The 71,703-nt window shown below is 44.9% G+C and overlaps 1 protein-coding gene and 1 long non-coding RNA gene across 2 annotated transcripts; both read left to right on the plus strand.

The window, feature by feature from the left end:
• Positions 1-3,012: 3,012 nt before the first annotated feature.
• On the plus strand, positions 3,013-6,180 carry MAFA (MAF bZIP transcription factor A). The gene has a single exon (XM_039368724.1). The coding sequence runs from the start codon at positions 3,317-3,319 to the stop codon at positions 4,406-4,408; it is 1,092 nt and encodes a 363-aa protein (XP_039224658.1). The 5' UTR covers positions 3,013-3,316; the 3' UTR covers positions 4,409-6,180.
• Positions 6,181-7,735: 1,555 nt separating this feature from the next.
• LOC120319646 lies at positions 7,736-28,195 on the plus strand. The gene is made up of 3 exons (XR_005559803.1): positions 7,736-8,010; positions 21,872-21,947; positions 27,687-28,195. It is a non-coding gene; the product is annotated as an uncharacterized LOC120319646 (long non-coding RNA).
• The last annotated feature ends 43,508 nt before the right edge of the window (positions 28,196-71,703 follow it).

Raw genomic sequence — 71,703 nt, forward strand, 5'->3', positions numbered from 1 at the left:
GAGGCTGGCTGTGTAGGAGAGAGGCTGGTTCCCATGGGGGCCCCCACATTGGCCGTGCTCTTCCCCCCCCCCCCAACCGAGAGGTCCTCCACCGTTTCCCCTGCTTTTCCGGGCCTCTTTCGAGAAGCACAGAGGGTTCCTCTTTGAGGTCCGGCCCTCGAAATGATCCCGAATCGGTCCTTGCTCCAGGGTGATCGTGTTACTTGGCTGCTTTGGGTAATTTGGAATCGAGGTCTGGAAAATGCTTTGAAGTTCTGCTTTTCTTTTCTTTTTTCTTCTTTCCAAACAAAAACAAAAACAACAACAAAAAAAAACTGGTCAATGTATTGCAAAATAAAATTTAAAAATTCAGAGAAGTTCCAGCTGGGTCTTTTTTTGAGCAAGTGACTTTGCTTCAGGCTCCAGATGTCCAAAGGGGAAAATTTCCCATCCTTCTTCCACCACACCTGTTTAAGCCGAAACAGACAGGTAAGAAAGTGGCCACTCTGGGTGGCAATAACCTCCCTTCCTTCCTTCCTCCCTACCTTCCTTCCTTCCTTCCTTTCTTTCCTTCTTCCTTCCTTTCTTTCCTTTCTCTTTCCTTCTTCCTTCCTTTCTTCCTTTCTCTTTCCTTCCTTCCCTATTCTTTCCTTCCTTCCTTTCTTTTCTTTCTCTTTCCTTCCTTCCTTCCTTTCTCTTTCTTTCCTTCCTTTCTTCCTTATTCCTTCCTTCCTTCCTTTCTTTCCTTTCTCTTTCCTTTTTCCTTCCTTCCTTCCTTTCTTTTTTCTTCCTTCCTTCCCTATTCCTTCCTTCCTTTCTTTCTTTCCTTTCTCTTTCCTTCTTCCTTCCTTCCTTCCTTCTTCCTTCCTTCCTTCCTTCCTTCCTTCCCTCCCTCCTTCCTTCCTTATTCCTTTCTTTCTTTCCTTCTTCCTTCCTTCCTTTCTCTCTTTCCTTCCTTCCTTATTCCTTTCTTCTTTTCTTTTTCCTTTCTCTTTCCTTCTTCCTTCCTTCCTTTTCTTCCTTTCTCTTTCCTTCCTTCCTTCATTCATTCCTTCCTTTCTTTCTTTCCTTTCTCTTCCCTTCTTCCTTTCTTCCTTATTCCTTCCTTTCTTTCCTTGTTCCTTCCTTTCTTTTCTTTCTTTCTCTTTCCTTCCTTATTCCTTTCTTTTTTCCTTTCTCTTTTCTTCTTCCTTCCTTCCCTTTTTTCTTTTCTTTCCTTTCCTTTCCTTTCTTCCTTCCTTTCTCTTTCCTTCCTTCCTTATTCCTTCCTTCCTATCTTTCTTTCTTTCTTTCTTTCCTTCCTTCCTTCCTTCCTCTCATTTTTCTCCCTTTCCATTTTTCTTCTTTCTCTTTCTTCTTTCTCTCATTTCTCTCTTGCTTTCTTTCTCTTCTTTTGTCTCTCTTTTTGTCTTACTCTTTACCTATCTCTTTCCTACTGTCTTGCTTTCTTTCTCTCTCTCTCTCTCTTTATATCTCTATGCGTTTTTCTCTTTGTTACTCTCTCTCTTTCTCTCTCTCTTTACTTTCTCTGTCATTCTCTCTCTCCCTCTCTCTCTTGCTTTCTTTCTCTCTCTCTTTATTTTTCCCTCTCTGTGTTAAACAAGTCATGCTGTTGTTTGGGTTGTTTGTTTGTTTGTTTGTTTTGAAAAAAGCCCAGGCTGTCTAGAGTGAATTCAAGCAGTTCAAATTGCTTTTATTAGCTTGATCATGCCAAATCGATAATGCCCACCCTGGTAGGAATCACATGACAACTTTGCAAAATCGAGATAATTGACCAGTTACCATTTGCCATCTTTCTATTTAGGGTGAAGAGGAGGGGGCTGCCCCCCCCGTCTCCACCACCCCCTCCCCAAAGCAGGGAAAGCGAAGTAGACGTCCTTGCACTCAGACTCAACTGCAGCTCATGGCTTTATGGCTTTCTCCATGGGGTTCCTTAGGAAAAAAAGTCAGAAAAGGCTCCGCAGGGTAGTTTCTGGGCTATTTTTCAAGCATGCAGCCCCCAGCTTGGCTTTCCTGGTAGCCTCCCATCCATCCTGACCTTCCTTAGGGGCTGCTGCTGCCTGCTGGGACAAGGTTCCCTGGAGGCGGATTGAATCCCGGGCTGGATTTTGTGAACTTCCCTCAATCACTTACCTTGTCCAAGGTGGATGCTTCACCATGGCTCTCCTGGTGGTCTCCCATCCGATTACCAATCCGCTCCCATTTGGCGCCCCAGGTGGGCAACAACGCTGCTTGCAAGTGAAACCAAAGATCCTGGCAGCCCCTCTTGGTGCGGTGCGTGTGGGTGCGTGTGCTTCCGTGCGTGCGTATCTGGATCTCTGTGTGTGTGTCTGTTGTTTAACGCGCAGACTTACGATCCGCTCTCGCGGAGGGCTCCGTCCGCACCAGCCCTGGGCGGAGGGAGGCGTGGCGGAGAGGGCTTCCCGAGTGGGCTGCCTTCCCTCGGAGGCTCGGGACGTGGTGAGGACACAAGCCCGGGGCGCTGCCCAGGACAAGCCGGCCATGCAATCAATCAATATCAATCAATCAATCAATCAATCAATCAATCAGAATGGAGCTGGAAGGCGCCTCCGAGGTCTTCTAGCCCACCCCCTGCTTGAGCAGGAGACCCTATCCCAGTTCAGACAAGTGGCTGTCCAGTCTCTTCTGCACCAGCGCGGCCCTCCGGCCGCCCCTCCCTCCGTAAAGGCGCGGGCGCCCGGTTGGGGACCCTCCCGGGTCTGCGCACGCACGTGCGCGGGGAGCCCCGCCCCCGCCGGGGGACCCTTGCCTGGTGCGGCCGCTGGGGGGAGCCTCCCTCCTCCCTCCCTCTCTCCCCCCTCCCCTCCCCTCCCCTCGGCTTCCAGCTGTTCCCGCGAGAGACTGACAGCTGGACGGCGGGGCTGCGATAGGCTCAGCCGGCGGCCCCGCCAGCCCCGGCCCCTTATAGGCGGGGAGGCGGGCAGCCCCCGCCTCGGCGGGCGGGGCCTGCCCGGCCTCCCTATAAAAGGCAGAATGCCCCCTTCAGCACTTCAGTCGCGCGCGGAGGGGGGAGGCGGCGGGCTGGCCGGCGGCGGAGGGCGCAGCGCCGGGACCCTCGCGCGGAACGGGCCGGCGGGGGGGGGGTCGCCCAGCAGCCCCCTCCTCCTTCTCTTCCTCCTCCTCCTCCTCCCCGCAGCGGGGACCCTTCGCCGTCCCGGGGGAGCCCAGCCGGGCCAGCGGCCACCTCCATTCCCCCCCACCCCACCCCCGGGGCAGGGCTGGGGGAGCCACGCGGCGGACGGGGCGGGCGGCGGGGCTGCTGCCGCCGTCGTCGGCGGGCCGTCGGCGGGGCTGGCGGCCCTGGCCGTGGCCTGAGATGGCCTCGGAGCTGGCCATGAGCGGGGCCGAGCTGCCCAGCAGCCCGCTGGCCATCGAGTACGTCAACGACTTCGACCTGATGAAGTTCGAGGTGAAGAAGGAGCCGGCTGAGGCGGAGCGCTTCTGCCACCGCCTGCCGCCGCCGGGCTCGCTCTCCTCCACGCCGCTCAGCACGCCCTGCTCCTCCGTGCCCTCCTCGCCCAGCTTCTGCGACGCCAGCCCCGGCGGGCAGACCGCGCCCGGCCTGGGAGCCCCGACGGGAGGTCCCGGTGGTGGCCACCCCAACGGCGGCCACGGCAACCCCGCGCCCGGCAAGGCGGCGCAGCTGGAGGACCTCTACTGGATGTCGAGCTACCAGCACCACCTCAACCCGGAGGCGCTCAACCTGACCCCCGAGGACGCCGTCGAGGCGCTGATCGGCGCCCCGCACCACGTCAACGCCGCCGCCTCTGCCGCCCACCCCCATCCCCACGGGCACCACGGCGGGCCGGGCGGCGGGGGCAGCTTCGACGGCTTCCGAGGGCAGCCCTTCCCGGGCGAGGAGCTGGCGCCGGGCTCCGCCGGGGCGCACCCGCCGCTGGGCCCCCACCACCATCACCACCACCACCACCACAACCACGGCGCCGGGGGCGGCCACCACCACCACCACCACCACCACCACCCGGCCCACCACCACCACCACCACCTGCAGGCGCGGCTGGAGGAGCGCTTCTCCGACGAGCAGCTGGTCTCCATGTCGGTGCGCGAGCTGAACCGGCAGCTGCGCGGCTTCAGCAAGGAGGAGGTGATCCGCCTGAAGCAGAAGCGGCGCACGCTGAAGAACCGCGGCTACGCGCAGTCCTGCCGCTACAAGCGCGTCCAGCAGCGGCACATCCTGGAGAACGAGAAGTGCCAGCTGCAGGGCCAGGTGGAGCAGCTGAAGCTCGACGTGGCGCGTCTGGCCAAGGAGCGCGACCTCTACAAGGAGAAGTACGAGAAGCTGGCCGGGCGCGCCTTCCCCCCTGCCGGCCCCAACGGCCCCACCGGGCCCCGGGAGCCCCCGCCGCCGCCGGCCCCCGGCCCCCCCAAGCCCGCGGACTTCTTCCTGTGAGAGCGGCCGGGCCTCGACGGCGAGGACCGAGGAGGGGGGGCCTTCCATGCCGGCCCGACGGGAGGACGAGGGCGCAGCGCTGGGAAGGGAAGGGGGGAACCCTCCTGCCAGCCAACCCACCCACCCACCCGTCGGTCGGTCTGGCTGTGTGGCTGGCCGTCCGCCTGGACGTGGACCCTCTTCTTCGACGGCCCAGCAGATGCCCGCCTCGCCCGGACCGCCTTGGACGGAGAGAGACTGGACGCCCCCCCCCCCGCCTGGACGGACGGACGGATAGGAGCCGTTGGACGCTGGACTAGCCGGGCCAGGGACCCTTCGACGGAGCCCCCCCCTCCCGCTCCTCCTGCCCCGACGGAACCCCTCTGAGCATTCCTGCATGCCGGCCATGTATGGGATTTAGCCCGCCTCGCCTCCCCGACGGGGCGCCCTGCTCCGGGCGAGGCCGCCTCGGTCCGCCCGTCCCGTCTGGCTCGCTGGCTCCTTCTTCTTTCGACGGGGCGGCCCCAGCGCCTCTTTGCCGGCGGGGACTCGGCTTTGTTCGGCCTCGGAAGCTGGGCTGAGTTTACTTGCCTTTTTAATCTTAACCCCCCCCCCCTCCCGTCCTCTTTCCCCTTAATTCCTAGTTGTGTGTCTGTGCGTCCTTTTTTTAAGACGGGGAACTGAGCCAATTAACTTATTATTCAAAGTGTCCACTTGTATAGCGGTCGCCTTTGATCCCCCCCCCTCCTTCTTCTCCCTCTACCCCACCTCTCCCCGCCCCCCCCCCGGGACCCCACCCCTGGTTTTCTCCAGCCTTCCTTTGCTTGGTGTTTAAATGAAAAGGAAAAAACACACAAAAAACAAAACGAACTTCAAACATGAGTCTTAATGAAAGTTTGTATGTAATAGCATGCAAATAATATAAAGCATTAATTTAAACGACGATGTTGACAGAGCCGAATGCACTATATACAGTAATCGATTGGATTAAAAAAAAATAATAATGCTGTTTGTTTTATAGAGATTTAAAAAATTAATCTATGCTGTTTAAAACAATTATTGGGAGAGGGGGGGGGAAGGGGAAGAAAAAAAATTTAAACACTCCTTACTTAAAGATGATTTGAAAAGGCAATAGATGACTATATGAACTGCTGCTATATTGATGTTATACAAATACTATGCACCAGAATTATTTATTAAATTTCAAGGGAGCGTGTGAAACGCAAGTCAGAACCTTGGTTGATAAAAAATGCACACTTTATTTATTGCAGAATTAGCCCACGGGAAAATCTTGGCAGTTGACCGCTTTTCCGGGGCAAATTCGCTTTACTGAACTGGATTTCCGGGGGGGGGGGGGCGGAGGGGATGCTGTTTTTCAACGTTTATTTAAAAAAAAATGAAATCGTAAAGGGAATAAGGATGCTAAATGACTAATGGGGGGCGTTTCTCAAAAGCCCGGCACAATTTGTGTGACATTTTGGAAACTGGTGCATTTTTTTTAAATGAACCTTTCAATTTTTGTGGTTTTTAACAGTTTCATCTAGGTAAAATTGATTTCCTCTGAAGCTTTGATTCAGTTCTTAATCTTTATTGTTTTTTCTTTTCTTTTTTTCACATCCTGCTTTTGAGCCATGCAGGCAAGTTACAACCTCAAACCAACTTAATATTTATATATAGATAAATATATTTTTTGTTTATTTGTCATGAACTGTTTCTGTTTGTGTTCAGGCATCCTAGCTTTCATTTGCTACGAAACAAAAAAAAAAAATAAAATAAATCTCTTTAGACATAAATATCCCTTGGTCTTCCCTTTCTAGTTTTTCTAAATCTGCTGAAGATCTTTGCGTCTGGTTTGTCTGAGGAGGAGAAAACACGGGGGGGGGGGGGGGGAGAGAGATAATTCTGATTTGCTTTTTTTCAGAGAGAAAATGTATGAGTCTGCATAATTCTAGCCTCTGGAAAGAACCCAGAGATTTAGAAAACATTTGAAATTTTCTGCAAGGCTGGACAGATGAAATTAAAAGGCCTTTAGTTCAAACATTGCCTAGCAAAATAGATAGTCTTGCATTTGCTGTTTGGGTTTCTTTTGATTTTTTTTTCCTATGGTTTTCTGTAGATTCTGTTTCAGATCACCTTCAATATTTAAATTTTCCCTCTCAGCTTTATCTATGTATCCCTTTCCTTTTTGGTAAGATTTATACATGGATTCAGTTTTCTATAAAAAAAAAAAGCCATTTGTTTTAGACGAAGCCAGGGCAAATTTTGTAATGCTAACCTGCAGCTTTTAAACACGGAAAGAACATTTTAAAATAACTTTGTGAATATCTGTATTCCATTCTGGGTCAAACATGCATTGTAGCTACTTTGGGTATGAAGTAATATGAAAATGCACCTTTTAATCTATCTATCTATCTATCTATCTATCTATCTATCTATCTATCTATCTATCTATCTATCTATCTATATTTGCAAGTCCTCTTTCTAATCTGCAAGTCCTCTTTTTGATCAAATCTCATCCTGTTTGTATCTCATTAGAAAGAATTTGGTGAAAAGATAATCTCGTTTCCTATTTAACAATTTTGGCTGCTTCTTTTATTACAGCACAGTAATGCCCATAAGTATTTAAATGGTAATAAATGACTTTCTCCCCCCCTCCATCTTCTGAGCTAAGCAGATCCTCTTTTTTAAATCATTTTTGCAGAGCTTAAAAATACCGGTGTGGGCTAATTCATCCACGGGGGGGGAGGGGGGGAACCTTCTTTCCAAACCAGCAAATGTAATATTTTAGATGCTGGAAGTTGTCTGGATATTTTAAGCGGTGTGTTTTCAACCCATTAAATCACACTCTGCTTCTTTTTACAAAAAAAAAAAAATAGCCCAGAAAATTGATTAAAGGGCAGAATAGGGTGAGAAAAAGGAAACCTTAATTTTTTTTTTTTTTTTAAAAAAAGGATTTTGCTGGAGAAAAAGGGCAGCAAATCTGGGAGAAACTTAGTTTATCTTAGGATGCTTCAAAATTTCTCCTCCTAGAGGAAAAAAAAAATATCTAACGATCATTGAGATTTATTTCCACGCGTGGGGCTTAAGATCAGCTCCTTTGGGGAACAGCCGGGTGAGGAATTCATGGACCAAAAAACAAAACAAAATAAAATAAATATGGGGGGCTTGATCCAAGCATTTGGAGTCCTCTCCGTGGCTCCTCGGAATAAGAGGGAGGAATAGAATATCGTATTATCAAGGTAAAGTCCAAATTAGATTTCTTTGCAATTCACCTGTTGCCGGTTCTTTTTACAAATGCTGCAAATGGGGGGGGGGGGAGAGACAACGGCTGAGTTTTAAAACAGGTTTTAAAACAGTTTCTGCCTAAAGTTGCTTTCTGCTTTTTTTGTGGTAGGAGACAACGCTGTCTCTGCTGATTTGTTTTGTTGCAGTTGTTCTTTTAGCTGTTTTGTTCTCATGCAGATTTGTGCTTCCCTGGGCATCATCCTCTGGCTGGTTTCTTTCTAGCCTCCGAGAAGGGCAAGGAAACGGTTCAGTTTGAAGAAAGGAACTTGAGGCTTGCTAAAATGCATCTTCAGATCCGGATCCTGGATCTCTGGAATCTCCTCAGAGGCGTTGGGCAAGTGAGTTAACGCTCCTCTATTTCTTTTGGAAGCCATCAAAAGATCAAGTCACGGGTGAGATGACTTTATTGCAAGTTGGGGGGGGGGCTGGGGAAGTGTGGGGGAAAAGCCTTTTTCCAGTGTTTCAGGATCCTGTTCTAGGTCTGGTTGCCTTGAGTGATTTTTCCATATCATTGTTGGGCTGAAAGCTAAAAAAAAAAAAAAAAATTTTTTTTTTTTGCAGTGCGCAACTCTGCGTGGGGCCAGATCCTTGGGTGTTGCTTCCTTGCGAACGCCGCTGGGATCACACACATTGTGGCTTCTTTGGAGAACTGGGTGGGGGTCTCTTTTTGCCGTGCTTTGCTTTGCAGTCTCTCCTTCGGCATTATAAGAAAAAAAAAAACCCTGAAAAAAAGCAAATAGGCGGAAAAAAAGCTGACACTGTCTAAAATAGGGTCCCCATTTGGTCCCGCTGCATAGTACAAAAAAAGAGAGAGAAAGATTGTGCTTTCAATTAACTTCTCCCAGAGTTTAAATTTAATATTTTTTCCTTCCTTCCTGTTTTGTTTTTTGCTGTGTCTAGCTGCTCTTCTTCCTCACTTCTGATATAAATCCAGCTAAGAAGCAGCAGTGCCCTAACTAAGCAAATTGCTCCAAGCTTGCTTGGAAGAACTAATGTTTCTAGGGAAAACAAGAGCTACTGCAATTTTAAGATATTTATTTTCAAAATCTGATCTTAGTGCCTCATGATTTTATGCATATTACACATTTGAACTCCAATCCTGCTTCATTAATAGAAACATTCATTTTGTTGTAGGCTTCGTCAGAAACAGAATTGCCATTTTGAACAGGAAATTCAAATATCTTGGAGATTTTTTTGTTATCTGTAACTCCTCACTAATCCTGAACATTTTTCTGCTTTAGTTCATAAACAATATATATTTTCTTACTTATGTTGTGTTATTTATATGATTACATGCAACTTCAAGCTAGAGCAAATTCACCAAACAATTAAATAACCTAACTAGCTTTTAATATTTCCCTTTGGTATTTCTTTCTAATTTAGCCATGGAAAGTAATACAAGATCATACTTAGCAGTAAGTAGCTGCTCTTCTTCCTCACTTTTAATATAAATCCAGCTAAGAAGCAGCAGTGCCCTGACTCTGATGCTCTCAGAAAGAAAAAAAAAAGTTTTCAGCTGGTCCATTTTTGGACGGGAGATGACTAGCGAAAGTCTGGGAATCCAATATTCCGGAGAAAAGAGCAAAAAATGGCAACTTGCTATGTTGTTATTGCCTAAAACACAACATGCACCAGATCTCAGGGGCTGCTTGGAAGAGACACCTTACTTTCTCTAGCTTTGCTTCTGACTTGTTTCACGGGGAGGACAAGAGCTTGCACGTTTTCCTGCAGTTTTGATTCCCCTTGCTCCAAATATTGTTTGCAATCCCTGCCTCTCATGGTCTCTGTGACTTGAAGCACTTGGCATTCCTGCAGATAAATCATTTTTTTGAGGGACAATCATGTCAAGTATCCAGAAAGCTCGGCGTCAGGTAAACATGAGCCAAAATAAAACTGAGGATGGAATATATATTCTAGATAGATTTTAAAGGTAGACTTACAAGAGGGGCAGCTATAAAGTGGTGTTTGTCTACGGCAGTGTTTCCCAAACTTGACAATTTTAAGGCATGTGGACTTCAACTCCCAGAATTCCACAGCCAGCGTTGCTGGCTGTGGAATTCTGGGAGTTGAAGTCCTCATGCCTTAAAATTGTCAAGTTTGGGAAACACTGGTCTACGGCATTCTGCATTTAGCCAGGTTTCCAGAGCTTGGGATGAAGATCAAATGCATCCGTTGATTTCTTTGTGGGGGGGGGGCTTCCTTTTGCCCTGTTTTCATCCAGCATATAAATACTTTATTCCAAAGCCTGGATTTTGAAAAGCAAACTTTAAGCCTGATTTGGCGACTGCCCCATCTTAGCTGCTCTCAGTATAGTAGTAATAATCTGGATAGGATGTTCATGAAGACCCAAACATTACTGCATTGTTTTTTTGTGTAGCAAGAATTTGAAGATTTGCTGTGTCTGGAACCTTTGATTCTCCCACTGTTGACTGATTGCTGGGTCTCTGTGCTGGAACAGTTGCTTCTCCTTGTCTTAAAACTGCGGAGAGGCGAGGAATGATTCTCTAGCTGATTCCCTAGCCACTTTTTCTTCATCAGACCCAAGCCCTGCGTCTCTTGTTTGGCCCTTTCCCTGTGGGCTGCTTAAATTTTCCTTGATAAGCTGCAGTCCCTTAAGCAGGGGGATCTTGTCCTGCCCTTACGTAACAACTTTATGGGCCCGGTCCCTAAATTGGTGGATTTCTTTCCTACATAGAGCATGTGGGATGTTGCATTTTGATCATTCCTGTGGTTCAATCCGGCTGCTGCATTCACGTCTGTTTGTCTTTTGCCGGTTAGGGGAGTGGGGGGAGGCCTAAATAGCCCTGTGCAATTAACATTTTTTAAATATTACAACCCCATCCCTAAAAATAAACGTTCGGTGTCCATCAGGCTGCCATTTGGCTTGTCTGCCTGTGAGATTTATTATTTTACAAATGCACCTATATTTATTTGGAGAACTAACGTTGGTTTTGCAGGCCCGGCGCTGGTTTCCCTGCTAATAACAAGGAAACCAGTTTTGGGTTTTTTTTGTCTGCTATGGAGTTTCTCCCCTCTTTTCTTTTCATATTGGAATGGCGGTGCTTGCTGGCTGGCAAAACCCCCGACTTTGTTCAGAAATATGAATCCAGAGATGCGGGGAAACAGACAATTTAATGTCGGTTCTTCCTTGGGTATGGGGATCTGAGTAATTTGCCTCGATCCTGTGGACTTCCTTTGCAGATTTGGCAAAACGAGACAGATTTGGGCTTTTAATAGCGGTGTTAATGATTGAATTCGCTCCTCTGTGGGTCTTGTAAACTGTTACTGTAATACAATTGCTGCGGTTGTCAATTTAAAACTGGCCAGATTGACAGTTTGGCTGATGTGATGTAGGTGGTCATGTCCGAACGGGCAGCGATGCGCAGGCATTCGAGTCACACCTTCCTTACTTCCAATTCTTTTGATTGTATAGGTCCCTTCTAGATGGACAGATTGAAAGGTCTCTTTTCTGCTCCCTAGTTCTGCCAAGTTCAAGGGACTCAATTCTCACTGGATCTCTCTAGGATTACGCTGGAGAAAGTACTTTGCTGTCTGTGCAAAAAGCCCTCCATACTATAAAACTTCCTCTCTCCGGTAAAAAAAATAAAATTCATTATTAGTAATAATACTTTCAAACCCCTTTGTGTTTGGGGTGGGGTCTTCTTTTTGGCTGGAAATGGATTCCACCCATTCTCAGACAGATTTAAGAGGTTTTTTTTTCCTTTCTGCGATGAATGCTCCAACCCAAAATGCGATGCCATTCGGTCTTACTAACATCTGGGCAATCCACTTCCTTACTTTAACGATATTTATTCAGAGAAGGATCTGCCAAGAAATTGTGCATCGTTGAGTGGCGTGGATGCGGTTCACAAGCCGCTTTGAGCTTGAGTCCACAAGCCAGGGTTTGTGATTTAATCACGTTCTGGGGTTTGCGAAAGAGGGCAACGTAACATTTGATTTAGGACAATTAATAGGACAATAAAATATTCCGTGGCATAAGCACCGAATTCACGTAACGCAGGGATCCAATAGAGTTTTGGGAGCCCTACAATTTAGGGACGATGACTTAATACTGAAGGATTTCAGCAGTTCTAGGTTTCCAGCCTCCAAAAATAAGCCAGGTTCATTAGCTTACTCGTAGTGCAAGAGCAGGTGCTATTTAAATTTGCTTTTATAGCTTTTTTTAAAAAAATTAAGTAAAAGCAACAACGAAAAAAACTGTGCTCAAGTTCTTGCTTTCTTGAAGCGATATCTTTTATTTCTACAGAGAAACCAAAATGGCTCACTATGTTTCTGTGTGTCATACACGCTTTGCCACGTTAGCCACCGTTTACATGTTGCAGTTTTTTGTCATGTGCTCAGCTGTATCTTGCATTCCTATTTATTTATTTTTTTTAAAAAAATTAAATCTCTTTCTCTTTGCAAGATTCCCAAGATGGCCGGGGGAGACGGTAAGCAGTCAAAATTCTGCTAGTGGGAAAAAAAGAGTGAGCTGTACGTAGGGTGAACTTCTGACTTAGAGGTGAGGCATTGATAGACAGGGCAGTTTGGATATCTAACGCCTTCTCAGCAAATGGAGAATTTCTTACCACAAGTGCCTGGTCTGTGTAGGCTCCGTTAAGAATTTATGCTTCTCTTGTTCGGAGGCTGGGAACTCCAGAAGGGAATCATTACGCAACTTATTTCTTTCTTCAGCTTTCTGGGTTTGGGCCTCTGTTTTGTTTTCTCTAAAACAAAAACAAAAACAGCTGCATAAATGCACAGCTGGATTGAGAAATGGGAACAAAATGGACGTATCTTGTTTAGCCACGGTGCGTTCGACGGGCGGTTTTTAAATCCTTCATTCTGGGGGGTTCTCTTGTGTCCTCCGATGGTGATGGAACAAGACGGGCACCAAGGAAGGAGAAGAGAGATACAAAAAGTAGCTGCAGATTCTTTGAGGGCGTGAACCAGATGCAGCATCTCCAGCTTTTTCAACTGAGATTTCAGCTGAGATGCTGAGATTGTGGAAACGATCTTTTGGAAGATGGAAAGGGCCTGCTTTTAGAGCAACGTTAAGTTTGTGCATTGGAGTCTTTTATCCCATTTCTTTTTTTTTTCCAAAAGGCAACTGAATTTCCTTGGTTTTTCCTTTGAAAATGTTTCAGAAGCTTCTTGGATGAAAAGCAAAACGTTTTCAAAGGAAAAAAAACAAGAAAGTCCATTGGCCTTTTGGAAAAAAAACAAGCTTTGGGACAACGATGGCCTGGAGGGTGGAGAACCTCCACAGACACTGGAGTCCTTTCCCTGAGGTTTCTGGGTGTGTCTGGTCCTCCAGGGTCTTTGATAGGAACGCCCCTCCTGTGAGCTTGGACGTCTTCTCCTTAGCATCGCACAATGGGCTGTTGCTAGTGTGTGTGGCTTTGCTTTTCAGCAAGGTTGGGGCTGGGGTTGTGGTTTGCCATGGAAGGCAACGGGGGCTGTGTGTTGGGCAGCTTTGGGTTGCTGTCTTGAGAAAATGCTTTCTCTAATGATAGATTGAGTCCAATCCGTTGCTTTTGTTTAAAAATATAGCTTTTCATGTTAGGGCCCTAACACTGTTGGTCTAAAAATGCAGAATTGTATCAGTAAAGAGAGAACATCGGAATGGAATGGAATAGAAAATATGGAATAGAATAGAATAGAATAGAATTACAGAATACAATAGGATAGAATAGAATAGAATAGAATAGAATAGAATAGAAAATATGGAATAGAATAGAATAGAATAGAATTACAGAATAGAATAGAATTATAGAATAGAATAGAATAGAATAGAATTACAGAATAGAATAGAATAGAATAGAATTACAGAATAGAATAGAATAGAATTACAGAATAGAATAGAATAGAATTACAGAATACAATAGGATAGGATAGGATAGAATAGAATAGAATAGGAATAGAATAGAATAGAATAGAATAGAATAGAATAGAATAGAATTACAGAATAGAATAGAATTACAGAATAGAATAGAATTACAGAATAGAATAGAATAGAATAGAATAGAATAGAATAGAATAGAATTACAGAATAGAATAGAATAGAATTACAGAATAGAATAGAATTACAGAATAGAATAGAATAGAATAGAATTACAGAATAGAATAGAATAGAATAGAATAGAATAGAATAGAATAGAATAGAATAGAATAGAATAGAATAGAAAATATGGAATGGAGCTGGAAGGGACCTTGGACCTTCTTCTGATTAATTATTCTGTCAGGAAATTTCTCCTTAGTTCCAGATTGGATCTCTCCTTGATTAGTTTCCATCTTTTGCTTCTTAGAATAGAATAAAGTTGGAAGGGACTTTGGGGGGTCTTCGAGTCCAGCCCCCCACCCAAGCAGCAGAACCTACACCATCTCAGACCAATGACTATCCAGTCTCTTCTTAAAAACCTCCAGTGATGGAGCACTCACAACTTCCGGTGGCAGGCTGTTCCGCTGGTTAATCATCTTCCCTGTTAGGAAGCTTCTCCTTAATTCCAGGTTGCTTCTCTCTTTGGTCAGATTCCACCCATTGTTTCTTCTCCTGCCTTCTGGTGCTTTGGAGAATCACGTGATAACGTGACCCCTCATCTTTGTGGCACCCCTCAGATACTGGAACACTGCTATCCTGTTTGTATCGTATTTGTAGCTCAGGGTTGAAATGAAGGGTCCTTGGAGCTTTCTGAGCTTGGTGGTTTTCTTGTAGACGTTTCACGACCCAAACTTAAGCGACATCCTCACCAGCAGTAATGAGGTTGCCTAATTTGTGTAATGAAACATCCGCAAAAAAAAAACCAAAACAAAACAAACCCAACCAAACTGAGGGAGCATTGCACAGCCCACAGAATCGTATCGGAGCAGCCCTGAAACCCATAATTCTCATAATTCCCTCTTCCCATATCTAATTTTCTTCCGGAAGGTTTCCATTGTCCCATTTTGGGGAGAGATGTGTAATTTGATCTGTTTCCCTCTTTGTCTCCAAAGTCTTTTTGTGGGATGGGGTGGGGTGGAAGGCTCTTCAGGAACCCGTGTTGTTTTGGCTACGTGCTTCTTCAGCTTTGGAGACGAGGAATTTTGGAGAAGAGATCCAGAAGCTTTTTTTCTGGTGGAACATCTGGAGGCGAGGACTTTAGCAGTTGAGGGACGTCAAGTCCAATGGGTCCCTGAAGGCAGATCCAAAATGGTTCTTTTATATTCTTCCTTCTGTAAATTAAGCCTGAAATTTAGCGGTTAAGTATAAAACACCCCTCTTGTTATATTTTAAAGAGCTGCTTCCATGCTCTAACGGCCGAGATACGATTTCTTCTGTAAAGCTGCCCATTTTTTATTTTTATTTTTTTGGGCAAAAAGATGGCCGTGAAATGAACAAGCAAAAATTGAACCTGGCTTTTAATGTTAACAGTAAGCTGTCTGGACTCACTTGTGTGAGAGGAGGGCAGCCGGCTAAATTTGTTTAATAAATCAATAATTAGGTTCATGAATAGTTCTCGGAGAATGAAGGCACTCCGAGCACATTTAGGGCAGGGGTCTTCAAACGTGGCCCTTTGATGACTTATGGGCTTCAACTCCCAGAATTCCTCAGCCAGGCATGTGTGCCTGGCTGAGGAATTCTGGGAGTTGAAGTCCACAAGTCATCAAAGGGCCAAGTTGGAAGACCCCTGTTTTAGGGGAACATCAGGATGCATACGCTGAAGTTTCCATTGGTTGGGAGCTGTCTCAACTCATTGTCTGCTGCACCGGGTGGCCTCTATTAGGCCAATTTAGGACTTGTGGACTTCAACTCCCAGAATTCCCCAGCTGCCCAATGTATGCCCAAATTGGACAGTTTCTGAACAAGAGAGTTCATGGCTTTAAAAAGAGCGCAGAGAAGAGCAACAAAGATGATCAGGGGACTGGAGGCTAAAACATACAAGGAACGGTTGCTGGAATTGGGTATGTCTAGTTTAATGAAGAGAAGGATGAGGGGGGACACGATAGCAAGTCTTCCAGTATCTCAGGGGCTGCCCCAAAGAAGAGGGAGTCAAGCTATTCTCCAAAGCGCCTGAAGGCAGGACAAGAAGCAAAATAGATGGAAACTAATCAAGGAGAGAAGCAACCTAGAACTAAGGAGAAACTTCCTGACAGTGAGAACAATTAACCAGTGGGATCACTCAAGCTGTGAATGCTCCGACACCGGAAATTTTTAAGAAGAGACGGGACAGCCATTTGTCTGAAATGGTACAGGGTTTCCTGCCTGAGTAGCGGGTTGGACTAAATGACCTCCAAGGTCCCTTCCAACTTTATGCCTGGGGATTTGAAGCCCACAAGTCTTAAAGTTGCCAGGTTTGCAGACCCCTGGCCTCTTAAGATGAGGGGGAAGTTCCTAGCGATGGAGAGGTCCATGGCATCTTCAGCCGTGGGGGTTCAATATCCCCAACGCAATTTCAAAATTCCGAGAGCCTGGTACGATTGTGCCAACTGCTCCTTCAGTCTCTTCTAAGGTGTAAGGTACATTTGAAACCGAAAATCCTCTTTGAGCGAGCCTTCTCTTTAACCTTTCGACAGGTGAATCGGTTCAACAGGACTGGACGTCTCCGGCTTTATTAAGAAGCGAACTCCGTTGATTTCCGAGAGACTCATTCCCTAATAGGTGTCTCTGGGTGGGAGCCTTAGATTTGCGTCTGCAGCTTGATCGTTGCCTCCAGCATTCTTCAGCCGCGTCAATTCGATATGTCCTAGATTATTTGTTGAGCCTACACGTAGGTGTAAAACACGAGGAAGGTAAGAGGAACCAGCTAGCCGGTCTGGCTTTTGCAAGCCTGTTGGAAACGGGGATCCGTGAAGGAGACAGTGGGCTGGGCCGAAGGGGCACCTCATTCTGAACATAACAGAGTTGTGAGCAGACACCATTCTTGGGATGTTTGGCATTGCCACAACGCTGTGGGTGTTGGGTTTCCGTGCCCCTCTCGCACTGCCTGGGAAGGTGGCAGATGGTCTAATAGCTTAAGTGTCACCCTCGGGCCCAAGACACCGGCTGCAGGTTTTTTGTCAATCAAAAAACAGTTGGGTTATGCCTGAGCTGGTTAACCTCTTTTGACTTTAATCTCACAAAGTTGTGGTAGCTATTTTGGTGCGGCTGCACCAGCCGGGAGAGAGAGAATTGTCTGTCATTCGTAGGGTCAAGGCTAGATAAGAAGACGGTCAATGTTGGACTCCATCCCTGGAGGTTCTCAAGAAGAGACTGTCTGAAATGGTGTAGGACCTCCTGCTTGAGCGGGGGACTGGACTAGAAGACCTCCAGGGCCCCTTCCAACTAATTATTCTGTCTTCTATCCGTTGGGCCCCTGAGAAGTGGATAATAAGACCCGCCATTTCATGAATGGCCCCCAAACTGCTCTGCTCTTGATGCCCTCTGTATGTATGTGTGTCTCTTTGGGTGGATCTTGTGTGTGATGTGTGTGTGTTTTGTAAATGATCAGCATTTGCTTCCTTCTATTTTATTTATTTTACATATTGATCTGGGCAGCGTTGACTGTTACAGGCGTTTCTTGACTTACTGCCACAACGGAGCTTAGAATTTCTGTTGCTAAGGGAGACCGTTGTTAAATGGATTTTGCCCCTTTCTTTGACGATCTTCCTCGCCACCATTGTTAATTGACCCCCACCGCAGTTGTTACGGTAACGACAACGTTGTTAAGTAACTTCCCGGTTGACTTAGCTTGTCAGAAGGGGCTCAACGGAATGCTGCAACTGTCATAAGTGTGAGTCAGTGGCTCGGTGTCCGGATTTTGATCCTGTCACCAACGGTTGTAGATGTGAAAAAAGATCACAAGTCCCTTTTTTCAGTGCTTCAGACGGTCACTAAAAGGAATGGTTGTAACTATCTGTATGTGCCTGAACAAGTTTTCCACTGATGAGGCTTTAAATAGTGGTTTAATTGGGTTCCCTACACATGTTTTGATGGTTCTGCTGGTTGATCCCAAGTTGCCTTCCAGCTCCTCTGGTTTCCAAGTGTAGATCCCTTTCCGGTGGACCTTTCCGTCTGCGTTGACCGAGGGGAGGAAGGCAGAGAGGACAGCCAACCTCCCGCAGAAAATGTTGGATGGGTTGGCTCAAATGCTCAGCAGGTTGGACAGAGGTCCTGAGTTCTAGTCCAACCTCTCTGACTGCCAGTGTGTTGGCAAGGTGAATCCGCTGGCGTTGGAGAGGGAAGGAAATCAAGTGCAGTGGGAATGCTGCCTTTTTAAGAGGGAAAAAGAAGACCACGACATGCGTAAGTATTTATGGGGTCCTTGGTGCGCCCTGAGTGGGGTGGTTTTCTTGCTGACGTTTCATGACCCAGCTAGGGAATATCATCAAAGTTAGAAGGGAGTTTGGAGGAAGGAGGAGGAAGAGGAGGAGGAGGAGTATTGTGGGCTCCTTGGTGCTCTCTGAGCTTGGTGGTTTTCCTGCTGACGTTTCATGACCCAACTAGGAAACATCCTCAGTGTATCAAAGCCTACCCAGTTGGGTCATGGAATGCCTGCAAGGAAACCCCCCCAGCTCAGAGAGCACCAAGGACCCCTCACCACTGCCACCATCTCCTCCTCCTCCTCTCCACAAACCCCACTCCCTTCTAGAACTGACGATATTACCTAGCTGGGTCATGAAATGTTTGCAAGAAAACAAGCGAGCTCAGAGAGCACCAAGGACTCCATAAGCTTCCTCCTCCTCCTCCTCCTCCTCCTCCTCCTCTCCACAAATCCCACTCCCTTCTAGCTGGGTCCTGAAAAGTCTGGAAGAAAACCAAGCTGAGAGTTCTTTATGCAGCCATGCTGGTTTCTTTTGAGAGCTGTTGTTTTTCTTCTTTGTTGGTATTGTGCTAGACTGGGCTTTTATTATCTCATTTTTCAACATCTCTAAGCAAGCAACCAAGCTCAGAGAGCACCAAGGACCCACAGTCCTTTTCTCCTTCACCTCTTCCTCCTCCTCCTCTCCACAGACCCTATTCCCTTCTAGCACTGACGATGTTACCTAGCTGGGTCATGAAACGTCTGCAAGAAAACCACCCAGCTCAGAGAGCACCAAGGACCCCACAATCCTTTTCTCCTCCTCCTCCTCCTCCTCCTCCTCCTCCTCCTCCTCCTCCTCCTCCTCCTCCTCCTCCTCCTCCTCCTCCTCCTCTCCACAGACCCTATTCCCTTCTAGCACTGATGAGGTTACCTAGCTGGGTCATGAAACATCTGCAAGAAAACCACCCAGCTTGGGGAGCACCAGGAACCCCACAGTTCAACCCTGAGTGGCCGAGCTCCTCTTCTGTTGCAATAAGTATTTGTCTTTGTCGCTCACCATAGCTGTTTTACCGTCACAACATTGCTTTAAACTAGGCCCATGCAAATTCTTGGACTAGCTTTTGAGAGGGTAGCTTTGAACTGTCCAGCCTCTGGTGTGAACCTTGTATGGAGAGTCTGGTGGAGCAGGATCCAGATGTTGGGAGGTGGGCTTTCCAGCCTTGGAGCTCAGCTTGCTCGTTGGGTGAATGTGGCCACGAGGAGGAGAACCGGGGGGGGGGGTAGCTTTGTCTCCTCTGGTCTGTAGCCCAACATGCCAGCACGTTCAACGGCCCACGGAGGAAGTCCTGTGTCCCCTCCCACCCGGAACAGCTGGGCCTCTTTCGGCCTTGAGTTTTGCCTCTCTCCAAAACAGGTGCTTGATAAGGAGGGAGGCAACTTGAGATTTGATTTTGAATTTTTGGATGGATGTTGTGGGAAGACAACCACGTATGGTAGCCCAAGATCAGGAGTCTGGTAGCCTCTTTCCCAAATAGGAAATGTAATTCATAGCGTCTTTTAATCCCATTTCTTACTCCGAAAAGAAAAACTCTTTTCTCTTTGAAAAGGAATTCTAACAAGGTTTCCAATTCCAGCTGAAACCTTTCCAGTCTATTAAAATGGCCAGCAGAATTCCACTTTGGCTCCTACCCTTTCTTTAAAGTTAAAATAGTTCTGGGGCGTTGTAGCTATTGTATTATTATTTTTAAAGCTGTTCTAGATTGGCTAGCAAAATCGGTAAACTCTTTTGCTCTGCCTAAAATCAGTCATGTGTTTCTCCAGCCAGCAGTTATTTTCGTACATCCAATACCGTTGTATGTTATCAATTAAATACAGTGAAAATGTATTACATAATAGAGTTTGCCGTCAAATTGGGTCCAGTGTGAAGGTACTGAAGTTAAATGCAGATTTGAATATTGGTGAGTGGGGGTTTTTTTGTAATCCAAATGCACAAAAAAAAATGCGAGAAACTAATTGGAGCAAATATATTTTAATACTTGAAATGCTTATTTTTGTTTTCACCTACTACTTATCATTTAATAGACATATTTTTCCATATCTTCCATGTTTGGTGCCTTCACAAAAACTGACATCGGTTTTTAAATCTTGGTATCCCTGTATTTAAAATTCATGCACAATAAATGAATTTTGCATGAATTCATTATAGTTTTATAGTAATTATTTCTAAGATCCATTTTGTTCTGCTTTCAAAAGGCATGCATTCGTTTATTTATTCAATTTAAATTTATATGCCGCCCATCTCTCAATTAAGCGACTCTAGCTGGCTGATAGTATCAAAAGTAACCATTCTAGACAATTAAAAAGTTTAAATGTGTTAAAGCGTTACGCATTATAATATTAACAAACTAGATAAAAGGAGCAATGTGTAAACGGTGGTGGCGGAAGCCGGCGTATATGATTTTTGGAGGGAAAAGGTGTTTTTTTTTAAAAAAAAAAAAGAGAAATGGTTAATTACTAAAAGAGGGTATTGTGTAATTTGGCTGAAGGTATCTTTACAAGCTGCTAGTGGAATTTTTAAAAGTTTCTGAAATTTTGGAGATTGCAATAAAACGCTAGAAGCACAATTAAAGGGTAGATCTCAGCCCAAAATGTACCTTTATTGCCAAGCTGTGCTGGAACGAAATCAGGTGCTTGTTTTTTTTAAAAATTACAGGCAGCTTTTTAACATGTATAATTTGAAATGCATTTGCGCCCCATTTGAATTCTGTCCACGGTCCAGCTTTGGGGATGTCCAGCCCTTTTATTTTCAATCTCGGGGAGAAATGATGGGGATATCATGATCGATGCCAGCTCTTTATATTTTATTGAGATTCTGTGTGTTTTCTGCCGGACGTCTTTTCAATGCAGTTGTGGGTTTACATTGGATTTTAATCGCGATGCATCCGGGCCGCCGTTCAACCTGGCTAGAAAGGCAGTAGAATTGCGTTTTTATTTTGCAGCTTCCAAGTAATAAAGGGGTGCCTTTAAAAACCGAGAGGATGCTTTAGCAAAAGGTGGAGCGCCTCCCTACCCCCTTACCATTACAGTGGAGGTCAAAGTTTCCGTTGCTAAGCGAGACCGTGGTTAAGTCTCTCCCCATTTTACGACCTTCCTTGCCCCAGTTGTTAAGCGAATCTGCCTCCCCCCGTTGACTTTGCTTTGTTAGAAGGCCGCCAAAGGGGATCCCACGTCACCTGGGGGACGCTGCCACCGTCATAAACACGAATCAGTGGCCAACAGTCTCAGTTTGGATTGCGTGACCCTGGGGATGGTGCAATGGCCGTGTGAAAAAAAAACGGGCATAAGTCATCATTTTGAACGGTCACTAAATGAAGGGTGAGTCGAGGGGTATCTGCCCCAAAGGTGCTCTTTTTTTTTTCAGGAGGCCACTGGACTTTCTTGTTTTTCCTTGAAGATATTTCACTTCTCATCCCAGAAGCTTCTTCAGCTCTGCCTGGATAGTGGGGAAGGGAAGGATTTATACTCCTTGCAGACAGCCGGTCCTTTGCCTCCTTTTGGAGAGTCGTTGAGTCCACTTGGAGGTTTACCTGTGTCCTCAGGGTCACCTGAGTGGTGCAAATGGGGGTGGAGCCTTCTTGCACTACAAACCTTTGCACTAAGATGACGCTGAGGATTCAGATAAACCTCCAAATGGCCTCAACGACGATCCTTCCATTCCCCACCATCCAGTCAGAGCTGAAGAAGCTTCTGGGATGGAAAGCAAAACGTCTTCAAAGAAAAACAAAGAAAGTCCAGTTGCCTCTTGAAAAAACATCTTTGGGGACAAGTAGGACCCGGATGATGGAGAATCTCCACAGACAAGGAGGATCCGTATTTGTCCTCTTTAGGAAATGTTGCCCTCTGCCTTTTAGTGATATATCTTTTTTTATCGTTGATCTAGGAATAGCTTGTCTACACATGCAATCTCCTTTGTGATACTGGCTCCCCGGTGCGAAATCCTGCCGTTTTCAGCTCAGGTGACGTTGGCAACTTTATTCTCTCTATGGCACTTTGATCCAAACAGCCCAGAGCTGTATTATTTGGGGAAAGTATATTATTTTTAATTGGATGTTATTGCTCTGGGCTTATTAGGAAGAGCAGAGGCTTAATCAGAAGTATCTCGGGATCTTTTTCCTCCCTGAGCAGGGGTTGGACTAGAAGACCTCCAAGGTCCCTTCCAACTCTGCTATTCTATTCTATTCTATATTCTATTCTATTCTATTCTTATTTCTATTCTGTTATTATTTCTATTGTATTCTACTCTGTTTACTCTATATTTTACTCCACTCTACTCTACACTACTCTACTCCTATTCTATTCTATTCTATTCTATTCTATTCTATTCTATTCTATTCTATTCTATTCTATTCTATTCTATTCTTATTCTTACTCTTACTCTTACTCTTATTCCTATTCTGTTATTCTTATTTCTATTCTTATTCTTAATTCTACTCTACTCTAATTCTTAATTCTATTCTTATTCTTAATTCTATTCTATTCTATTTCTTATTCTTATTTCTATTCTATTATTCTTTACGCTACTCTACTCTTATTCTTAATTCTATTCTTATTCTTAATTCTGTTCTATTCTATTCTATTCTATTATTATTTCTATTCTATTATTTCTATTCTATTATTATTTCTATTGTATTCTACTCTGTTTATACTTTACTCTACTATTCTATTCTATTCTTATTCTTAATTCTACTCTACTCTTATTCTTAATTCTATTCTATTCTATTCTATTTCTTATTCTTATTTCTATTCTATTCTTATTCTTTACTCTACGCTACTCTTATTCTTAATTCTATTCTTATTCTTAATTCTATTCTCTATTCTATTCTATTCTATTCTATTCTATTCTATTCTATTCCATGGCTGTTCTTCCCTCAGAGGGATTCTTTGCTAGCTTCTTGAAGGGGTCCTTTTTTTGGAAAAAGAAGCAGGGGGCGAGGCTGTGGGGCTCAACCTTCAGCCAGCAAAGCAGATATGGGGCTGTTTCAGAGGCTCAGTCTTGCCTTCTGGACTCTTGTGAGATTCTTGTCCAACGTAGTGTCCTTCAAGAAGACCGGATCATACCTCCTATTACCTTTCTGGAAAGCATCTTGGGGCTGATCAGGGTTGTCCTCCTTCTGGTCCTCGTGTGCAGAAGCCTAAAAGAGCCCCGTGGTCCTCTCGGCCGGATCAAAGGCAGCTAGAAGACGCTTTGAGGAGACCTGCATTGAAACGATGGGAGGTCTAGATGGGTGGGCCAGCTTCTCCGGCCTTCTTTCTTCTCGTGGAGCTGTCTGAGTTCTTTCCAGAGTGATCTCCACAGCTCCCTTAGCCAAAGAATCCCTCGGGGTTTGGTGCTAATGGGGAAATTTTAAATTCCATTAGTTTGTTCGTCTTGGCTGTGAGTGGTTTGTTTTTTTTTCATGTCTGTTTTTTTCCACTTTTACCTAATTGTTACTTAGAGGTGATACGATAGTAGTATTCCAATATGTGTGGGGCTATTAGAAAGTCCTACGACCTGGAATTAAGGAGAAACTTCCTAACAGTGAGGAAGTCTGGTGGCAAGCTGTCCCCCTAACCAGGGGAACAGCTTGCCACCAGACGTTGTGGGTGCTCCATCATTGGAGGTTTTTAAGAAGAGATTGGACAGCCATTTGTCTGAAATGGTCTAAGGGTCTCCTGCTTGAGCAGGGGGTTGGACTAGATGACCTCCAAAGTCCCTCCCAGCTCTATTCTGTTCTGTTCTGTTCCGTTCCATTCCATTCTATTCTATTCTATTCTATTCTATTCTATTCTATTCTATTCTATTCTAATTCTCTTCTCTTTTCTTCTCTTCTCTTCCTTATTCTATTCCATTCATTCTATTCTAATTCTCTTCTCTATTCTATCCCTATATTCTATTCTATTCTATTTGATTCGATTCAATTCCTTTTTCTATTCTACTGTTCTGTTCTATTCTATTCCTTTTTCTATTCTATTCCTTTTTCTATTCTATTCCTTATTCTATTCTATTCTATTCCTTTTTCTATTCTATTCTATTTTCTCTTCTCTTCTGCTTTATTCTATTCTACATTCTGTTCTACATTCTGTTCTATTCTACATTCTTTTATTCTATTCTGTTCTTTTCTTCCTATTCTGTTCTGTTCTATGTTCTGTTCTATTCCATTCCATTCCAAACTATTCCAGGCAGGACAAGAAGCAACGATGGAAACCAATCAAGGAGAGAAGCAACCTAGAACTAAGGAGAAACTTCCTGACAGTTAGAACAATTAACCAGTGGAACAACCTGCCTCCAAAGCGGTGAATGCTCCAACACTGGAAGTTTTTAAGAAGAGGCTGGACAGCCATCTGTCTGAAATGGTGTAGGGTTTCTTGTCTGAGCAGGGGGTTAGACTAGATGACCTCCAAGGTGCCTCTCAGCTCCATTCTGAATTTAAATTTGAATTTAAATACTTAGAAATCCAGGCTGAGGTCCACCAACTGAAGGAAACAGCACTGTTCTCCCCCCCCCCAGATCCCCACTAGAGATTCTGAAGGGAAACGATTCAGCTTTTTAATAATTTTTGTAATTTTTGTGACTATTTGGAAGCAATCAGCAAACCTAAAGAGAGCGACTCATTTATTCCTCCAAAATGTAAAGAATTTTATACCATTAGAATACCCTTTCTACGGTAGCTTATATTACTATTGTTGTGACTGCAGTGATAATTAGAATATTAGTATACTAGGCTGTTTTAATTAATGCAAATCCGGCATTTTAAAAATGAAGTGCTTTTGGCTTAGATCGGGGTTATTGTTCTAATGCAATTTTAATTTTGGTTTTATCTGTGGTGGAGCCGGTTCCCATTTATATAGAGATCAGTAATTTGTTAAGCTTTCATTTATCTCTCTGTGTTGAGCCATTGGAGAAATTACATCCCTAATATAATATAAACAGACAAGAAAATAGATAGTTTTATCAATAAAAATGAGTCTGATTTGTTATTCTACGGGAGTGTAAAATCTGAACCATATAGATTTCTGCGAAGTTCATTCCGGATTTTCAAGCTTTTTCTGCTTTTCTTGTTCCCCTGGTGATATTCCTCTTTCAATAATTAAAAAAGAGAAATACTGTTGGAAATATATATATATGTGTGTGTGTCTGTGTGTGTGTGTGTGTGTGTGTGTGTGTGTGTGTGTGTGTATGTTTTCTGAGGTTTTCGCGGGGTGTTTGTATGTAGGTCTTTGGTTTTATATATATATATATATATACATACATACACAGGAAGTTTTTCAGACAGACTGGTCTGATTGATTACACCTTGACATTTTTAACTGCTATACTGCAGTTATACTTTTTACAATCTCTTTTGCCTTGCAGACCCCCAACTAGGGGCGTTAAGCAGGTTCAAGTCGCAACTACGAAACATTTACAAATCCAAATTTCTTTTTCTGACAAAGAGTTAAAGAATTAAATTGGGAGACTAAGATGGCCATTTTGAGCTCATTCTGCTCTCTTCAGTTAGCCACACCCTTTATGGGATTCGAACCTGGGCAGTTTACATACTAGGCAGTGATTTAACCACCAAGCCACAGGCTTTCCTCCCCTCTTAGTCTCCCAATTTAATTCTTTAACTCTTTGTCAGAAAAAGAAATTTGGATATATATATATATATATATATATATATTTTCTGAGGTTTTCGCGAGTGTTTGCATGTAGGTCTTTGGTTATTTGGGTTTTCTCCTGCATCAAATTGGAAGTGTCTTGGCGACGTTTCGGACACGATCCTACCCCAGATGAATTGCACCTTTGCATAGAGGAAGTGCTCAATTCTCTCCATGAAATAATAATAACAACAACAACAACAACAACAACAACAACAACAAACTGGCTTAATTTTCTTATCTGACTCTCAACTTTTTCCGTGAAATAAATACGGATGTGCAAGCAGGCAACGTTTTAATTTTTTGTAACGTCTCTAGGGGCTTCCAACGTGTCGCAGTTTTACTGTTGAATTGCAGACACGAATAAAAGGCAGTCCATGAGTTATGACCACAGTGGACTCCAAAATTTCTGTTGCTAACTGAGTTAAGTGAGTTTTGTCCCATTTTACGACTTTTCTCGGCAGAGCTGGGAGGTGAATCGCTGCAATTGTTAATTGTTAAGCATCTGCCTTCCCCCAGTCGCTCTGCTTGTCTGAAAAGTCACAAAGGGGGATCACGTGATCCCAGGGGACATTGCAACCCCCATAAATACGAGACAGTTGCCAAGCGTACGAACTTTGATCACATGATCCTGGGGATGCGACAATGGTCGTTAAGTGTGAAAAACGATCCTGTCACTTTTTCAATAACTTTGAACACTCACTAAAGGAATGTTATAATAGCTGTATTCTGTTGATCTAGTTAATTCCTCTGTTCTCTTTGTGTTTTGTTTTGTTTTTAAACCAAAGTGCAAAAAAAAAAAGGAAGTTTTGTAAGGTTGCCATTGAGTTGATGGTTTGGGGGAAAAAATCCTTGTCCTTTCCAAATTTCTCGACTGAGGCAAGCAGCTCTTCAGAGTCAGAATCAGAATCAGAATAGAACTGGGACCTTGAAGGTCTTCTAGTCCAGCCCCCTGCTCAAACAGGAGAGCCTCTACAATTCTGGACAAATAGCTGTCCAGTCTGTTTTTAAAAACTTCCAGTGTTGGAGCATTCACAACTTCTGGAGGCAGGTTGTTCCACTGGTTAATTCTTCTCACTATCAAGAAGTTTCTCCTTAGTTCCAGGTTGCTTCTCTCCTTGATTGGTTTCCATCCGTTGCTTCTTATCCGGCCTTCAGGTGCTTTGGAGAATAATTTGACCCCCTCCTCTTCTTTGTGGCAGCCCCTCAAATACTGGAATGCTGCTATCATGTCCCCCCCTAGTCTTTCTTTTCTCTAGACTGGCCATACCCAAGTCCTGCAACCGTTCTTCATATGTTTTAGTCTCCAGGCCTTTGATCATCTTAGTTGCTGCTCTTTGCACTTTTTTTTTTTTTTTGTGGTGTGGTGTCCAAAACGCAGTATTCCAGGTGTGGCCATACTAAGGCATCATAAAGCAGCATTAATACTTCACGTGAAGTTGATTCTATGCCTCTGTTTATGCAACCAAGGATTGTGTTAGCATTTTTGGCTGCTGCTGCACACGGCTGGCTCATGTTTAAAGGATAGTCCAGTAGGAGTCTAAGGTCCTGCGGTACAATTGGCTGGAGCCAAATCCTTTGGGTTTTCTGAGGCTCAACACTATGAACATTTGTCCCATCAAGGCAAGATTTCTTATCGATCATATTCTGAGCAAACTTTCAAGCTATCGCAGCCGCTCAGCCTGGGATAATGGACGATCCCTTGACCCTGAGCCAGCCGTGTGCAGCAGCAGCCAAAAAAGCGAATACAATCCTGGGTTGTATAAACAGAGGCATAGAATCAAGATCATGCGAGGTATTAGTACTGCTTTATAAAACCCTTTGTAAGACCACACCTGGAATACTGCAGCCAATTCTGGTCACCATATCACAAAAAAGATGTTGAGAGTTTGGAAAAAAATCCGAGAAGAGCATCTAAGAGGAGCTGCAGACACTGGCCAAATACTCAGTTCATAGATGTGTTTCTCAAACTTTGAGACTTTGAGACGTGGACTTCAACTCCCAGAATTCCCCAGCCAGCCATGATTGATTCCAGGACGGGCAGAGAATAGCGTTCTGGTTTTCCATTTTGCTTTCAGGAGAAGCATCTCATCCAGAGATCTGGCTGAAGTCTATCCAGAATCTGCAATCAAGCAAGCAATGGTGATAAGGTCTAGCCAGAACTTCCGGCCTCTCTTTCAACGATGAAGAACTTGCCTTCAAAATGGCTTGGTGGAGCTACTTCGTCAACAAAGGGTTGGGCAAATGGCGTGGGTCCTTCTCGAAAGTCTTCAAAAGGTCCTCCATCCGTTGGGTGAGGATTTCTGGACCATCAGAGAAGTTGGCAACATGTCCAGAGCACTTTGGTTTCCTCCGAAAGTCATTAATGAAATGGCAGAAGACCTTCTTGAGTGGATCACAAGAGGGATGGGAACCACTTTGCCCTGAAAGCTGTAGGGTTTTGTTTTTGTTTCATTGCCAGGATAGAGAGAGACTTAGTAGCACACAACCACTGCAGAGTAACTTTAATGGCCCACTAAAAGTCTCTAATGGATAAACAGGTCCTGTACAGTCTTTTATTGGTGGTGTAATTAAGGCAGAATGGCATATCATGAGGTCGGAATACTCCAGAGTTGATCATGAATGGTCGCTGAACCTGGCAGAAGGTGGTCAGCAGACCTTTCAAGGTGTCAGTTTGGACCTGTTAGGGCAGAGGGGTCTCCCAAAACTTGACAACTTTAAGACCTGTGGATTTCAACTCCCAGATATCCCAGCCGGTCTGAAAGTTGTCAAAGTTGGACGCTCCCATTCAAGAACATTCCCAGAGATCTAATCACTTCTCGAATGACATCTGCCCATCTCAAACCAAAAGAAGGACCACAGGAAAAAAATTCTTTCCTTCCACACCCGATAGGATAGGATAGGACAGGACAGGACAGAATAGAGAATGGAATGGAATAGAATAGAATAGAATAGAATAGAATAGAATAGAATAGAATAGAATAGAATAGAATAGAATAGAATAGAGTAGAATATAGGAATAGAGTAGAGTAGAGTAGAGTAGAGTAGAAAATATAGGATGGAATAGAGTAGAGTAGCGTAGAGTAGAATAGAATAGAGTAGAATAGAATAGAATAGAATAGAATAGAATAGAATAGAATAGAATAGAATAGAATAATAACTTCGTTTTCATTTTATATGCACACTAATCAGCATACATTAAAATGAAATTTCGTTGCATGCAGCTCTCAAAAGGATCACCTCCTCCAATATACACTACATAAATAGACCAAAAAAATGGCCTATTCCCACGTACTGACGTATATTCTATGTGGGGAAAGAAGTAGGGGGGGGGATTCCCCATTTGGAGAACCTGAAAAAGGGGGCAGCCCACAGGTCCACAGGGAGAAGGAGCCACGGCAGCTGGACAATGTCGGTGGCACCGGACAAGCGCAGCCACTGCTTCTTTATGGTTAACTCCAGGGTGGAGTCAGTCCATGCCCAAAGGTCTCCCCAGGAGAAAACGGGTTCTCTTCCTACTAGCCAGGAGCAAAGCTGCAAATCCGGTGAAGATGTTGCCCTGGTAGGTCACTGTTCTGGAAATCCGGCATTGAGGCCATCTGTGGGGAGGGGGGAGGTCAAAAAAAGCGGCCTGGGGGCATCCCCAACTCTGCGTTGACGACGTGGTTTCAGCCGCCATGTTGGCTTTTTTGGACCCATCTCCGAAGCTCATAGCTGTACATCTTTACACACAAACACATTTCCTTTTTGTGTCTACATGAGGCTGCTGTAAAGCCCATTGTGGGAAGTGACTCTCTGTTTCAGGGATCCTAACAATTTGGGGAGATGCTTATCTCGGGGCCACACCGCAATCAAGGCACTACAAGACCACTCCCACCCACACTGGCAGAAGAGCCATTTGTATAGAAACAGAGAGCAGACCCCCCCTCCCTTCCAGCACTGATGGTGTTACCTAGTTGGGTAAGGAGACGTCTGCAAGGAAACCACCAAGCTCAGAGAGCACCGAGGAAGGAAGGAAGGAAGGAAGGAAGGAAGGAAGGAAGGAAGGAAGGAAGGAAGGAAGATTACTGATGACGTTATCTAGTTGGATAAGGAAACGCCTGCAAGGAAACCACCCAGCTCAGAGAGCACCGTGGAAGGAAGGAAGGAAGGAAGGAAGGAAGGAAGGAAGGAAGGAAGGAAGGAAGGAAGGAAGGAAGGAAGGAAGATGGGAGGGAGGGAGGGAAGTTGGAAAGGAAGAAGGAAGGAAGATTACTGATGATGTTCCCTAGTTGGGTCATGAAACATCTGCAAGAAAACCACCCAGCTCAGAGAGCACCAAGGACCCCACAGTCCTCCTCCTCCTCCTCCCTTCAAACCCCCCTCCCTTCTAGCACTGATGATGTTACCTAGTTGGGTCATGAAACGTCTGCAAGAAGACCACCAAGCTCCGAGAGCACCAAGGACCCCACAATCTTCCTCCTCCTCCTCCTCCTCTCCACAAGCTCCACTCCCTTCTACCAATGATGATGTTCCCTAGTTGGGTAATGAAATGTCTGGAAGAAAACCACCCAGCTCAGGGAGCATCAAGGACCCAACCTTCCTCTCTCCTCCTCCTCCTCCTCCTCCTCCTCCTCCTCCTCCTCTCCACAAGCTCCACTCCCTTCTACCACTGATGATGTTATTTAGTTGGGTAATGAAATGTCTGCAAGAAAACATCCAAGTTCAGAGAACACCAAAGGCCACAGAGTGTCCTCCTCCTCCTCTCCATTTTTCTTTTCCTCCTCTCTGCAATCCTCACTCCTTGGCACTGATGATGTTACCTAGTCAGGTAATGAAACGTCTGCCAAACAGTGACCAAGCTCAGAGAGCATCCAGGACCCGCATTTGGAGAGGTCCAGGGCAGGTGACCCCCGGCAGCCAGAGGGTAGAAAAACACCTGCTTTGGGAAGGGGCCCTCCTGACCTTGGCAAAGCTCAGCTGGTGGGGAAGAGAGCCCCAGAGACCCTAGCCCCACCCAAGCCTGCAAACGATACAGATGTTTCCGGCTTCCTCTTTTCCCGTTCTCTCCCCCCCCCCCACCTGGAGGAAGATGCGCTGGCTTTTGTTAGGAAGACTCTCCACGGGGTTGTGAGAGTTGCTGACTTGGGCACTTCCTTCTCTTAATGCCTCACTTTGAACAGCTGTTGTGGTCTTTGACAATTGCAGCCTTTCGGCAGGATAAATAGACAGCATCATTGCACAAAGCAAATGTGCCAAGAAGGAGTGGGATAATTTCAAGGGGGGGGGAAGATGGGAATTTGGGGGGAGGCCAAAGGAAGGAAAGGAAGCGGAAGTCCCCCACCACCCCCATTGCGGGGAGCCAGCCCTTTCCATCCCTGGGGGAGCCAGGCCAAGCTTTTCTGCAGAATCTTATTTGCAAAAAAAGGAGGTCACTCAGAAAGAGCCGCCAACCTTGGCTATTAGGCCCCAGGATAGTTAGTCAAATAAGCCATGGTTAAAGGGATGTCCTTGGGTCCCACTGGCTGGGAGGACTCACTGTAGGAGAAGGGGGTTGATCTCTCTGGCAAAAAAAGTCAAGAATCTGATGGCACCTTTTTATTCAAAGGCATAGGTTTTTGGAAAGCTGCAGCTCTCTCACACGCACACAAGTACACACACACATACACACACACAGAAAGAGAGAGAGAGAGAGAGCACTTTAAAATTATATTTATTACTACTTTTCATCCATCCATCCATCTTCTCTCTCTCTCTCTCTCTCATCTATCTATCATCTATCTATTGTATTTATCTACTGTATCTATCTATTTATCATCTATATCTATCATCTTTGTATCTGTATCTATATCCTCTATGTATTGCACTCTATCTATCTATCTATCTATCTATCTATCTATCTATCTATCTATCTATCTATCTATCTATCTATCTATCTCTATCTATTATCGATCTATCTATCTATATCTATCATCTATCATCTATATCAGTGATGGCGAACCTTTTAGAGACCGAGTGCCCAAAAACCGCCCCCTGCCCTGCCTCCCGCCCTGCCTGCTCCGCCCTCTGCCCCGTCCGCCTGCAGAGCCACGCACTGCCTCCATGGCCCACCGCAGATCGCCCAGGCAGCCCTGCAGCGCCATGGCAGCCACGCCCTCCGCCCACACTCCGCAGCATCATCTGCACACTATGGGGCATGAGGGCGGAGTCGTGTCCCTGTTGCCCGGCTACGTCCTTGGCTGCGCTGCTCCGTGCAGGCCACGCCCGGGAGCGACTCTCCTCCAGGGGGGCTGCTGGTGAGGAGGGGGCTGTAGGGGGAGGCAGGGCTGGGGCAATGGCATGCGTGCCCACAGAGAGGACTCCGAGTGCCGCCTCTGACACGCGTGCCATAGGTTCGCCACCACTGATCTATATCATCTATGCATTATATCTATCTCTATCATTATCTATCTATCTATATATCTATCTATCATCTATGTTTTGTATCTAACTATCTCAATCATCTATCTATCATCTATCTATCATCTATCATCTATCAATCATCTATCAATCATCTATCAATCATCTATCATTTATCTATCATCTATTTCTATCATCTATATCTATCATCTATCATCTATCTATCATCTATTGATATCTATCTAGCTATCTATCATCTATCTATCATCTATCATCTATCTATCATCTATCATCTATCTATCTATCAATATCTATCATCTATCATCTATCATTTATCTATCATCTATTTCTATCATCTATATCTATCACCTATCATCTATCTATCATCTATATCTATCTAGCTATCTATCATCTATCTATCTATCATCTATCTATCATCTATCTATCATCTATATCTATCATCTGTTTTGTATCTAACAATCTCAATCATCTATCTATCTATCTATCATCTATGTATTGTATCTAACTATATCTATCTATCTATCTATCTATCTATCTATCTATCTATCTATCTATCTATCTATCTATCTATCTATCTATCTATCTGCATTTTGCCATCATTTCTAAACTGGCCCTTTTCCTCACAGTGGCACTCCTGGGGGGGGGTGTACAATGAAATATTAAAATACAAAAGCAATACGTAAAAGTTAAACATTTAAACGGGGCCAGGGTCCTCCTTCTCCTCTTCCCCTCCCTCTCTTTCCCCCAAGCAGTGTGTGCTTTAATCAGACTCCTTCCTCTTTTGAAGCCCCCCCCCCGTAGCAATCCCCTTTCTTTGCCTGTCTTTGTAGAAGAACAGGGCCAATCTTATCTCCCTTCTGAACGGTGAGTTGAAATCTTGCAAGAACTGGCGAAGACGCCACGCCAGGGTCTGGCCATGTGTGTGTGTGTGTGTGTGTCCCTGTGTGTTCCTGTGTGAGACGGGTGTGTGCAAAGGACAGCACGGCCCATTTGCTGACAAATTGATGGAGCCCTGCCTTTGAAAGCCCTTTTTAGACAGTTTCCTTCAAAGTGCCTCTCCTCCTCCTTCTCCTCCTCCTGCCAGGGGCTGCTAACCAGCTCTGATTATTTCATAAGGCAATGGGGGGGGGGGGAAGGGGAGGACGTTCCAGAAGTGCTTGATTTGAGGGGGGGGAGCAGAGGGGGCACGAAGCATTAACAGGGGCCAGCTCTTTGCCTTGATTAATTCTTTATTATTCCGTTCCAGCTGAGGACTGGCCTTCAGGAGACACCGCACAGACAGGGATGGGGTGTGTGTTTGTGTGTGTGTGTGTGTGTGTGTGTGTGTGTGCACACGTGCGCGTGCAGGTAAGTCCTCAACGTACGACCACAACAGACCACAATTTCCATTGCTAAGCAAGGTGGTTGATTAAGTGAGCCTTGGCCCAATCTGAACATCACAGAATTGCAATCAATGGCTGTCAGGACATAAGCCTAAGACTGAAAATAAGGCATGTCAGATGCTCTATTTTTTCTATCCTGCTCCATGGAGTAGAGAGTTGGTCTCTGACACAAGGCCACCTGAAGAAACTAGAAGCATTTGAAATGGGGATTGACAGGCGGCTGTTACGTAGAAGCTGGGTTGACAAGATCGGAAATGGGGAGAGGATCAGCTGCCTGGGAAAGCCAAGGGAAATCACCAAAACAATTAAAAAATGAAAGTTAGAATATTTCGAACGTGTGATGCGACACCCAGAAAAATACGGCGTGCTCCATTTAACCCTCCAGGGAAAGACTGAAGGCCAACGAGGTCCAGGCAGAAGAAGAACATCGTGGCTTCAAAATCTCAGGGACCGGTTTGGACAAAAGTCAGCAGCACTTTTTCGTGCAGCTGCTGATAAAAACAGGATCACCAACAGGATCGCCAACATCCGATAATGGATATGGCACAAGAAGAAAAAGGCTGTCCGGTGTTGGTGGAATAGTCTTGGGGGAAGGGATGGACGCCAAATTAGAATTAGAATCAGAATAACGAGAGTTGAAAGGGACCTTGGAGGTCATCTAGTCCAACCCCCTGCCTAAGCAGGAGACTCTGCACCATTTCTGACAGATGGCAATTCAGTCTCTTCTTGAAAGCTTCCAGGGATGAATCTCCCACAATATTTGGAGGTGATTTCTGTTCCATTGCTTGATCGTTCTCACTGTCCTCCTTCTTTGGAGGTTGAATCTCTCCTTGGTCAGTTTCCATCCATTGTTCCTTGTCCGGCCTTCAGATGCTTTGGAAAATAGGTTGACACCCCTCTTCTTTGTGGCAGCCCCTCAACTATTGGAAGACTGCTATCATGTCTCCCCTGGCCCTTCTCTTCACTAGACTAGCCGTGCCCAGTTCCTGAAGCTGCCAAAAAATCCAACACAGTGCTACGCTGCATTAACAGAGGAATAGAATCAAGATCATGTGAAGGGTTAATACCACTTTACAAGGCCTTGGTAAGGTCACACTTGGAATCCTGCAACCAGTTTTGGTCACCACGATGTAAAAAAGATGTTGAGACTCTAGAAAGAGTACAGAGAAGAGCAACAAAGATGATTAGGGGACTGGACATTAAAACATATAAGGAACGGTGGCTGGAATTGGGTATGTCTAGTTTAACGAAGAGAAGGACAAGGGGGGACAGGATAGCAGCGTTCCAGTATCTCAGGGGCTGCCCCAAAGAAGAGGGAGTCAAGCTATTTTCCAAGGCGCCTGAAGGCAGGACAAGAAGCAACAGATGGAAACTAATCAAGGAGAGAAGCAACCTGGAACTAAGGAGAAACTTCCTGACAGTGAGAACAATTTAACCAGCTTGCCCCCAGAAATTCTGCGTGCTCCCTCACTAGAGTTTTGTTTTTAGAAGAGACTTCTTCTTCTTCTTCTAGTGCCCTATCCGTTATCAGACGTTGGCGATCCTGTTTTTATCAGCAGCCGCACGAAAAAGTGCTGCTGAGTTTTGTCCCAACCGGTCCCTGAGATTTTGAAGCCACGATGTTCTTCTTCTGCCTGGACCTCATTTGCCTTCCGTCTTTCCCTGGAGGATTAAACGGAGTGTGCTGTATTTTTCTGGGTGTTGCATCACATGTCCGAAATATTCTAATTTTCGTTTTTTAACTGTTTTGGTGATTTCCCTGGGCTTTCCCAGGCGGCTTATCCCCTCCTCATTTCTGATCTTGTCAACCCAGCTTCTACGTAACAGCCGCCTGTCAATCCACATTTAAAATGCTTCTAGTCTCTTCAGGTGGCCTTCTGTCAGAGACCGACTCTCTACTCCATAGAGCAGGTTTGGAAAAAGAAGAGACTGGACAGCTGTTTTTTCTGAAATGGTTTAGGCCTAGGGTCTCTTGCTTGAGCAGGGCATTGGACTAGAGGACCTCTAAGGTCCCTTCCAGTTCTATTATTTTATGTTCCATGTTCTAGAAGGGAGGAGGAGGAGGGAATAAAGACAAAGACAGCTTCTCCACCGACTGCTTCAGCAAGAGTCCAGCAAACAGTGCAGCCCACACCGAGCCAAGTTCCTCCTAATTAAATTTAACAAGATCTTTTATGAGCAATTGAAATTTCCAAGCCCAGCCAGAGCTGGGAGGGCTCCTGCCTCCCTTCTCAGCGACGCCTCCTGCCCTGGGTCAGAAGGTAAGGAGATGTTGGGAGGCTCCAGCAGCCAAGGTGAGCCCCGGAGGGGACCCCATGAGCGAAGGGCTCATCCAGCTGGTCTTCCCCCCCCCCCAGTGAGTGCTGCCTCTTTTCTCTCTCTGCATTCCTTTGCTCTCTCCATCTGCGCTGGGGCTCCCTCCGCCTCCCATCTCCCCCCCCTTTCACTTCCTGCCAGATCAGCTGTCACTTTAATTACCTCTCTTGGCCTCCAGGTGCTGGCAGGTAACCCAGCCAGATTCAAGCATCAAAGCCCTTCCAGATCCAACTTGGTGGACCTGCCCGGGTTTTCCTGCTACAGCGTCAGTTGCTTTCATTTAAAGTGGGGAGCCAGCTTGAAAGAGAAGGGGGATTCTCCTAAAAAGGAGAGAATCGGCAGGGGGGGAAGGCACGGAGGGGGTTAATTCACCTTAGCAGTGCAGGCACGCAACTTGGGTGTCCTCCTGGATTCACAGCTAAATTTGGAACAACATCTATCGGCTGTGGCCAGGGGGACCTTTGCCCAGGTTCGCCTGGTGCACCAGTTGCGGCCTTATTTGGACCGGGAGGCTCTACTCACAGTTACTCATGCCCTTGTCACCTCAAGACTGGACTACTGTAATGCGCTCCACATGGGGCTACCCTTGAAGAGCGTTCGGAGGCTGCAGTTGGTTCAGAATGCAGCCGCGAGAGCGATTGTGGGTTCACCAAGGTACGCCCACGTGTCACCTATCCTCCGCGAGCTGCACTGGCTTCCTGTGGGTTTCCAGATGCAATTCAAGGTGTTGGTTGTCACCTTTAAAGCCCTTCATGGCTTAGGACCAGGTTACTTACAGGACCGCATACTGCCGCATAGTTCCCAGAGACTGGTGAGGTCCCACAGATTGGGCCTCCTTCAGGTCCCATCGGCCAGACAATGTCGGCTGGCGGGCCCTTGGGGAAGGGCCTTTTCTGCGGTGGCTCCGACGTGATGGAATCAACTTCCCCCCGAGATTCGAACTGCTCCCACCTTGCTGGCCTTTAAGAAAGCTATTAAAACTCTCCTGTTCCGGCAGGCCTGGGGTTGATGTCCCCGGGGGGCCGGGATTCGACTGGGACACGTTGTGTGAATGTATTCATTTTTAATTATTATACTTGTTGTTTCAATTTTGTACGCCGCCCTGAGTCCCTAGGGATTGGGCGGCATATAAATTTTACTAATAAACAAATAAATAAATAGACATGAGCCAACCAAGGTCAGGTGCAGAGGGGTCAAAGATGAGCAGGTGAGGAGGCACATGGATCATTTCTTTCTTTCTTTCTTTTAAATAATTTTTTATTTTTTTAAACCAACAAAACAAGACAAGACAAAACATAACACATATACACCACACAGTGAGTACTCCTCCTTTTTTTTTTAACAGCAATTTCGTAATGGTAATCTTCTATTATTTACATTTTCCCCCCTTATTCTTCTTTAGATATACCATAAATGCCGGCGTATAAGATGACTTCCGCGAGCGCTGAAATCGGCGCCAAAGACGGGGGGTCGTCTTATACGCCGAGTCGTCTTATACGCCGGAAATACTGGTAGTTTCCGGCGTATAAGACGACGTTCTAGGAATGCGGCCCGGCTATAAAGACGGGGGTCGTCTTATACGCCAGGTCGCCTAATACGCCGGCATATACGGTATTTGTCGTTGTCCCGTTGTTTCTGGTTTGCATTTTTCTTCCTTCATACTATACATCATACTAAAAATAATACATATTATTATCAGTGGTTCTCAACCTTTTTAATGCCGCAACCCCCAACCGGTCGTAAGTCGAGGACTACTCAACCGGTCGTAAGTCGAGGACTACTCAACCGGTGCAGCACCCTTTGCAGAATGGGACTTTTGGCGGGCTCAGCAGGGCAGAGACAGCCTGGACAATTCCTATTGGCTTTTGAAAGCCAATAGAATTAGACTCTATTCAAGAGAGTCTCTTCTATTGGCTTTCAAAAGCCAATAGAATAAAAGGGAGTGGCACAGCTAAGGAAAAGGGGGGGGGGAAATGGAGGACTGCGTTGTTTGGCGACCCCCGTGAAATGGTCGTTCGACCCCAAATGGGGTCCCGACCCACAGGTTGAGAACCACTGCTATACATTATTATACACACATTATTATACACACATTTATAAGAGCCGAGGTGGCGCAGCAGTTAGAGTGCAGTACTGCAGGCCACTTTAGCTGACTGTGTTCAGCAGGTCAGCGGTTCAAATCTCACCGGCTCAAGGTTGACTCAGCCTTCCATCCTTCCGGGGTAGGTAAAATGAGGACCCAGATTGTTGGGGGCAATGTAAATATATATATACATTGCTTACTGGTGTACACCGCTTAGAGAGTGCTTGCACTTAAAGCGGTATATAAGTCTCATAAATAAATAAATAAATAAACACATTTTCCACTTTTGACCTTTCCACATTTCTTCTCTATTATTTCTAGTCTCCAACCAGTCGTACCCCTTGCTCCATATTAAATAGTACTCTGTGTCTTCCTTTTCTTTTATCTCTTTTGTTAATTTGTCCATCTCAGCACAGTCCAGGATTTTCTTTATCACTTCTTCCTCTGATGGTATATTTCTCATTTTCCCAGAACTGTGCGTATGCTATTCTTGCTGCCGTTATTATATGTAGAATTAAGTACCGTATTTCTTTATTATGTTTTCTGTTTAAAATACCCAGCAAAAAAATCTCTGGTTTCCAGTCTACGGGTTGGTCTATTATTTCTTTGAGTCCAGTATTTTTTTCGCAACTGGGCATGTCCACCATGGGTCATTTCAATCAATCAATCAGAATAAGAGTTGGAAGGGACCTTGGAGGTCATCTAGTCCAACCCCCTGCTCAGGCAGGAAATCCTATACCATTTCAGACCAATGGTTGTCCAGTCTCTTCTTAAAAATCTCCAGTGATGGAGCGCCCACAGTGAAGGCATAGTGAAGGCAAATGTTCCACTGCTTAATTGTGCTCCCTGTTAGGAAGTTTCTCCTTAATTCCAGATTGCTTCTCTCTTTGGTCAGTTTCCAACCATTGTTTCTTGTCCTTCCCTTTGATGCTTTGGAGAATAGTTTGACTCCCTCTTCTTTGTGGCAGCCCCTCAGATACTGGAGCACAGCTATCATGTCTCCCCTGTTCCTTCTTTTCTCCAGACTGGCCAAACCTAAGTCTTGCAGCCGTTCTTCCTATGTTTTAGCCTCCAGGCTTTGGATCATCTTAGTTGCCAAGGGATGGGAGTGAGGAGTTCTCTCTCCCCCCCCCCCCATGGTTGGGTGTTGGGCTGTCTAGTTGCTGCTTCTGAGACCCTAATCCTGAATGCGGATCCAGCCCTTTCTTTTTTCTTTTTTAATTTTTATTTTAGACCAACAAAACAAAACAAAACATGTTAGAGAATTTTAATTTCTCTATTGGTGAAAAATAAATCAGAAGCTCTCACAGTTGACTGCATGTAGCTGATTCAAAATAACTTCTTTATATCAAAATATTTACATTACCATACATCCTTCTTTACAGCAACGTAGCTTAATGAAGACTTCTTACAGCAGTGTTTCTCAACCTTGACAATTTTAAGGCATGTGGACTTCAACTCCCAGAATTCCACAGCCAGCATTGCTGGCTGTGGAATTCTGGGAGTTGAAGTCCACATGCCTTAAAATTGTCAAGGTTGAGAAACACTGTCTTACAGAGACAGACCAGAGACAGAGATACGACTGGAAATTCAGCTCCTAACTCAATAACTCTTTTTGCATGGACTCAGTAGCACTTTCCTCACATTGGCTGACTGAGTTACCACATGACTCTTCCTGTTCATGAATATTCCAACAAAACACAACAAAACATTACACACATACACACGTAATACATCCTTTTTTGTTAACAGCAATTTGTAACAGTACTCTTCTATTATTTACATTTCCCCCCTCATTCTTCTTTGAAATATTTCTCCTTATTGCCCCATTGTTTATTATTTACATTTTCCTTCTTTTATAGTCTACTACTTACTAGGAATAATTCATATTATTATTATTTTACATTATTATACACCTATCGCCTCTACCAACACCTCATTTTAAATTTCCAACATTATTCATTGTAGTAACTCTCGTATTTTTTAGAAGGATCCAGCCCTTTCATTGGGGCAGAACAAAGAGGGCAGAAATCAGCCCAGCGTTGCAGGTTCTTGACTTGTTTATCACATCCTCGGTGGTGCTGTTAAAAAAAAAAAAAAGTTACGCAACAGGAGCCCCTCCCCTCTTCATGTCTTGCAACCGCCATCTTGCCTTTTTTGACCTCTCTCTCTCTCCCCCCCTTCTGGGGCTCATGCCGTTATTTCCTAGAAAGCGCCTCGTTCCTTCCACCGCAGATAACTTTCTTGAATGCGAGTGCCAATTCCAATTAGCGCAATTAATCTGACTTCTCCGTTTCAAATCAAGCTAATGAGAGATGGAGTTGATCTCTGATTAAAACTCGAAGGCAGAAAATTAAATGCTGAGCTGTTTTGGGACTCTGTGAGTTTTTCCTTCCATAACCAGAGGCTTGGGGAAGTCAGGAGTTGTTGGTGAGTTTGGGGGTGCTGGTGGGCAAGCCTTAAAGTTCAGAATAACAGAATAACAGAGTTGGAAGGGACTTTGGAGGTCTTCTAGTCCAACCCCCTGCTCAAGCAAGAAACCCTAGTGGTACCTTGCTCAATAGTAGCAATTGTGAGAGGGATCTCGGAGTCCTGGTGGACGATCACTTAGATATGAGCCAGCCGGGTGCGGTTGTAGCCAAAAAAGCCAACATTAACAGAGGGATAGAATCAAGATCACGTGAAGGGTTAATACCACTTTACAAGGCCTTGGTAAGGCCACACTTGGAATACTGCATCCCGTTTTGGTCACCACGATGTAAAAAAGATGCTGAGACTCTAGAAAGAGTGCAAAGAAGAGCAACAAAGATGATTAGGGGACTGGAGGCTAAAGCATATAAGGAACAACTGCTGGAATTGGGGATGTCTAGTTTAACGAAGAGAAGGGCGAGGGATGACATGATAGCAGTCTTCCAGTATCTCAGGGGCTGCCCCAAAGAAGAGGGAGTCAAGCTATTTTCCAAAGCGCCTGAAGGCAGGACAAGAAACAATGGAGGGAAACCAATCAAGGGGAGAAGCAACCTAAAACTAAGGAGAAACTTCCTGACAGTGAGAACAATTAACCAGTGGAACCGCCTGCCTCCAGAAGTGGTGAATGCTCCCACACTGGAAGTTTTTAAGAAGAGACTGGACAGCCATTTGTCTGAAATGGGATAGGGTTTCCTGCCTGAGCAGGGGGTTGGACTAGATGACCTCCAAGGTCCCTTCCAACTTCTTCTTCTTCTTCTTCTTCTTCTTCTTCTTCTTCTTCTTCTTATTATTATTATTATTATTATTATTATTACCATTTCCTATTTAAACGGTTCACCGTCGGGCGTACGAAACAGTTTCTTTATTTTTTTTTAAGAAACGAACGCGCGATGCTCTAAGCCTTTTTTCCTTTAGACAGACTTGACCACAAAGATGCAGGGCAAAGCCAGGTTATTGCTCTCCTTATATCAGAGAAGAATAAAGGGTCCAAACCTGTTTTGTTTTGCTTTGTGTATGTGTATGTGTGTTAAGTGTCTCATTTAAGTGCATCAAGAGACTTAAGGACAGAGACTCAATCTGAATAATGGATAACTTGACTGAAACCGAGGCAGCGTGGATGATCCACTATGACACTTCTTAAAAAGTTGACTTTTCAAAAGAGGATTTTTTTAAAAGAGAGAGAGAAAGAGAGAGAGAGAGAGAGAGAGCATTCCCTGGGGAATTTTGGAAGCTGAAGTCTTAAAATGGCCAAGTTTGAGAAAACGCTGGACTAATCAAATAAAAATGTTCTTTAAATCCCTTTTAAAAACCATCAAACTTTTAGAGAGATAAAGAAAGGGTCCCCGTGAACAAGGAACCAGAAGCGAGTCCTGCTCCAAAGAGTCAGAAGAAATGGGGGCAGAGAAGAAATCAGAATCAGAATAGGGACCTTGGAGGTCATCTAGTCCAGCCCCCAGCTCAAGCAGGAGCCCCCATACCATTTCAGGGGCTATCCAATCTCTTCTTGAAAGCTTCTAGTGACGAAGCGCGCTCAACTTCTGGTGGCAAGTTGTTCCTCTGCTCAATTGTCCTCATTGTTAGGAAGCTCCTCCTTAATTCCAGAGCTGGGGAAGGGCAGAAGACTGAAGGTGACATGGATCAAAAGCCCCAGTCCTTTAAACTGAGCTTAGCTTGAAATTGTCTGAGACGGTATAGGTTCTCCTGCTTGAGCAAGGGGCTGGACTAGAAGACCTCCAAGGTCCCTTCCAGCTCTGTCTTATTCTAAAGGGAGCTGGTGAACAGGCTGGCACAGAACAAGAGAGGAACTGCTCGGGGCTCCATCAGGGAATCTGGATGACTGGGAATCTCCATGGACATTTAGCTAAGCACTTTGGGAGGAACCCCCTTCAAATAGGAGAGAAGCAACCTAGTCTAGTTTAATGAAGAGAAGGACAAGGGGGGGATATGATAGCAGTCTTCCAATATCTCAGGGGCTGCCCCAAAGAAGAAGCAGTCAAGCTATTCTCCAAAGTCACCGGAAGGCAGGACAAGAAGCAACGGATGGAAATTAATCAAGGAGAGAAGCAACCTAGAACTAAGAAGAAACTTCTTGACAGAATAATTAATCAGTGGAACAACCTGCCTCCAGAAGTGGTGAATGCTCCAACACTGGAAGTTTTTAAGAAGAGACTGGACAGCCATTTGTCTGAAACGGTCTAGGGTTTCCTGCCTGAGCAGGGGGTTGGACTAGATGACCTCCAAGATCCCTTCCAACTTTATTATTATTATGGATCATCGCACAGTCAGCCAGATGTTCAGACTGGATTTGGCATTTTGTCTACCTATCGAGTCCTTACCCAGGACCTGGGATAGGCAGATGTGTATGTTTGATGGTATTACAGATATCGTCGCAGGATGGAAGCGGTTCCTAGTAAGGCCGCCTTTTGGAATTGACTAATAGCGAATTTGTCAATGCCAATGGTGTTCAAGTGGTGCTCCAGTTGTTTTGGGATTGCACCCAAGACGCCTATGACTATTGGTACTACCCTTGCTTGCTTTTGCCACAGTCTTTCTATTTCTATTTGGAGGTCTTTGTATTTTGTTATCTTCTCCAGTTCTTTCTCTTCTATTCTGCTATCTCCAGGCACTGCCACGTCCACTATCCAGACTTTTTTGTCTTTCTTATCGACAATTGTTAAGTCTGGGGTGTTATGTTGCAGGTGCTTGTCTGTTTGAATTCTGAAGTCCCAGAGCAGTTTAACTTTATCATTTTCTATGACTTTCTCTATTTTATGATCCCACCAGTTTTTGCTTACAGGCAAATGATATTTCTTGCAGATCCTCCAATGCACCATTGTTGCTACTTTGTCATGCCGCTGCTTGTAGTCAGTCTGTGCGATCTTCTTGCAGCAGCTTACCAGGTGGTCCACTGTTTCTTCAGCTTCTTTGCATAGGCGGCACTTACTGTCTGTTGCATTATTATTATTATTATTATTATTATTATTATTATTATTATGGATCATCGCACAGTCAGCCAGATGTTCAGACTGGATTTGGCATTTTGTCTACCTATCGAGTCCTTACCCAGGACCTGGGATAGGCAGATGTGGATGTTTGATGGTATTACAGTATCGTCGCAGGATGGAAGCAGTTCCTAATAAGGCCGCCTTTTGCAATTGACTAATACCGAATTTGTCAATGCCAATGGTGTTCGAGTGGTGCTCCAGTTGTTTTGGGATTGCACCCAAGGAGCCTATGACTATTGGTACTACCCTTGCTTGCTTTTGCCACAGGCTTTCTATTTCTATTTGTAGGTCTTTGTATTTTGTTATCTTCTCCAGTTCTTTCTCTTCTATTCTGCTGTCTCCAGGCACTGCCACGTCCACTATCCAGACTTTTTTGTCTTTCTTATCGACAATTGTTAAGTCTGGGGTGTTATGTTGCAGGTGCTTGTCTGTTTGAATTCTGAAGTCCCAGAGCAGTTTAATTTTATCATTTTCTATTACTTTCTCTCCCCTTTATGGATTACTGCCTTGTCGTGGCGAAGGGGCTTGCGTAACTCAATGAAGCTATAAGCTATGCCGTGCAGGGCCACCCAAGACGGACAGGTTATAGCAGAGAGTTCTGACAAAATGTGATCCACTGGAGAAGAAAATGGCAAACCACTCCAGTATCTTTGCCATGAAAACCCCATGGACAGTACTAAAAGGAAAAAAGATATGAAGCTGGAAGATGAGCCCCTCAGGTCGGAAGGTGTCCAATATGCTACTGGGGAAGAGCGGAGGGCTAGTACTAGTAGCGCCAGAAAGAATGAAGCAACTGGGCCAAAGCCGAAAGGACGCTCAGCTGTGGATATATCTGGTGGTGAAAGGAAAGTCCAATGCTGTAAAGATTTTTTCTCCATAGGAACCTGGAATGTGAGATCCATGAATCAAGGCAAGCTAGACGTAGTCAAAAAAGAGATGACAATACTGAACATCGACATCTTATGAATCAGCGAACTAAAATGGACAGGAATGGGTGAATTTAACTCAGATGACCATCAGGTATACTACTGGGGCAAGAATCCCTCAGAAGAAATGGAGTAGCCTTCATAGTCAATAAAAGAATAGGAAAAGCAATACTGGGATACAATCCCCAAAATGACAGAATGATCTCAATTCGAATCCAAGGCAAACCATTCAATATCACAATAGTCCAAATCTATGCCCCAACCACTGGTGCTGAAGAGAATGAAATTGACCGGTTCTATGAAGCCTTACAGCCCTTATAGAATTAACACCCAAAAATGATGTCCTTATCATCATGGGGGATTGGACTGCTAAGGTAGTGAAGCCAAAAAGATAACGGAATAACAGGCAAGTTTTGGACTTGGAGTACAAAATGAAGCAGGGCAACAGCTAATAGAATTTTGTCATAGAATACGATGGTCAGGAATCAACACTCTTTTCCAACAACCCAAGAGACGGCTCTACACATGGACATCACCAGACGGTCAACATAGAAATCAGATTGACTATGTGCTCTGCAGCCAAAGATGGAGAAGCTGTATACAGTCAGTAAAAACAAGACCAGGAGCTGACTGTGGCGCAGATCATGAGCTTCTCGTTGCAAAATTTAGGCTTAAATTGAAAAAAGTAGGGAAAAGCACTAGGCCACTCAGGTATGAACTAAATCATATTCCTGATGAATATACAGTAGAGGTGACAAATAGATTTAAGGAATTAGATCTGATAGACAGAGTTCCTGAAGAACTATGGATGGAAGTTCGCAACATTGTACAAGAGGTAGCAACTAAAACCATCCCAAAGAAAAAGAAATGCAAGAAAGCAAAATGGCTGTCTGAGGAAGCTTTGCAAATAGCTGAGGAAAGAAGGGAAGCCAAAGGCAAAGGAGAAAGAGAAAGATACACCCAATTGAATGCAGAATTCCAGAGAGTAGCTAGAAGAGATAAGAATGCCTTCTTAAATGAACAGTGCAAAGAAATAGAAGAAAACAACAGAATAGGGAGGAACAGAGATCTCTTCAAGAAAATTGGAGATATGAAGGGAACGTTTCATGCAAAGATGGGCATGATAAAGGACCAAAATGGCAGAGACCTAACAGAGGCAGAAGAGATTAGAAGAGATGGCAAAACTACACAGAAGAACTATACAAGAATGAGCTTAACATCCCAGATAACCACAATGATATGGTCATTGACCTCGAACCAGACATCCTAGAATGTGAAGTGAAATGGGCTTTAGAAAATCTGAGCAACAACAAAGCTAGTGGAGGTGACAGTATTCCAGCTGAGCTATTCAAAATCTTAAAAGACGATGCAGTAAAAGTGCTACATTCAATTTGCCACCAAATTTGGAAAACTCAACAGTGGCCACAGGATTGGAAAAGGTCAGTTTACATTCCAATTCCAAAGAAAGGCAATGCCAAAGAATGTTCAAACTATCGCACCATTGCACTCATTTCACATGCTAGTAAAGTTATGCTTAAAATCCTACAAGCTAGACTCCAGCAGTATGTGGATCGCGAACTACCAGAAGTACAGGCAGGATTTCGAAGAGGCAGAGGAACTAGAGATCAAATTGCCAACATACGCTGGATCATGGAGAAAGCTAGGGAGTTCCAGAAAAACATCTACTTCTGCTTCATTGACTATGCAAAAGCCTTTGATTGTGTGGATCACAACAAATTGTGGCAAGTCCTTAAAGAGATGGGAGTACCAGACCATCTCATTTGTCTCTTTAGAAACCTATATGTGGGTCAAGAAGCAACAGTGAGAACCGACACGGAACCACTGATTGGTTCAAAATTGGAAAAGGAGTCCGGCAAGGCTGTATACTGTCGCCCTGCCTATTTAACTTATATGCAGAGCACATCATGAGAAAGGCAGGGCTAGATGAATCAAAAGTTGGAATTAAGATTGCCGGGAGAAATATCAACAACCTAAGATATGCAGATGATACCACTCTAATGGCAGAAAGTGAAGAGGAACTAAAGAGCCTCTTGATGCGGGTGAAGAAGGAGAGTGCAAAAGTTGGCTTGAAACTCAACATTAAGAAAACCAAAATCATGGCATCCGGCCCTCTCAATTCCTGGCAAATAGATGGGGAAGAAATGGAGGTAGTGACAGATTTTATTTTTCTGGGCTCCAAGATCACCTCAGATGGGGACTGCAGCCAAGAAATTAAAAGACGCTTGCTCCTGGGGAGGAAAGCTATGGCAAATCTAGACAGCATACTAAAAAGCAGAGACATCACCCTGCCAACAAAAGTGCGTATAGTCCAGGCCATGGTTTTCCCAGTTGCAATGTATGGCTGTGAAAGTTGGACCATAAGAAAGGCTGAGCGCAAAAGAATTGAGGCCTTTGAACTATGGTGCTGGAGAAGACTCCTGCGAGTCCCTTGGACTGCAAGGCGTTCAAACCGGTCAGTCCTAGAAGAGATCAACCCCGACTGCTCTTAGAAGGCCAGATCCTGAAGTTGAAACTCAAGTACTTTGGCCACCTAATGAGAAGGAAGGATTCACTGGAGAAGAGCCTAATGCTGGGAAAGATTGAGGGCAATAGAAGAAGGGGACGACAGAGAATGAGATGGCTGGATGGAGTCACTGAAGCAGTAGGTGTGAATTTAAATGGACTCCAGAAGATGGTAGAGGACAGGAAGACCTGGAGGAACGTTGTCCATGGGGTCGCGATGGGTCAGACACGACTTCGCAATTAACAACAACAACATGGTTTTCCTCAATGAACTTACAGGTGGTCCTCGACTTACGACCACAATTGAGCCCAAAACATTTCTGGCTAAGCGAGACATTTGTTAAGTGAGTTTTGCCCCATTTTATGACCTTTCTTGTCACAGCTGTTAAGTGAATCGACTATGGTGGATAAGTCAGTAACCCAGTTGTTAAATAAATCTGGCTCCTCCGCTGACTTTGCTTATCCGAAGGTCGCAAAAGGGGATCACGTGACTCCGGGACACTGTGACCGTCATAAATATGAACCAGTTGCTAAGCATCCGAATTTTGATCACCTGACCGTGGAGATGCTGCAAAAGTCGTAACTGTGAAAAACGGTTATAAGCCACTTTTTCCAGTGCTGTTGTAACTTCGAACGGACACTAAATGAGCCTTTGTAAGTCAAGGGCTACTGTATCTGTATTTTCAACTGCCATTGCTCCAACTTCACTCATGGAGTTCCAGTAAATAAACCCTCCCTAACACGCCCTCTGTGCTTTTCTGTCCTATGGGAGGAACCGGAAGGGCTCCTGGATGCCTTTGGGGTGACAACACACAGGAATCTCCTTCCACCTCTCACCCTCCGAAAGAATTCAAGCCAGGATGCTTTGCAAATTCCCCACCGGTCCTGCACAGGAAGTTTGCAACCGAGGCATCCTCAGGGCTACTATAAATAAGTTAGTCGGTAAATAATCACAGTAACGATAATCAACTTTGCCAGAGGTTGATTGCATGGGAGCAGAATTCAAAATAGCCAGATTTTTCAGACTCAAATGTCCTATAATGTCATTTTCTCCTGCCTTTAGGGACCTGGAGGCTAAAACATATAAAGAACTGTTGCAGGAATTGGGTATGTCTAGTGAAAAGGAGGACTAGGGGTGACATAATAGTAATAGTAATAGTAATAATAATAATAATAATAATAATAATAATGAGGAGGAGGAGGAGGGGGAGGAGTGGACCACCTGGTAAGCTGTTGCAAGAAGATTGCACAGACTGACTACAAGCAGCGGCATGACAAAGTAGCAACAATGGTGCCTTGGAAGACCTGCAAAAAATATCATTTGCCTGTAAGCAAAAACTGGTGGGATCATAAAATAGAGAAAGTCATAGAAAATGATAAAATTAAACTGCTCTGGGACTTCAGAATTCAAACAGACAAGCACCTGCAACATAACACCCCAGACTTAACAATTGTCGATAAGAAAGACAAAAAAGTCTGGATAGTGGACGTGGCAGTGCCTGGAGACAGCAGAATAGACGAGAAAGAACTGGAGAAGATAACAAAATACAAAGACCTACAAATAGAAATAGAAAGACTGTGGCAAAAGCAAGCAAGGGTAGTACCAATAGTCATAGGCTCCTTGGGTGCAATCCCAAAACAACTGGAGCACCACTTGAACACCATTGGCATTGACAAATTCGCTATTAGTCAATTGCAAAAGGCAGCCTTACTAGGAACTGCTTCCATCCTGCGACGATATCTGTAATACCATCAAACATCCACATCTGCCTATCCCAGGTCCTGGGTAAGGACTCGATAGGTAGACAAAATGCCAAATCCAGTCTGAACATCTGGCTGACTGTGCGATGATCCATAATAATAATAATAATAATAATAATAATAAATAATGAGAAGGAGAAGGAGAAGGAAGAGGAAGAAAGGAGGAGGAAGGAGGAGGAGGAGGAGGAGGAGAGGAGAAGAAGAAGAAGAAGAAGAAGAAAGAAGAAGAAGAAGAAGAAGAAGAAGAAGAAGAAGAAGAAGAAGAAGAAGAAGAAGAAGAAGAAGAAGAAGAAGAAGAAGAAGAAGAAGAAGAAGAAGAAGAAGAAGAAGAAGAAGAAGAAGAAGAAGAAGAAGAAGAAGAAGAAGAAGAAGAAGAAGAAGAAGAAGAAGAAGAAGATGATGATCTTGTGGGACTTTCGAATACAGACAGATCGCCATTTGGAACACAATACGCCGGATATCTCAGTTGTAGAGAACCGAAGCGTACAGCTGTACCAGGAGATGCCAGAGTCGAAGAAAAAGAACTGGAAAAAATTACAAAATATCACGACCTGGCTGTCAAAACTGCACGATTATGGATGAAATGTGTAACAGTGGTACCCATTGTCATCGGGGCATTGGGAACTATGTCCCAAAATTTTGCAAAATACATCAAGAAACTGAAGCTTCCTGCAATAACTCCGGCAATGTTACAAAAAACTGTGCTACTCGGAATATCTTATATTTTAAGGAGGTACCTGGTTGACACCTAGGATGCTGGTAGCAACCCATGTCAACCATCAGCGCCAGCCAATTTGAATGTTCAGTTGATTGAGGTTCATGTCTAATGAATAAAAGATAATAATAATAATAACAATAACAACAACAACAAAGTTAGAAGGGATCTTGGAGGTCATCTTCTAGTCCAGTGGTTCTCAACCTGTGGGTCGGGACCCCATTTGGGGTCGAACGACCATTTCACGGGGGTCGCCAAACAAGGCTGTCTGCCATTTTTTCCCCCTTTTCTTTGGCCACATCCCTGGCACCCAGTGATGTATAAGTGGTTGGGGGTCACCACAACATGGGGAACTATATTATGGGGTTGCGGCATTAGAAAGGTTGAGAACCACTGTTCTAGTCCAACCCCCTGCTATACCATTTCAGACAAATGGCTGTCCAGTCTCTTCTTAAAAACTTCCAGTGTTGGAGCATTCACAGCTTCTGGAGGCAGGTGGTTCCACTGGTTAATTGTTTTAACTGTCAGGAAGTTTCTCCTTAGTTCTTCCAATATTTGTGGAGCTGTCACAAAGAAGAGGAGGGGGGTCAACCTATTCTCCAAAGCACCTGAAGGCAGGACAAGAAGCAACGGATAGAAACCCATCAAGGAGAGAAGCAATCTGGAATTAAGGAGAAACTTCTTGATAATGAGAACAACTAAACAGCGCAATGACTTGTCTCCAGAAGCTGTGGGTTTTTAAGAAGAGCCTGGACAGCCATTTGTCTTAAATGGTATAAAGTTTCCTGCCTGAGCAGGGGGTTGGACTAGATGACCTCCAAGGTCCCTTCCAGTTTTGTTATTCTGTTATACATTCCTTAAGAAGAGCCACAGGATATGATCCACCTCTCAACCCTGTTTTATTACAACATTCTTCCAGCTATAAGAATCTCACGAAGGAAGGCCGTGCAGGGGGAACTATGGTTAAATCCTCAATCTTATCGTCTCTTTTTAGATTGAACGTGATTGGGGTCAGAGACCTCAAATGTTAAGCAGCAGGCTGAGCTTGCAAGAAGGGTATTCCTTGTTTGACACAGGTAGTCCGCGAATTACAACCACAACGGAGTCCAAAATTTCTGTCGCTAAGCAAGACAGTTGTTAAGTGAACTGTGTCCCATTTTACAACCTGTTTTTGCCACAGGTGTTAAGGGAATCACTGCAGTTGTTAAGTGAATAACACGGTCATTAAGCGAACCTGGCTTCCCCCTTGACTTTACTTGGCAGAAGGTAGCAAAAGAGGATGACGTGGCCCCGGGACACGGCAACCGTCGTAACTATGAGTCAGTTGCCAAGCGTCTGAATTTTGATCATGTGACCACGGGGATGCTGCAAAGGTCTTAAGTGTGAAAAACAGTCCTAAGTCGCTTTTTTCAGTGTCGTAACTATGAACGGTCACTAAATGAACGGTTGTAAGTCAAGGACTACCCGTAGTACATTCCCCTTTTTTGGTGGGCTTCAGCCTCAGACCAGATAACCTAATAATAATAATAATAATAATAATAAAAAAAAAAAAAATTGGAAGGCACCTTGGAGATCATCTAGTCCAGTGGTTCTCAACCTTTTCAATGCCGCGACCCCCAACCGGTCGTAAGTCGAGGACTACTCAACCGGTCGTAAGTCGAGGACTACTCAACTAGTGCAGCACCGTTTGCAGAATGGGACTTTTGGCGGGCTCAGCAGGGCAGAGACAGCCTGGACAATTCCTATTGGCTTTTGAAAGCCAATAGAATTAGACTCTATTCAAGAGAGTCTATTCTATTGGCTTTCAAAAGCCAGTAGAATAAAAGGGAGTAGCACAGCTAAGGAAAAGGGGGAAAAAATGGCGGACTGCATTGTTTGGCGACCCCCGTGAAATGGTTGTTCGATCCCAAATGGGGTCCCGACCCACAGGTTGAGAACCACTGATCTAATCCAACCCCCTGCTCAGGCAGGAAACCCTATACCATTTTGGACAAATGGCCGTCCAGTCTCTTCTTAAAAACTTCCAGTGTTGGAGCACTCACCATTTCTGGAGGCAGGTTGTTCCACTGGTTAATTGTTCTCACTGTCAGGAAGTTTCTCCTTAGTTCTAGGTTGCTTCTCTCCCTGATCAGTTTCCATCCGTTGCTTCTTGTCCTGCCTTCTTCAGGCGCTTTGGAAAATAGCTTGACTCCCTCTTCTTTGAGGCAGCCCCTGAGATACTGGAAGACTGCTATCATGTCCCCCCTCGTCCTTCTCTTCATTAAACTAGACATACCAAACCAATTCCAGCCGCCGTTCCTTAGCCTCCAGACCTCTAATCATCTTTGTTGGTCTTCTCTGTACTCTTTCTAGAGTCTCAACATCTTTTTTACATTGTGGTGATCAAAACTGGATGCAGGATTCCAAGTGTGGCCTTACCAAGGCCTTGTAAAGTGGTATTAACACTTCACGTGATCTTGATTCTATCCCTCTCTGAAAGGCTTAAGAAGACCCTGCATTGAGCAAGGAGCTGATCTAGATGACCTCTGACACCCCTTCCAACTCTGTGGTACAGGTAGTCCTCAACCTACGGCAGTTCATTTAATGACTGTTCAAAGTTGCAACGGCACTGGAAAAAAGTGACTTATGACCGTGTTTCCCACTTACGACGATTGCATGGTCACGTGATTTACATTCTGGCATCTTACTCATATTTACGACGGTCGCAGTGTCCCGGGGAGGGGGGGTGTCACGTGATCCCCTTTTGCAACCTTCGGATCAGTAAAATCAACCGGGAAGCTGGATTCACTTAACAACCGTGTGACTAGATTAACAACTGCAGTGATTCACTTAAGAACCGGGGCAAGGAAGGTCGTAAAATGGGGCAAAGATTCACTTGGCCGCTGTCGCACTTAGCAACATAGTTTTTGGGCTCAACGGTGGTCGTACGTCGAGGGCTACCTGTACTAAGAGGAAGGCATGAGAAGGCAGGTGACGATCCGTCCTGCGACAAAAACACCCATCAGTAAGAACCACGGTTTAAAACTCTTCCTGCCAGCTTCCTGGTCAGCATCATGGAAAGCCAGGTTTGTGCTCTCACCTTCCTTTTCCAAATTGGTTCAAAATTTGCGAGGAAGATGTGCCGGAAAAAAATTGAGCCGGGCAGCCAGGCAGGAGGTGACCGGCTTGGCACGTGTCCAGTGGGGTAATAGGGCAGACATTTTTCGACGTGAAAAGTTCACGGCATGAATGGCCAAAGTCTGCCTGTAAATGGCCGATTAGCTGGGACTCTGTTTACGCTTAGACTGATAAGGCGGCAGGCAGCCAAATCTGTAAAATGATGAGAAAATAACCAACAACTGATTTCTCCCCCTCTCCCATCTCACGAGCAGGGAAGGGCGGGATCCAAAGGCCATTCAAAGGAAATATTGGGATTTTCTCCACCTAAGCAAGCAGCATCGGCCCAGTGGAACTCACTGCTACAAGCGTGACTCACTAAAAATAGGTCTAAGGAAAGAAGAGAATATTTCTGGCCTAAGCTGAACTGTGGGGACCTTGGTGCTTTCTGAACGTGGTAGTTTTTTTTTTTTTACCCAACTAGATAACATAATCATTGCATGTAGGAGTTGGGTTTGCTTTCTTTTTACATACAGTGGCTTGCTGGCAGAGAACAGCCCATTCCTTCTTGCACTGATGACGATACCTAGTTGGGTCATGAAACGTCTGCAAGAAAGCAACCAAGCCAAGAGAGCATTAAGGACCCTACAGTTCAAAGAAAGCCTAAGCTACTTGGCCTTAGGAAAGAACCAAGAGGACGCAGCAGCTGGACTGATGAGATCCGAGTTCAAGTCCCCCTCTGCCCAAATATTACCTGGTCCCTTTTCCTTCAGTGATTCCTCCTCCCCACAGAGAGCAGCCACGAGAACAGAGAGGTAGAAGAAGGGATGGTGGAGACAGCTTTGGGATGGCAGGGGGTCAGGATTAATTAAACACACAAGAACAGATTCTCTGCTTGCTTAGAATTTCACAAGCCAAGATCTGATGCAGAGCCCAAAGCCCAAGGATTAAAAAGCCACGTTTGGTTCCACAGCAGAGTCATTGCTCTTGGGGTGGGATGCAGGTTCCAATTCCTCCAAAGGAACAGGTTGAGGGGGGGCAGGGCTGCAGCACTGCCAGATGCCTCGTAAACAATCCTGGCATGAAGCTGGTTTGTTTTCTTGCAGATGTTTCGTTCCAGGTCATCCTCGACTTAAAGGACTATTTAGTAAGAGACACTGTCCTTCCTTCCAGTCTCAGAAAACCCAAGACGAGTTCCCTTGCCATGTTTAAATATGGATGTCTGAACAAGCCACAACATCGTAGCAGGTTGCCACAGAGAAGAGGGGGTCAACTTTTTCTCCAAGGCACCAGAAGCCAGGATAAGAAGCAACGGATGGAAACTAACCAAGGAGAGAAGCAACCTAGAACTAAGGAGAAACTTCCTGACAGTGAGAACAATTAACCAGTGGAACAACCTGCCTCCAGAAGCGGTGAATGCTCCAACACTGGAAGTTTTTAAGAAGAGACTAGACAGCCATTTGTCTGCAATGGGGTAGGGTTTCCTGCCTGAGCAGGGGGTTGGACTAGATGACCTCTAAGGTCCCTTCTAATTCTGTTATACTATATTCTGAATTCTTAGCTCCATGCTCAATATATGGAGGAGGAATTTCCTGACAGGGAGAGCAATTAATCAGTGGAACGGCTTCCCTCCAGAAGCTGTGGGTGCTCCATCACTGGAGGTTGTTAATAAGAGACTGGACAACCCCTGAAATGGTACAGGGTCTCCTGCGTTAGCAAGGGGGGGGGTTGGACTAGAAGACCTCCAAGATCCCTTCCAATGCTGTTATTCTGTTAACTATTTTGCAAATGCACGCACAAACAGGTTGTCCATCTCCCAAACACGCCCAGCAATCACAAAAGTGGGAAGCCCCTGGCCTAAGGATTTGCCTCCTTCTAGCTAACTTGCCTCTCTCGGAGATGCAATACAGACAGTCCTCGATTTACAACTATTCTTTTAGTGACCGTTGAAAGTTAGAACAACACTGGAAAAAGTGGCCGGTTTTTTTATACTCGCAACTGTTGCAGCATCCCCAGGGTTACACAATCAAACTTCAGGTCCTTGCGCCATGTCGCTGTGTCCCGGGGTTATGTGATCCACTTTGGGAAACCTCTGACCAATAAGGTCAACGGGGAAACCAAGTTCACTTAACAAGCGTGTTACCAACTTAACAACTGCAGGGATTCCACTTAACAACAGTGGAGAAGAAAGGTTGTAAAATGAGGCAAAAAAAATGTTGGTCGTTCAGTCGAAGATTACTCATAAATACGTTCTCTGGCTGCCTCTGTGCAAGAATCTTGCTCAGGAGATCAGCCTTCCTCCTGGGGACCCCCCCCCCAACATTTGGCTTCACCCCCAAAGGATCCTATTCCTAAGCCCACCTGCCTGGGTTTTTCCCCTAAGATTCTCGAATTTCAGATTCAAGCCCTGTGAATGAAAAGGCAAAGTCCTCGGAATAGTGACATGGGAAGGCGCACTTTGCTCTGGCAGAATTTATGGGCTGCCCCCCCTCTCCCCCCGCATCTGTTCCTTTACTCAGATGCCAATTGTGCAATCCCTCCCCTTGCCTTCCTTGCTAGCCGCCTCTCAGCAAAAGCGCCCCCTTTTAATCATGTTTATATTGATATAATTAGTAACTCATTTAACCCCGTCAATAGAGCAATATTCCTCTATAAACGGAGGAATTAAACTGTCAAGCCCCAGGATCAATCGAACCCAGCCAGAGGGGCCCCTGGCTGCGTTCCCTCTAAGAGAAGAGGTGGGGGATGTCCTTCAGAAGGCAGCAGGTCACTCAGCCCTGCCTCGGCCGTGGCCATGTGGGCATCAAAGTCCACCCTGGTGGCCTTCTCTTTGGTTGGGACACAGCCCCAAGCATGAGACACAGCAAGGGAGCCTCTGAGCCTAAGGAACTGGGTACGGCTAGTCTGCAGAAAAAGGACCAGATAGCAGTATTCCAGTATTTGAGGGGCTGCCACAAATAAGAGGAGGGTCAACCTATTCTCCAAAGCACCTGAATTAATATTAGTACCACTTTATAATGCCTCAGTAAGGCCACATCTGGAATACAGCATCCAGTTTTGGTCACCACATTACAAAACAGATGTTGAGACTTTGGGGGAAAATGCAGAGAAGAGCAATTAAGATGATTAAAGGCCTGGAGACTAAAACATATGAAGAACGGTTGCAGGAACTGGGCATGACCAATCTAGAGAAAAGACGTGATAGCAGTCCTCCAGTATTTGAACGGTTGTCACACAGAAGAGGGGGTCAACCTATTTTTCCAAAGCACCTGAAGACAGGACAAGAAATGATGGATGGAAACTAACCAAGGAGAGAAGCAATCTGGAATTAAGGAGAACCTTCCCAACAGTGAGGGCAATGCTACATCACTGGAGGTTTTTAAGAAGAGACTGGATAGCCACTTGTCTGAAATGGCAGAGGGTCTCCCACTTGAGCAGGGGGTTGGACTAGAAGACCTCCAAGGGTCCCTTCCACCTCTTGACTGATTGACTAACTAAGCAATCAAAAACAGCCTTAATGGTTGGCAGGGCTGGGAAGCTTTACAAGTCACAGGAGCAGGGTTGATGGATTAATGTTCACAGTCGAAATTAAGGCTGTGCCATGGTTTGTGTTGTGTTACATCCCAAAGTATGATGGGATGTAAACTATCTAGCACCAATCTGCAACTCTTTCCGGCAGCCCGTGTTATCCCAGGAAAAGATGCAGCTGCTTTAATGAGTTTATTACATTTACATCTCAAAGCATTGGGGGAGTAAACATAGTTAGCACTGGCTTGCAAAGCTTTTGGGCAGCTGTGTTATCCCAGGAAGAGATTCAGCAACTTTAATCAGTTGTTTAAAGAGACAGTCCTTGGTTGTTTTCTTACAGACGTTTCATGATCAGGCTAGGTAACATCAACTGATCATCTGCATGCCTGACCACTGATGATGTTAACTAGTTGGGTCATGAAACATCTGCAGAACCACAACCAAGCTCAGAGAGCACCAAGGACTCTGAAAACCTAGTCCTCCTTTGAGAAGGCTCTAATTCTGAGAAAGGCAGAAGGAAAGAGAAGAAAAGGACAACCTGTTGTAAAGCCAATGGACACAATTACCATGGTAACAACAACAACAACAACAATAATAATATAAGGTTGGAAGGGACCTTGGAGGTCATCTAGTCCAACCCCCTGCTCAGGCAGGAAACCCTATACCATTTCAGACAAATGGCTGTCCAGTCTCTTCTTAAAAACTTCCAGTGTTGGAGCATTCACCACCTCTGGAGGCAGGTTGTTCCACTGGCTAATTGTTCTCACTGTCAGGAAGTTTCTCCTCAGTTCTAGGTTGCTTCTCTCCTTGATTAGTTTCCATTCGTTGTTTCTTGTCCTGCCTTCAGGCGCTTTGGAGAATAGTTTGACTCCCTCTTCTTTGGGGCAGCCCCTGAGATATTGGAACACTGCTATCATGTCCCCCCTCATCCTTGTCTTCATTAAACTAGACATACCCAATTCTGGCAACTGTTCCTTATATGTTTTAGCCTCCAGTCCCCTAACCATCTTTGTTGCTCTTCTCTGCACTCTTTCTAGAGTCTCAACATCTTTTTTACATTGTGGTGACCAAAACTGGATGCAGTATTCCAAGTGTGGCCTTACCAAGGCATTGTAAAGTGGTATTAACACTTGACGTGATCTTGATTCTATCCCTCTGTTAATGCAGCCTAGCACTGAGTTGGCTTTTTTGGCAGCTGCAGCACACGGCTGGCTCATATTTAAGTGATTGTCCACTAGGACTCTGAGATCCCTCTCACAGTTGCGACTATTGAGCAAAGTACCCCCTATACCATACCTATACATTTGGTTTTTCTTGCCTAAATGTAGAACTTTACTTTTTTCACTGTTGGTGATGGAGTCTGTGTTAGAAAAGGTAGTTGGATAGACAGGAGATGCTGCTGGAGAAAATCTATCCATGTGGTTACTAAGAGCTGACACCTTCTGGATGCCACATAATCATAACTATAATTTATTTACAATCTAATTCCATAAAGCATTAGGAAAATCAATCATAAAAACCGAACGGCATTATAAATGCTTCTCCCGGGTCTGCATAATATATCAAGCCATTAACAAAGCAGAGCTGCTTTGCCCTCTGCGCAATACCTCAAACGCCCAATTAGGATTCCAACCAGGTGGAGTTTATTGCAGACGGTCCTCGACTTACAACCACAACTGAGCCCCCAGTTTTTGTCGCTAATTGAGACATTTGCTCAGTGAATTTTGCCCACTTTTACAACCTTTCTTGCCGCAGTTGTTAAGTGAATCCCTGTAGTTGTTAAGCTAGGAGCACGGTCATTAAATGAATCCGGCATCCCAAAAGGCATCCCAAAAGATGATCACATGACCCCAGCACTCTGCGACCATCATAAATATGAATCAGTTGCCAAGTGCCCGAATTTTGTTCGCATCACCGTAGGGATGCTGCAATGGTGGCAATTGTGAAAAATTACAATTGTGTCATACAGTCAATTTTTTTTCTTTTAGTGCCGTTGTAACTTTGAACAGTCACTAAACAAACTGTTGTAAGTCAAGGACTAGCTGTATTCATCTTGTCTTCCCTGTTGGCACTCTACATTTACTTTCTCTGTCTATACACGCCAAATTTCCTCCCTTTGTAGAGGTGGAAGGACTTAGGTCTGTGGATACCAAGGGCAAAGGTCACTCTCTGGACCCTGTTTATGAAAGGCCTGGCATTAAAGGGGGGGGAGGTATCTTTCCCACTTCCAATTAGTTCTTGGAGAAAACCAAATATTGACTTTAGTTTGCTGAATGGATCGAAAAGGCAGCTGGGTTGGAATAGAATAGAACAGACCAGAATAGAATGGAATGGAACGGAATAGAATAGAATATGTGGAATGGAATAGAATAGAATAGAATAGAATAGAATAGAATAGAATAGAATAGAATAGAATAGAATAGAATAGAATAGAATAGAATAATGTGGAATGGAATGGAATGGAACGGAATAGAATAGAATAGAATATTTGGAATGGAATGGAATGGAATAGAATAGAATAGAATAATGTGGAATGGAATGGAATGGAACGGAACAGAACAGAATAGAATAGAATAGAATAGAATATTTGGAATGGAATGGAATGGAATGGAATGGAATAGAATAGAATAGAATAATGTGGAATGGAATAGAATAGAATAGAATAGAATAGAATAGAATAGAATAGAATAGAATAGAATAGAAGGGACCTTGGAGGTCATCTAGTCCAACCCCTTCTCAAGCAGGAAACCCTATACCATTTCAGACAAATGGCTCTCCAGTCTCTTCTTAAAAACTTCCAGTATTGGAGCATTCATCGTTTCTGGAGGCAGGTTGTTCCACTGGTTAATTGTTCTCACTGTCAGGAAGTTTCTCCTTAGTTTTAGCTTGCTTCTCTTAATTCTAGTTTAGGCCCCTCCCCATCACCCACCCCTCTTCAAAGAAGGGGCCCTGCCTCCCTGGGCCCCTGGGAAGGATAATGGGTCCTGCTGGGAACGGAGCCAATCGTTCACAATTCCTATTAAATTCAGGAACACACCATCCCTGAGTTCAAACTGTGGCTATTGGGTGAAAGATGCACTTTCACGCCAGAATAGAAAATGGAGAGAAACCAAACCTTTTCGGACGGTTGTCCAGTGTCTCCCGCAGTCACGTGATCTCCTTTTTGCCACTTTCTGACAAGCCAAGTCAATGGGGAAGCTGGATTCACTTAACAAACCGGTTACTAACTTAACAACTGCAGTGATTCCCTTCACAACGATGGCAAGAGAAGTCGTAAAATGGAGGAAAACCCGCCCAACCGCTGATTTGCTTAGCAGCAGAAATTTGTTAAGACTAACGTAACAACTAGAGCAGTGGTGGCGAACCTATGGCACGGGTGCCAGAGGCGGCACTCGGAGCCCTCTTGGTAGGCACGCGTGCCGTCGCCCCAGTCCTAGGCCTTCAGCTGGGTTTGATAAAAGCTTTTCGCTTTAGGCCACTGGTTCTCAACCTATGGGTCGGGACCCCATTTGGGGTCAAACGACCATTTCACGGGGGTCGCCAAACAACGCAGTCCGCCATTTTTTTCCCACTTTTCCTTAGCTGTGCTACTCTCTTTTATTCTATTGGCTTTTGAAAGCCAATAGAATAGACTCTCTTGAATAGAGTCTAATTCTATTGGCTTTCAAAAGCCAATAGGAATTGTCCAGGCTGTCTCTGCCCTGCTGAGCCTACCAAAAGTCCCATTCTGCAAACGGTGTGCACCAGTTGAGTAGTCCTTGACTTACAACCGGTTGGGGGTCACGGCATTTAAAAGGTTGAGAACCACTGCTTTAGGCATCCACCGCCATGTGGAAAAAAAAAAAAAAAAAAGGTTCAATCACTCAATTTCAACTTCTCGCAGGAAAAAAAGGTCTTGGAAATTTAGAATTGATTGATTAACTTTTTAGTCCCACCCAATCTGCCGTTATCACCGCAGCCATGCCCACTAAATGGGCCATACCCAGCCACACCCACCCGGCACTTGACGATGCATAAGTGGGTTTGGGGTTGCAGTTTGGGCACGCGGTCTCTAAAAGGTTCGCCGTCATTGAACTAGAGTGTTTTGCTTTAAAGTCTTAAGGAAGACTTTAAACCAGGGGTGTCCAATCACGGCAACTTTCAGACTTGTGGACTTCAACTCCCACAGTTCCCCAGCCGGGGGGATTCTGGGAGTTGAAGTCCACAATTCTTAAAAGTTGCCAAGGTTGGACACCCCTGGTTTAAATGATATGCTTAACCTAAGTAAGGTCAGGAGTTAACTGAACAACTGCGGTGTTTCACTTAACAACTCTGGCAAGAATGGTCATACAATGGGGCAAACTCCCTCAACAGCTGTCTAACTTAGCAACAAAAAAAATTGGCCTCAGTTGTGGTCATTGAGTCGACAGCTACCTGTAGATCGTTGCTTCTAATCTAAGGAACTGTGTGGACTTCAAGTCCCAGAGTTACTAAGTTAGTAACACGGCGGTTAAGTGATTCCGTCTTCCCCAATGACTTTGCTTGTCAGAAGGTCACAAAAGGGGATCGCCTCACCTGGGGCCACTGCGACCGTCGTAAAGACGAGCCAGTTGCCAAACGGTGAATTCTGATCGTGGTGCAATGTTCTTAAGTGTGAAAAACGGCTATGGTCCATTTTTTTTCAGTGCTGTTGTGACAGTCACTAAATGGAACAGTTGTAAGTCAAGGAGTGCCTAGTCTCCGAATCCTTTTTTTCTTTCTGGCTGGGGAATTCTGGGACTTGAAGCCCACATGGCTGAAAGTGGCTGAGACTGAGAAGCACTTCCCCACTTGTTTTCTCTGGTTATAAGCCAGGTTTGGGGTCAAGGCCCCCTCCCTCGGAAACAGCCTAACCCTGGTTAATTCACAGCCAGCCAAGCGGGGCACAATGCCTGACCTTGCCCACTGCAAGGCCCAGCTCTTGAAGCCAAGTGTCAAAATCCAAATCTACTCAATTGACGTTTAATGGCCCTGGAGCCATTAGTAAGTTAATGTTTATGAAAAGCTTTGATTTTTATTAACGCTCGTGGGATCAAGGCCTGATGAGGAAGGACAGGGAGAGACAGAAAGCGCTCTGGAGAAGCCCAGTTCAAATCCATGGGGTCCTGTCCCAGAAGTGGTTATAGGGCAGTTACGGGGCAGAGAGAGAGGGAGACCTTTTCCAACATTGCAATGATGCAGAAGCTGAATAGAATAGAATAGAATAGAATAGAATAGAATAGAATAGAATAGAATAGAATAGAATAGAATAGAATAGAATAGAATGGAATGGAATGGAATGGAATGGAATGGAATGGAGTAGAGCAGAGCAGAGCAGAACAGAACAGAATAGAATAGAAAATATGGAATGGAATGGAATGGAATGGAGTAGAGTATAGAGTAGAGTAGAGTAGAGTAGAGTAGAGTAGAGTAGAGTAGAGTAGAGTAGAGTAGAGTAGAGCGGAACAGAATAGAAAATATGGAATGGAATGGAATAGAATAGAATAGAATAGAATAGAATAGAATAGAATAGAATAGAATAGAATAGAATAGAATAGAATAGAATAGAATAGAATAGAATAGAATAGAAAATATGGAATGGAGTGGAGTGGAGTAGAGCAGAGCAGAGCAGAACAGAATAGAATAGAAAATATGGAATGGAATAGAATGGAATGGAATGGAGTAGAGTCGAGTAGAGTAAAGTAGAGTAGAGTAGAGTAGAGTAGAGTAGAGTAGAGTACAGTAGAGTAGAGTAGGAATAGAATGGAAGGGAAGGGAAGGGAAGGGAAGGGAAGAGAAGAGAAGAGAAGAGAAGAGAAGAGAAGAGAAGAGAAGAGAAGAGAAGAGAAGAGAAGAGAAGAGAAGAGAAACAGAGTTGGAAGAGACCTCGGGAGGTCTTCTAGTTTAGGGCTTTTCAACCTTTTCACCCATTGTGCCACTTTTAGGATATGGCAACATCCGAGTACTACCAGTCGCCTAGCAAGGTATCAAAAACTTGATGACCAAAAAAAAAAAAAAAAAAAAGGAAAAAAGTGATGAAGTACAGGTAGTCCTCGACTTACAACAGTTCGCTTAGTGACTGTTAGAAGTTACAACGGCACTGAAAAAAGTGCCCCCCAAGCCACAGCCGAGCAAGACACCTGCGTTCCCGCCCAGTGGCGCTCTTCCTCCTGTCCGAGGTTTTCATTGTTGTGAGCATTTCTGTTGAGGATTGGCAGCAGGGGTGGGGTGGGGGGGTGTTTGGTTTTTATTCCCCCCGTCTGTTGGGTGGTTGCAGCAGGTTTTGGTCACTTCACATGACCCTGGGACACTGTGACCATCATAAATATGAATCAGTTGCCAAGCATCTGAATGTAAATCACAAGACCCTGGAGATGCTGCAATATTCCAGCTGATCGGCGCTTCTTCTGGGCTCAGCAGAAGCTCCAGGATCAGCACCGAGCTCCAGCTGGAGCCTGGCACTGATCCTGACGCTTCCACTGAGCCCTGACAGCCCCGAAAAAGCGCTGATCCTGGCACTTCCGCTGAGCCCTGACAGCCGTACAGCTCCAACCATCTTTCGCTCAGGCTTGTGCGGTGCTGCCACCGGTTCAGCTCATTCCCCTCCCCCACTACCACTTTTCTGGGATGGTCACGTACCACCTGCCAGGTGCCAATGTACCACAGGTGGTATCCGTACCACTGGTTGAAAAGCCCTGTTCTAGTCCAGCCCCCCCCCCCGCTTAAGCAGGAGAACCTATACCATTTCACCTATACCTTTAAAACCTCCAGTGATGGAGCGCCCACGATTTCTGGAGGCAAGCTGCTTCACTGCTTGATTGTCCTCACTGTTAGGAAGTTTCTCTATAATTCTAGGTTGCTTCTCTCTTTGATCAGTTTCCAACCATCGTTTCTTGTCCTGCCCTCTGGTGCTTTGGAGAATAGCTTGACTCCCTCTTCTTTGTGGCAGCCCCGCAAATACTGGAATACTGCTATCATGTCTCCCTTATTTCTTCTTTTCTTTAGACTAGCCAGCCCCAAGTCCTGCAGCCATTCTTCGTATGTGGGTGATCTTTCCTGAGGGAGCTGCGTGGGTTGCCGATCTGCTTCGGGGTGCAATTCAAGGGGCTGGTTGATCACGGCTTGGGAGCAGGTTGTGTGAAGGACCATCTCTTGCCGGTCACATCCACCCGACTCACCAGAGCGAGGAGGCAAGGAATGTCGCGGGTCCCATTCCCTAAGGCAGTGGTTCTCAACCTGTGGGTCGGGACCCCATTTGGGGTCCAACGACCATTTCATGGGGGTCGCCAAACAACGCTGTCCGCCATTTTTTTCCCCTTTTCCTTAGCTGTGCTACTCCCTTTTATTCTATTGGCTTTTGAAAGCCGATAGAATAGACTCTCTTGAATAGAGTCTAATTCTACTGGCTTTCAAAAGCCAATAGGAATTGTCCAGGCTGTCTCTGCCCTGCTGAGCCCACCAAAAGTCCCATTCTGCAAACGGTGCTTACGACCGGTTGGGGGGGTCACGGCATTAAAAAGGTTGAGAACCACTGCCCTAAGGAGATGCATCTGCTGGGACCCTGAAGAAGGGCCTCTTTCGTGGTGGCTCCCTCCCTCTGGAACATCATCCCTCTGGAAATTAGACTGCCCCCCCCCACTCTGACCCTCTTTCTGAAAACGTGGTTCTGCCAGCAGATGAAGCCCATTAAATGGCTGGCATGAATGTGTGTGTTGTTGCTGGGGGTTTTTGATTTTATGATTATTTTATTATTTTAATTTCTTCTACGTGGTGTTTTATTGTCTGCAAGCCACCTAGAGTTGCCGTGAGCAAGCAGGGGGCTAGATAAATTTTCCTAAATAAATCAATGAAGTGTGCAGACTGGAAGTCCTTTTCTAAATGCAAACACAGGTATTTCTCAACTTACGACCATTTGTTTAATGATGAAGTTGTTAAGTGAATCTGACTCCTGGGTGGACTTTGCATGTCAGAAGGTCACAAAAGCGGATCACGTGACCCCAGGACACTGCGACCATTGTAAATGTGAGTCAGTTGCCAAACATGTGACCATGGATGCTGCAACAGACACAAGTGTGAAAAACCGCAATAAGTGGACCGTTGTAAATCAAGGACTACCTGTAATATTTAGCTGAACTATCAATGTAGGAACGTTTGGTGGCTACGAAGCTGACACACCATTTCCCCTATTTCTGCCATGTCGGTCTCTGGGCCCCATAAGTCTAGTTATGTTGTGGCCTGTGGATTATGGCCTTGGGAGTCCAGCACTTCTGGTGAACCACAGGCTGAACCAGCCTGTCCCAATGCCATAATTTTATTTAAAAAATATATAATTACATCCAAATCCTTCCAGTCCTGGCTGTTAACTCTCTAGAACAGTGGTTCTCAACCTGTGGGTCGGGACCCCATTTGGGGTCGAAGGACCATTTCACGGGGGTCGCCAAACAACGCAGTCTGCATTTTTTCCCCCCTTTTCCTTAGCTCTCCAGTCCCTTTTATTCTACTGGCTTTTGAAAGCCAATAGAATAGACTCTCTTGAATAGAGTCTCATTCTATTGGCTTTCCAAAGCCAATAGGAATTGTCCAGGCTGTCTCTGCCCTGCTGAGCCCGCCAAAAGTCCCATTCTGCAAACGGTGCTGCACCAGCTGAGTAGTCCTCGACTTACGACCGGTTGAGTAGTCCTCGACTTACGACTGGTTGGGGGTCGCAGCATTAAAAAGGTTGAGAACCACTGCTCTAGAAAGAGCCTCAGGAAACAGATTCTCCACCCTGGTGGAGGTGATTTTTTTCCTCTGCTACAATTTCGCGAAAAGCCACACATTTGACGTTCTTAGAAAAATTGGAAAAAGCCCAGACACAAAATGACCACTGAATGACAGCATCAAGTCTCCTGCCAAAGTTTTCTCTCTCTTGGAAGAAATACAGTTTTTCCCCCCTCCCCTCTCCACCACCCCTCTCAATATGGTGGAGGCTGCCTGGAGGGCCAAAATCTGCAAAATCATCACAAACCCTGTTGTGTATTCAAACCAAGCCATGCAGAACCCAGTCTGCCTCTCTTTAAAGCAGCCGGGTCATTAACCAGGAATCCAGGGCAGAAAAAGATGCAGCTGGTTTCAGGAGTTGCAGACTGGGGGCGGGGGCAGCCAAAACAAAGGAAAAGTTTGCATTTGCAGTGAGTGTTCTGATCCAGCAACCCAGATTAGTCAAATCCACTTCCTAGCCCTTAAGGAAGGTGGTCCTCACCACTTTCACGCAAGCTTTGCAAGACGTTCCCTTTTGAAAACCTTCCCACGTTATCTCTTCCAGAATACATTCCCCCCCCCCCCCAAACAACTCCATAACCCTCCCACCTTCATCCCATGTTCCCCTTAGCCTTTTTGATCTAGTGGTTAAGACACCGGGCTTGAAACCAGAAGACCAGGAGTTCTAGTCTCACGTTAGGCGTGAAAGCCATCTGGGTGACTTTGGACCAATCACCAGGACACGGTGAGTTCTAGTCCTGCATTGGGCACAAAACGATTGATTGATTGACTGATTGATTGATTAATTAATTGAAATGCTCTGGGATTTCCTGCTTGAGCAGAGGGTTGGACTAGAAGACTTCCAAGATCCCTTCTAGCTCTTATTCTGATTGATTGATTGATTGACTGACTGATTGACTTATTGAGTGATTAATTAAAATGGGCTACATTCCCCTGCTTGAGCAGAGGGTTGGACTAGAAAACCACCAAGGTTCCTTCCAGCTCTTATTTTGATTGATTGATTGATTGATTGACTGACTGATTAATTGAAATGGTCTACATTCTCCTGCTTGAGCAGGGGATTGGACTAGGTCCCTTCCAGCTCTTATTCTGATTGATTGATTGATTGATTGATTGATTCATTCATTCATTCATTCATTCATTGAAATGATCTAAGGTCTCCTGCTTGGGCAGAGGGTTGGACTAGAAGACCTCCAAGGTCCCTTCCAAACTCTGTAATTCTAGAAGATCATTAGAGACCCAAACTGAAACTAAGGAGAAAAGTCCTCCAGAAGCTGTGGGTGCTTCAACACTGGACGTTTTTAAGACAAGGTTGGACAGCCTTTTGTCCGGAATGTTTTAGGAGCTCCTGCTCAAGCAGGGGGTTAGACTAGAAGACCTCTAAGGTCCCTTCTAACTCTGTTACTCTGTTAATTAATCAGTGGAACAGCTTCCCTCCAGAAGTTGTGGGTGTTCCATCAGTGGAGGCTTTTAAGAAGATATTGGGCAGCCATTTGTCTGGAATGGGATAGGCCAGGGGTAGGCAACCTTGGCTCTTTTATGACTCCTGGACTTCAACTCCCAGAATTTCTGAGCTAGCATGGCTCAGCTTGGAAACTTGGCTGGCTCAGGAATTCTGGGAGTTGAAGTCCAGGAGTCATAAAAGAGGCAAGGTGGCCTATCCCTGGTATAGGGTCTCCTGTTTGAGAAGACCCCTAAGGTCCCTCCCAACTGTGTTATTCTGTTAAAATTTCCTCTGATCGCTTCTTGGTTGATTGCAGACATTTCTTGATATAATCCTTTCTGGCCAGAATTTCCAGTGGCCTTTGTCCCTGCCTTGAAACCCCCACTACCACCACCACCAACACAGCCCTCCTCAAATCCCCCCCTGCTATCCCCCTGTTATATTTCTCCCCCAACCAGATTCCTTTGCCTCCTTGCCTACCTCCCAAACCCTCATCTCCACGCAATCCTTAATCCATGCTTAATATTTAACACCATTTTATAGACCAGCCTCCTTAATAGGGGCTGATAATGCAACCAATCAGGTCATTAAACCCCGAGAGAGGGGGGGAGGAGGGCACAGGGGGCTCCCTCTGCAAACATTAACTCGGCTTTGGGAAAGAGTTGGGGCAGAGCTGACCTTGGAATTATTTATTGCCCCTTCCCCTCCTCCCTTTGCCAGGAATTGAGGTGGAGGGGAGCAGGCAGGGAGGCCAGTCCAAATGCAAGCAGAATAACAGAATAACAGAATTGGAAGGGGCCTTGGAGATCTTCTAGTCCAACCCCCTGCTCGAGCAGGAGACCCTATATCCTTTCAGACAAATGATTGTCCAGTCTCTTCTTGAAAAACCTCCAGTGATGGAGCGCCCACAACTTCTGGAGGGAAGCCATTCCACTAAGGAACAGAGTAACACAATAACAGAGTTGGAAGGGACTTTGGAGGTCTTCTAGTCTAACCCCTACTTGGACAGGAGATCTGACACCATTCCGGACAAATGGTTGTCCAATCCTGTCTTGAAGACCTCCACCACAGATGGGGACTGCAGCTAAGAAATTAGAAGACGCTTGCTCCTGGGGAGGAAAGCTATGGCAAATCTAGACAGCATACTAAAAAGCAGAGACCTCACCCTGCCAACAAAAGTGCGTATAGTCAAGGCCATGGTTTTCCCAGTTGCAATCTATGGCTGTGAAAGTTGGACCATAAGAAAGGCCGAGCGACAAAGAATGGAGGCCTTGGAACTCTGGTGCTGGAGAAGACTCCTGCGAGTCCCCTGGACTGCAAGGCGATCAAACCGGTCAGTCCTGGAGGAGATCAACCCCAACTGCTCTTTAGAAGGCCAGATCCTGAAGTTGGCCACCTAATGAGAAGGAAGGACTCACTGGAGAAGAGCCTAATGCTGGGAAAGATGGAGGGCAAGAGAAGAAGGGGATGACAGAGAATGAGGTGGCTGGATGGATTCGCTGAAGCAGGAGGCGTGAGCTTAAATGGACTCCAGAAGATGGTAGAGGACAGGAAGGCCTGGAGGAATGTTGTCCATGGGGTCGCGATGGGTCGGACACGACTTCGCAACTAACAACAACAATTTATACCATTTCAGACAAATTAAAATCCTCCAGTGATGGAGCGCCTACCATTTCTGGAGGCGAGCCGTTCCACTGGTTAATTGTTCTCACTGTCGGGAAATTGCTCCTTAATTCTAGGCTGCTTCTCTCTTTAATGATCTTCCACCTGCTGCTTCTTTTCCAGAACGGAATATCGAAAAAAAAGAGGTGGAAGGAACTTCGAAAGTATTCTAATTCAGCCCCCTGCCATTGCTCCACGGAACATCCTCCCTCCGAGATTAAAATGGCCCCGGCCCTGTTAGCCTTTCTCAAAGGCTTTAAAAAGTTGGCTGCAGGTAGCCCTTGACTTACAACAGTTCATTTAGTGACCGTTTGAAGTTACCACAATACTGAAAAAAGCGACTTACAACCGCTTTTCACACTTAACGACTATTGCAGCATCCCCAGGGTCACGTGATCAAAATTCGCCCACTTGGCAGCTGGCTTCTGTTTATGACAGTTGCAGTATTCCCTTAACAACTGTGGCAAGCAAGGTCGTAAAATGGGACAAAGCTCACTTAACAACTAGCTCACTTAGCCACAAAAATGTTGGGCTCAAATGCGGTCGTAAGTCGAGGACTACCTGTATATACCCGGGCCTGGGTCTGGAAAGCTGTTAATGTTATGCAGCTTTACTGTTAGTTGGTTAACTCTCCAGGCTGATGTTTGTATTTATTTTCTGGCTGTTTCTTATCACTTTATTGTTTTTAATTGTTCTATAATTTTAGAACTGCAAGTTCCCAGAATTCTTAGCTAGAGCTGGGCAGCTCTACAGACGGGAAGAAATAAATAAATTAAAGACCCAGGACCTTTCCTTCACTTGGTGGCTAGCAGAGGTGCTAGAAATCCCTGTACCTGGTTCCCAGCCGGCCTAAGGGAGCAACAAGCCACTTGAATAACTGTCTCCCCTTTTTATTCCTAGTGATCCAGAGATCCAGGCTACATTAGGGATCAGGTGTCCAGGGGAGGGGAACCATTTCAGAGGAGAAGCTCAGGGTTCAAATCCAGAGGAGATCCAGTCCCCTGTCTTTTTTAATCTAAATTTTATTCAGATTTTCAGGGTTTCCTGCCCGAGCAGCGGGTTGGACTAGAAGACCTCCAAGGTCCCTTCCAACTCTGTTATTCTGCTATTTATTTATTCTGAGATTCTCACATATATATATAAATAACCATGAAAATAAAGATAATGGGGAGGGAAGGGGAAAAAGAGGGAAAAATGAGGGTATTATTCTTTATAAATAAGTAAAACAATAAATAATTTATATAAGGAAGAATTTTTATAATTATATATGTTATCTTATATTTTTATCCAATCAGGTTATATATTTACGATAATTTACAATTGTTAATGTTAAGGAAGAAGGAAAAATGCATTGACTTCCAACTTTTTCAGCACAGCGAAATACAAAATAAAAGGGCAGCCTCAACTTTTTACCTCAGCCAACTTACTAAGTGCTAGCTTTATCTATAACAACAAGTAATTTAATCAGCCAAATTCAATGTCAAGATTTCATCTCTTTCTGTCTCACGGCACAAAGTCCAGAAGCGGTTTCCAAGGAGAAACAAAACTGGATATTAGTAATAGTAGTAAAGTTGGAAGGGACCTTGGAGGTCATCTAGTCCAACCCCCTGCTCGGGCAGGAAACCCTACGCTATTTCGGACAAATGGCTGTCCAGTCTCTTCTTAAAAACTTCCAGTGTTGGAGCATTTACTGCTTCTGGAGGCAAGCTGTTCCACTGATTAATTGTTCTCACTGTCAGGAAGTTTCTCCTTAGTTCTAGGTTGCTTCTCTCCTTGATTAGTTTCCACCCGTTGCTTCTTGTCCTGCCTTCAGGTACTTTGGAAAATAGCTTGATTCCCTCTTCTTTATGGCAGTCCTTGAGATATTGGAATATGCTATCATGTCCCCCCTTGTCCTTCTCTTCGTTAAACTAGACCTACCCAATTCTAGCAACCGTTCCTTATATGTTTTAGCCTCCAGTCCCCTAATCATCTTTGTTGCTCTTCTCTGTACTCTTTCTAGAGTCTCAACATCTTTTTTACATCGTGGTGACCAAAACTGGATGCAGTATTCCAAGTGTGGCCTTACCAAGGCATTGAAGAGTGGTATTAATACTTCACGTGATCTTGATTCTATCCCTCTGTTAATGCAGCCTAGCACTGTGTTGGCCTTTTTGGCAGCTGCAGCACACTGCTGGCTCATATTTAGGTGATTGTCTACTAGGACTCCGAGGTCCCTCCCACAGTTACTACTATTGAGCATGGTGCCACCTATGCTGTACTTGTGCATTTGGTTTTTCTTGCCTAAATGTAGAACCTTGCTTTTTTCACCATTGAATTTCATTTTGTTAGTTAGTGCCCAGTGTTCAAGTCTGTCCAGATCCTTCTGTATCTTAAGCCTGTCTTCTGGAGTGTTGGCTATTCCTGCCAGCTTGGTGTCGTCTGCAAATTTGATGAGTTCCCATCTATCCCTTCATCCAAATCGTTGATGAAGATGTTGAAGAGTACTGGGCCCAGAACAGAGCCCTGGGGCACCCCACTACACACTTCACTCCATATAGATGCAGTTCCATTGAGAACCACTCGCTGAGTACGGCCGGTCAGCCAGCTACGGATCCATCTGGTGGTGGTTCTGTCTACCCCACATTTTTCTATCTTGTCAAGTAGTAGGTTGTGATCTACTTTATCACATGCCTTACTGAAGTCCAAGTAAATTATGTCCACAGCATTCCTCTGATCCACTAATTTTGTCACTTGGTCAAAGAATGCAATAAGATTTGTCTGGCATGATCTATTTTTGACAAACCCATGTTGGCTTTTAGTAATGACCTTGTTTGCCTCTAGGCGTTCGTTGATTCGTTGTTTGATTATCTTTTCCAGGATCTTCTCAGGTATTGAGGTCAGGCTGATAGGTCTGTAATTTCCTGGATCCATTTTTTTCCTTTTTTGAGGATGGGAACTACATCAGCTCTTTTCCAGTCCTCTGGTAGTTCCCCTGTGTTCCAGGATCTTTGAAAAATATAGTTCAGTGGCTCCGATATCACATCTGCCAGTTCCTTGAGAACTCTGGGTGTAATCCATCTGGTCCTGGCGATTTGAACTCATCTAGGCTGGACAGGTGCTCCCTAACCATTTTCTTGCCTATCTTAATTTGTGTTTCTGTTTTGTTTTTTATGGCACTATTTTTGATAGGTTGGTCTGTTTTTTCCCTTTGTGTAAAGACAGATGCAAAAAAATGAGTTAAATAGTTCTGCTTTCTCCCTGTTGCTTGTCACCTTCTTGCCACTTCCACCCACTAATGGACCAATCATTTCCTTCACTTTTTTCTTGTTTTTTTACATGTTGAAAGAAGCTTTTTTTGTTATTTTTGACTTTGGTCGCAAGCCTCAGTTCATTTTGAGCCTTGGCTTTCTTCACTTCATCTTTGCAGGCTCGGGCTATTTGCTGATATTCTGGCTTAGTTATGTTCCCCTCTTTCCACTTTCTATACTTGTCCTTTTTATTTTTCAATTTGTCAGAGAGTTCTTTATGCAGCCATGCTGGTTTCTTTTGAGAGCTGTTATTTTTCCTCTTTGTTGGTATTGTGCTAGACTGTGCTTTTATTATCTCATTTTTCAAAATTTCCCAAGCTTCTTGAGTTGTTTTCCCCTTGAGGATTCTAATCCATGGAATCCTTCCCAAGCCCTCTCTAAGTTTATTGAAATTAGCTCTCTTGAAGTCCAAGACTCTAGTTTGACTGTGTTCTATTGGTTGTGCTTCTATAATGTTGAATTCTAATATTGCATGATCACTTACTCCCAGGGTTCCTATGGCTCCAACACCGTCTATCATTTCATCTCTGTTAGTGAGAATTAGATCCAAAATGGCTAATCCCCTAGTTCCATTCTCTACTTTTTGGGAGACAAAGTTGTCTGCTAGGTTTGCCAGGAACCTGTTTGATCTTCCAATTGGTGCGGAGTTTGTCTCCCAGTTGATGTCAGGGTAGTTAAAGTCCCCCATTACTATTGTGATGTGCTTCCTACATACCTTAGTTAGCTGACTAGCAAAAAG

This window comes from Crotalus tigris, unplaced genomic scaffold, assembly GCF_016545835.1.
Source record: "Crotalus tigris isolate CLP2741 ecotype Arizona unplaced genomic scaffold, ASM1654583v1 scf7180000020908.629646, whole genome shotgun sequence".
NCBI classification, from domain to species: domain Eukaryota; kingdom Metazoa; phylum Chordata; class Lepidosauria; order Squamata; family Viperidae; genus Crotalus; species Crotalus tigris.

Coding starts and splice junctions, on each gene's coding strand:
- MAFA (XM_039368724.1), top strand. CDS start 3,317: ATGGCCTCGGAGCTGGCCATGAGCGGGGCCGAGCTGCCCAGCAGCCCG.